General features: G+C 37.8%; 5 protein-coding genes across 13 annotated transcripts; 1 reads left to right on the plus strand and 4 right to left on the minus strand.

Moving 5' to 3' along the window:
* Positions 1–11,628: 11,628 nt before the first annotated feature.
* LOC113327697 lies at positions 11,629–14,229 on the plus strand. 2 transcript variants are annotated; one of them, XM_026574842.1, is made up of 3 exons: positions 11,629–11,874; positions 12,252–12,919; positions 13,885–14,229. In XM_026574842.1, the coding sequence occupies exons 1-2, from the start codon at positions 11,848–11,850 to the stop codon at positions 12,903–12,905; spliced, it is 681 nt and encodes a 226-aa protein (XP_026430627.1). In that variant the 5' UTR covers positions 11,629–11,847; the 3' UTR covers positions 12,906–12,919; positions 13,885–14,229. The 2 variants fall into 2 exon arrangements, with proteins under 2 accessions (XP_026430627.1, XP_026430626.1); XM_026574841.1 differs by having other exon boundaries at positions 13,888–14,229.
* Positions 14,230–15,735: 1,506 nt separating this feature from the next.
* LOC113328421 (guanine nucleotide-binding protein subunit gamma 3-like) lies at positions 15,736–18,847 on the minus strand. The gene is made up of 5 exons (XM_026575534.1): positions 18,135–18,847; positions 17,754–17,806; positions 17,552–17,596; positions 17,418–17,462; positions 15,736–16,174 (listed from the first exon to the last, which is right to left on the minus strand). The coding sequence occupies exons 1-5, from the start codon at positions 18,351–18,353 to the stop codon at positions 15,799–15,801; spliced, it is 738 nt and encodes a 245-aa protein (XP_026431319.1). The 5' UTR covers positions 18,354–18,847; the 3' UTR covers positions 15,736–15,798.
* Positions 18,848–36,687: 17,840 nt separating this feature from the next.
* On the minus strand, positions 36,688–40,862 carry LOC113327756 (putative F-box/FBD/LRR-repeat protein At1g66290). Of its 8 annotated transcripts, XR_003349191.1 has the most exons (4): positions 40,739–40,852; positions 39,373–40,665; positions 37,670–37,920; positions 36,688–36,746 (listed from the first exon to the last, which is right to left on the minus strand). XR_003349191.1 is itself a non-coding variant. In XM_026574891.1 (3 exons), the coding sequence occupies exons 2-3, from the start codon at positions 40,039–40,041 to the stop codon at positions 37,870–37,872; spliced, it is 720 nt and encodes a 239-aa protein (XP_026430676.1). In that variant the 5' UTR covers positions 40,042–40,665; positions 40,739–40,852; the 3' UTR covers positions 37,575–37,869. The 8 variants fall into 8 exon arrangements, 7 of the variants coding, with proteins under 7 accessions (XP_026430676.1, XP_026430673.1, XP_026430674.1 ...); XM_026574891.1 differs by lacking the exon at positions 36,688–36,746 and having other exon boundaries at positions 37,575–37,920; XM_026574888.1 differs by lacking the exons at positions 36,688–36,746; positions 37,670–37,920 and adding an exon at positions 37,973–39,259 and having other exon boundaries at positions 39,373–40,627; positions 40,739–40,862.
* A 5,390-nt stretch (positions 40,863–46,252) lies between these two features.
* LOC113327940 (F-box/LRR-repeat protein At3g58930-like) lies at positions 46,253–47,935 on the minus strand. Its single transcript, XM_026575048.1, has 3 exons — positions 47,307–47,935; positions 47,056–47,191; positions 46,253–46,549 (listed from the first exon to the last, which is right to left on the minus strand). Exons 1-3 carry the CDS (start codon positions 47,933–47,935, stop codon positions 46,253–46,255), a joined length of 1,062 nt encoding a protein of 353 aa, XP_026430833.1.
* Positions 47,936–53,721: 5,786 nt separating this feature from the next.
* LOC113327942 (equilibrative nucleotide transporter 3-like) lies at positions 53,722–55,620 on the minus strand. The gene is made up of 8 exons (XM_026575049.1): positions 55,606–55,620; positions 55,360–55,515; positions 55,101–55,244; positions 54,881–54,986; positions 54,588–54,763; positions 54,328–54,494; positions 53,921–54,176; positions 53,722–53,829 (listed from the first exon to the last, which is right to left on the minus strand). The coding sequence occupies exons 1-8, from the start codon at positions 55,618–55,620 to the stop codon at positions 53,722–53,724; spliced, it is 1,128 nt and encodes a 375-aa protein (XP_026430834.1).
* Positions 55,621–71,593: the final 15,973 nt, after the last annotated feature.

Raw genomic sequence — 71,593 nt, forward strand, 5'->3', positions numbered from 1 at the left:
ATACCAATTATTGATGCTACAAGTATCTCATAACCGCTTGAGAGCCGAGTGGAGTGATCACAAGAAGTATTTCCCCACCAACGAGTTCAACGAGCAGTACTACAATGAATTAACCATGAAGCTTTCTAAGGACGAGGACGAGTTAGCTAAATCCTTGGAGTCGCTAGAATCCGTATTGCCGATCCTTACAGGTCTCTAGAAAGAATGTCGGGGGACTTTGAGACTAGGCTAGCTTACTGTCCTTGTTTTGTATAATGTTGAGTTCCGTGTTTGATAAATTGTTTGTGTGATGTTACAGCCGAGCAGGGTCGCGTCAAGGATCTGGAGAAGGAGGTCCAGAGGTTGAAGAAGGTCGAGGGCGATATGCAGGCCAATCTTACCACTGTCGAGGCGACTTCTCAACAACTTACCCAACAGATTGCTCAGGAGAGAACTGCTCATCAGAAAGAGATTGCAGACGTAATTACTGCTGGTGTCAATGAATACATCGAGCGGAAGCGCCGAGAGGTCGCTCTGAGGAGGGGAGGAGCTGGTGCTGTTCCGCCCAGGGATTGAATGGTTCTTTTGTAGTGTTGTGGCACTAGTTTTCCCCTTGTTTTGGGTTGTAATTCGCTTAAGCACTTAACCCTCCTTTCTTGATACATTTTATTAATGGGGTGCTGCGTCGCCATGTTTGCTGGTTGTTCATTCTTTGACATTATTTGCTCTTTATGTTTAAGTTATTGATGTGTGACTTTGTTATTGTTATCTCCCCGTTTATGTTCTGTACATGCGTTCCATATTACACATGTTAGTATTTAAAACCTTTTATGTCGAACACACTCAACAAGGAGGGTCATCGGGCCCGATGCCATGTCCTGGTCGAGGTATCTCATCACTATATTTTAGATTCATTGGAAGGGTATTGGTCGTCCTAGCTGCTAGGCCCGATGGTCCCAAGAGGTTATCTACCAGCCAGCTCGGGAAAGTGGTCACGGCCACTTGCGATGGGGATAACCTTTCAGATGTAAGTAGGTTACCTGGATGAGAAGAAACCGTATCTTAACAACCTTTGGTAGCTGGTTTACAACCACCAGTACCCTTAGGCTACCTCGACACTTGCACACTGCCACTGCCCCAAGTATCGAATAGCCAGTCCACTGTAAGTCACCTCGACACTTGCACACTGCCACTGCCCCGAGTACGAACGACCACTCGAGTGTAAGTCACCTCGGCACTTCCATTATTGGCTTTGCCCCGAGTACGAATGACCATTTTAGTGTAAGTCACCTCGGCACTTGCTCACTGCCATTTCCCCGAGTACGAATGACCATTAGTCGCTCATGTCATATTTCCTACCCCTCGTGGCTTTAAAGAAATGAATGACAAGTATCTTTACCTGTTTTTCTCGAACCCCTCACGGGTGATAGAGCTTCAAATGTTGGGCGTTCCACGGTTTTAACACTGGTTTTCCGTCCGGCTTTAGTAATCGATAAGCGCCTTCGCCCTCTTTAGACACGATTGTGTATGGTCCTTCCCACTTTGCCGCTAATTTACCACACTTTTTATCACTCTCCCAATCGGCTAGATACTTCAGTACTAATTGCCCCGATTGGAATTCTCTTGGGCGAACTCGTTTATTGTATTCCCGCTGTAATTTTCTTTGGTAGTTTTCCATTTTTTGTAGCGCCATCAATCTTGTTTCCTCCAAGTTGTCGAGCTTGTCATAAATAAGATCGGCCGAGATGTTTCTCCTCCATGCTTCGGTTCTCGTGGTGGGTAGCATCGCCTCTGTTGGTAGAATCGCTTCAGTTCCATAAGTGAGCATAAAGGGTGATAGTCCAGTTGCCTCCCTTCGAGTTAATCTATAAGCCTATAAGACGTTGTAAAGTTCTTCGCACCATTATCCATGTTCCCCATCCAACTTCTTCTTCAAATTATCGGCGATTGTCTTATTTGTAATCTCGGCCTGCCCATTACTCTGAGGATATATGGGGGTGGCCTTGCTTTTGCGGATGTTGTAGGTGTTGAATAGCAAATCAATGTTCTCTCCTTGGAGTTGCTTTCCGTTGTCCGAGACGATGACTGTCGGTACTCCGAAACGACATATGATGTGCTCCCAGATGAACCTGAAGACGTCCTTGTCTTGGATGTGCTTCAATGATGCCGCCTCTACCCGTTTGGTAAATTAGTCCGTTGCCACGATTAAATATTTCCTCTGCCCCGATCCTACATGCAGGGGTCCCACAATATCGATCCCCCACTTGGCGAAAGGCCATGGGCTTATTACTGAGTTCAAGGTTACTGATGGTGCATGTATCTTCGTTCCATACCGTTGGCACTCCTTGCAAGCTTGTGCCATCTGTTTTGCGTCATTATTCATATACGGCCAGAAATATCCCATCGTTTTTGCCCTGGTCGACAGACTCCGACCCGAGCTATGGTTTCCAGCTGCTCCATAGTGTAGTTTATTTAAGATTGATTGGCCTTCATCCTTTATCAAGCATCTTAGTAATGGTCCCAAGTAAGACTTTTTGTATAGGATTCAGTCCCTCAGCTCATACGCAACCGATTTACTCCTGATTTTGTTGATCTCTGGTCGCCCTCTGGGTAGCTCGCATGTTTCTAAGTATAAATGGATCGGCTTTCTCCAATCTCCTTCCTGATACCTATCGGCCGTGTTGACTGCCACGTCGATGTGTATTTCTGGTGTTTCTGGTATTGAGGGTGTAGGGAGCCTCACGACTTGGATACCTTCCTCACTAGGGTCTGTTAACTGAGACACTATGTATGACAAAGCGTCGGAACGTCGGTTGTATTTTATGCATATGAGACGGAATTTGATGTTGGGGATCTGGTCGATGTAGAATTGGGCGAGTTCTCAGTATTTCTGCAAAATCGGGTCATTGATAGCATATTTGCCAGTTATTTGTCGGATTGCCAGATGTGATTCGCTAGTCAGTCTCACATCATGTAGTCTCATTTCGACGATTATCCTTAGAGCATGGATCACCGCCTCGTACTCTGTAACATTGTTTGTTGCTTTGAACTCCAATCGAAATGAATGGACTATCTTCATTTCTTTGGGTGTGGTGAAGACTATCCCAAGGCCTGATCCATCTTTGTTCGATGCTCCGTCGACGAATACTTCCCACCGTGTCGGGATGCTCGCCTCCAGTAGGTCAGCCGTATCCTCCCGATCTTCCTCCATTCCCGGGATATCCTCGACCTCGTCTTCGTCACTTAATGGAAAATCCGCCAGGAAATATGACACCACTTGTGCTTTCACCGCCATTCTCATCTCGTAGAAAACATTAAATTTGTTAATTTGCGCCCCCCACTTAGAAATTCTTCCTGATCGGCCTGCATTGTCTAGTACCGCTTCGATGGGCGATTTTGTGAGTATGCGGATCCGATGGGATTGAAAATATGTCCTCAACTTCAGAGTGGCGAACGCTAATGCCAGAATCATTTGCTCCATCCATGTGTAATTTTTCTCGACCTGGCTCAAGGTTTTGCTGATAAAGTAAACGGGTTTCTCTTCGTTTCCTTCATTCTTAACCAAGACTGCACTGATAGCATATGAAGTTGCTCCGAGGTATAGGGTAAGGACCTCCGATGGCTCGGGTCTCTGCAATACTGGGAGGCTTGTAGGATGTAATTTAATATTCTGTAAGGCTTCCGCACAATCATCCGTCCACTTGAATTTTTCTCCCTTCTTAAGAGTGCTGAAGAAGGTTTTACACTTGTCCGAAGACCGGGATATGAATCGCCCTAGTGCCGCTATGATGACGTTTAGCTTTTGCACATCTTTCACTGTTGCAAGCGACGACATCTCAAGGATGGCCCTGACTTTGTCAGGATCCGATTCTATCCCCTTGGGTGTGATGATGTATCCCAAGAATTTTCCCGAGGTTACCCAAAAATCGCACTTAGCAGGGTTAACCTTCATCTTGTACTCCTTCATCGTCTGGAAGATATCATGAAGGTCTCAGATGTGGTTCTTGGCTAGGCGACTTTTTACCAGCATGTCGTCGACATAGACTTCAATGGTGTTATGGATCTTGTTCTCGAACATGTCCCCTACCAGCCTTTGGTATGTGGCACCCGCATTCTTCAATTCAAACGACATCTTGGTGTAACAATATAAGCCCCTTGGCGTGAAGAAGAGGTATGTTCTTGATCCTAGGGGGCCAATGGTATCTGGTTATACCCCGAGTACCCGTCCATTAAGGTTATCGCCTCATATCCTACTATCGATTCTACCAGCTGATCGATGCTTGGGAGAGGAAAGTTGTCCTTCGGGCAAGCTTTCTTTAGGTCACTGAAGTCAATACATATTCTAACTCCTCCATTCTTCTTTGGTAATACAACCATGTTAGATATCCACCGTGGGTATTGAGATTTTCGGATTATTCCTGCTTCCTGCAGTTTCTTTAATTCTTTCTCGACTGTCGTCTGCAACTCTGGTGCGATTCGCCTTATCTTTTGTCGGACAGGTTTGAAACTTGGCTCGATCTTTTAATGATGGCAGCATACTGTCGGGTCTATGCCCTCCACATCGTGCATGTTCCATGCGAAAGCATCCATATTTTCTCGCAGGACCAATGTGAGTCGATTCACCTGTTCATCCGATAACAATGACCCGATCCTTACTATCCTCGGCTCTTCTTCCATTCCCATATTGATCTCTCGGGTGGGATCTACGGCCAAGAAGTTTGGTTTTGGTTCCCTTAATGGTGCCAATTCCTGTAATTGCTATAAGGGTTCTTGATCCTTTGCTTCGTACGCCATGGCCGCCTGGGCGATAGCCTTTCCCAACTCTTCTGCCGCCTTGGCTTCTTTGGCCTTGTTCTTCTACCTTCGTTGGCGTGCTCGCCGTTCCTCATTTATTTGAATATTTACTTGCATACATTTCCTGGACGCCTGTGGATCACCGACGACCTCTGCTATACCTTTATACGTTGGAAATCTCAGCCTTTGATGGTAGGCCGATGCTACCCCTTTAATAACGGCGATCCAAGGTCTCCCGATAATGGCTTTATAGGGTGAGGCGACATCGACTACACAGAATGTGGTTAGAGTATCCAGATAACCGCCCCCATCCGATACTCTCAGAGTTACCTCACCCTTTGGGATGGTCACGGTCCCATTGAAGCCGTAAATTCGATATGTTAAGGGGACGAGAATGTCATCTGACAATTCCATTCTCTTGAAGGTGTCGTAGAAAAGCACCTCGACTGAGCTCACACTGTCTACCAGTATCCTTCTCACTCCCCATTCTTCAATCAGCAAGGTAATGACCAAGGGGTCGCTATGGGCTTGACCGTTCATCGGGACATCCTTGGCCGAGAAGAAAATTGGTTGCATCATCCAAGGTTTCATCGGCAGGGTCTTGGCTACACTGAATATTTATTTACCATTGTGGTCCCTCTTGTGGATTCTAGAGGAGATTCATGGACTTAGATTATACTCCTGTGTGGCTGAGTACGAGATGGTGTTCACAAACTAAGTTGATCTGCCGATTCGAACCTGGTGAACAGGTGCATCGGGCGCGGTGGTCGTCTGTGGTGCTTGTCGGACGAACTGCCTCGGGTATCCATCTCGGATAAGATGTTCCACGATGTCTTTCACCTCTCGACAGTTATTGGTGGAGTGACCTCTGTACTGATAGTAGTGGCAGTACTCGGGGTGGTCCTTGGTTTCTTTGAACTGTACCCCCTTGATGTCGGGTAGATGATGTCGTTCCTCTTCTCGACTTCTTTGAAAATTTCTTCCAATGGTGCGTTCAATGGGGTGTAGGCTCTTGGCTCGTGTCTCGACTTTTTCCCTTTTGCTATCCACTCATTCTTACCGTTTCCTCGTGGTGGTGGGTCTGGTCTCTTCTCGGACCGTCTGGGAGTGTCTCCTGGGTCGCCCTAGTTGTTGCACTATCCTCTTTTACTCCCTTACCCCTCGCTTCTTCTTGAATCTCTTCCAGTGCGATGTAGTGTTCTTGCATTTTCCGCATTTCTTTCAGTGTTTGCGGTTTTTCAATAAACATGGATATCCATATGGGGTCCGACCTTCCCAACACATTTTCGAATCCAAATATCTGTTGATCGACTGGTACTTTCCCAATCTCTGTGCACAGTTTTCTCCACCGATCAGTCAATGCTCTGAGGGGTTCCTTGAACCTTCGAGCCAGAGTGAACAATCTATTGACTCTGGGCCGAGGTCTACTGTTATGCATGTAAGTTTCTAAGAAGGCTTCAATTAGATCCTCATAGTTGTCGATCGACGCTGGTGAAAGCGCGTAAAACCAGTTCCTCGCCTCTCCCTCTAGGCTTGATGGGAAGAACTTACACATTACCACCTAATTGTTCTTCCATTGGATTAGCGACATAGTATACATTTTTATGTGTTCAACCGCATCGCCCGTCCCATCAAATCTAGATGGAAATGCAGGGAGTGTACACTTAGGTGGAAACGCCATTTGCTCAAGCCTTTGGGTGAAGGGGGTTTTCTCGGCCTCGTCGTTTCCTGATAGTTTCTTTATCTTTGATTCTAACTCCCTGAGCTTGGCCTCTGTTGAGCTGTCCGACCTCTCATTTCTTTCGTGCCCTTCTTCTTCCGTTGATGAATCCTCAGGTGGACCATACCCTCGAGTAGGTGGTATCGGGGGTTTCCCTGATCGGCCAGGATTGCTCGGTCCTTCTGTTCGTGGTAATCGCCCTGATAGGCCTTGATTACCCGATGTTCCTCGGCTGGAGGATCCTCTCGACCTATACCTATGGTTCCGCAGCTGATAATTCTCGAATTCCAGCGCCATGTTCCTCCGTTGCATCTCTCTTAATGCCTCCTTTGTCCTTCAAGAATGGCGAGTAGTGTTGGATCCGTACTCTCGGGACTAGAATGGTCGTTCCGGTGGCTCAAGTGAGCACGGGGTTGTGTTGTTGTCAACGGTGGTGGAACTGGTAGTATATGGGTATTTGAGTCGACGGTGGTGGGATGATTCCACTAGATGCTACTCGGCCTAGCTGGACTTTCCTAAGTCTCTCTTGCTCTTACCCTAGAGCCTCCTGATATTCAGATTGTTGTCTCGCTCTGTGCCTCTGGGCATGCATGATGAGCGCTTCCACATCATCTTCTGTGTATGACGCCGTAATCTGATCGGCCATCCTCTGGGTCGGGATAATCCGCTCCAATGGTGTGGGATCATCATCTCGTCCCAAGTCGACTTCCTCCTCCACATTCGGCATACCTCTTGTAGCTTCCCGAGATCTCTCACGTGGTGGTGGTCGGTCATTCTCTTGTCTCGGCCCTGTTACTCCTTCTTGCATGCTGCCGCTGGTAACTGTGCGGCTCCTTAGCGTTCTTCCCGTCCCTGAAGTGCTCGCCATCGGAAAAGGTATGTCGTAGGCCCGGGGATCGTCCCCATCGTCAACAAAGACGAACAACACCTTACTTGGAACTTTTTTAGAAAAATCTTTTCAATTCGTACGGAAAGAAAAAGGGGCTGACACCCAAACTGGACTTTGAAAGTACGATTCCCTTTATTCTATCAGGATGACCTCACCAACTTGTCATATTTTGAATCTAAGTACTTCTTTCCGACGGGTATCACGCTACGTCGTTTTCAGTACTTCACAGCGTCGCTTTCAGTACCTCGGCTTTGCATTGATGACCATTTGTCCTACATTCCTTATACTCCAAATCATTTACTCCTAGTACTTTTCCAATAAAAGATTCAAAATTCGTGTACTTTGAGAGGTCAGCACACCACGTCAGGTCTAGACAAAAAAAACTTATCAACTTCCTTGGAATTTTGCAGGGATGACTTCCCTGAGTTCCTAGGATTTTTCGCCGGCAACTAGTGATCTCGCCGTGCAACTGTTTTGGTAATTTAACACGTCAACAAAGAATTTCAAGTAGCTTCAACCAAACGTCGAAGATGTTATCCGGGAGATTTTAGAAATATTCCACTGTTAAACTCTTATGATGAAAACAAATGCTGAAAACAAAAATTATCATCCATGAAATCAGTCATAGACTCGTCTTAAAACATAGCAAGTCGATTTGTTATCAGAATCCTTCCCTGGCCTCGACCAAACGCCGAGAGCGTTATTTGGGAGCTCTTGAAGGATTTCCTGTCAACTCGACTGCTCAACATCGATCCTACTGAAAACACTTGCTTAAGACACGACTTTATCAATGGAAACCTAACTATATTAAGAAACTTCGAAAACTAAACAATAAAGAACAATCTTCACCAAACAGAGTTCATCCCATAGCATCAACTACCACACAAAGTGTTCTTAGGATCTTTTAGATCATCTCTGTTGGTATACGCGGCCAAGGTATCCGGAGAACTTAGACGTCCCCTTAGTCGGCGCCAGAATGTAGTTGCATAAAACCACACACTACATCCAATGGTGTAGAAAATGGAACCAAACTAAGTAAAAATACACAATCAAATATGGACACAAAGATATACGTGGTTCGACATGATTACCTACGTCCACGGGGTGAAAGGAAGAATGTTATTACTTCTTCTCTTTGATTACAAGGTGTTCTCTCTTCCTCCGATGAACTAACTCTCAAAACTCTCAAGTGTATTGCCTTTTTATCTCTCTTTTCACCTCCCTCACACTCTCGACAAGCCCTTATATTTATAGGCCACAGTCGAGATACAACGAAGTTAGAGTGTTAGTCATAATACATCAACTCAGTTGTCCTCTATCGGGCCTATCTTGGTGCTCGCCCATCTGTCTAGTATGGCCGATAGAGTCTTGGTCTTTGACAGCTTTTCACCCGAGGCCGAGCCTTGGATCTTTGGTCGATCCGACATCGCCCTTCATTCTTATCGTCCCTTTATTTTGACCAGCTTCCCTTGTTTGACCGAGTACTTCCTGGTCGTCCGCTTGCCTTGACAGAGGATAAGGATCACGTCACCTCCGATAGTTGTTTGACCATCACGTCCGACCAACGTGACTCCTCATTCTTCGTTCCTTCTGAATTTATTCCATGCTTCATCTTCCTTTGTTCTTTGGTGCATCATAGCCCAGGATCTTTCCACCTAGCCTTGTGGATTATTTACACCTACACATAACATTTAGTCCGGAATCGAAAAGTATCCGTCAATGAGAGGATTCAATGCCGCTCAAAATGCACATAATGCATGAGTGAAAACAAACTTTGATGGGTCATAAAGTCTATTTCAAAATTTTACATTTCCATCCGCGTAGAAAAATAAACTGTCTACCATCAGATTGGGCTCAAACAAGACTTGATAATGCACATAGAATGGGATAATCTTTGTTAAGGCATGTGGAATCATGAGTACAATTGGATAGCGGTGAAGTGGACACGACATAGACTCGGTTAACAGAAATGTTTGGTGTACCGCGGCAATGTACCGTGATGTTTGGGTGAGAGAAAAAAATAGTGGTGGACCCCATCATTAACCGCACCCCTACAAATCTCCCCTAGGGCTGCCCTAATAGCCCTTGGATCTGATCAAGGTGCATATCACGGTGGTGTGCTTCGGTACGTGTATCATTTCTTCTCAGTTAAAACAGTGTGCAATATATGCATATGATGTAATCAATGTGTCTGATACGGAGACACACCGCACGTGTCCAAATGTTTGGTGCAAAAATCTGTTGAGGACAAGTAACCATTTTAGCTGCGTCCGTGCTACATACTATGTAGGTTTTTTTTTCTGATTTTTTTTTGAAGGGTTACTTACTACGTAGCTAGGTTGATTATATCATTTACATGCGTCAAGGTATGTTGAATCATTTAGAAAAGAATAATTTTTTAGGGACCATGGTTTTTTTGAGGGGACCATGGTTTTATTAGGCCACCTTCCCTATAGTGATAAGGGGTGTCTTAAAACGTTGAAATGACTAACCTACCCTTAACCTAATTTAATTTAAAACCAACCTAATAACCACCTATATATATATAACCACCACCTCCCACCACCACCGCCGATTACCACCACCACCACCTCTGATTATCAACACCACCAACCACCGATTACCACCACCACCACCACCGCCCACCACCGCCGATTACCACCACCACCACCTCTGATTATCACCACCACCAACCACCGATTATCACCACCACCACCACCACCGCCTATTTAAGAAATGTAACAACATCAATGCAATCACAATTAAGTTCGGCTACATAATAATTTTATCGGGTATAAAAGACGCCAGCCGCAACCTGATTCTGCCATGGGACCACTCCGGAGGTATTTTCCAACAAACCATTCACTTTAATTTGATTTTGATTGCTTTAATCGAATAGAAAACATCAAAATAAGGTTTTAATAGGAGTTACAGAGCCATGTTCGGTTAGGACGATTTTCCAAAAAAAACCTAGTTTACTAACCGAACTTCTTGAAAATGAAGAACACGAAGAACAGTTCGGTTCTATTGGATTTAAAACTAAGTCACCAAACTCTCTATTCGGTTGTTTCGCAAAAAAATTTAAAACTACAAAGTAACCGAACTCCACCCTTATAACCGAAAATAACAAATCCAGTCTAGCCGAATTGTATTGTTGTGGCCACTATGTTGAATTCCAAAATAACGGAACTTAGCCAATAGAGTTCGTTTTGTTCGCAAAAACTTTTAAAACTACAAAGTAACCGAACTTAGCCAATAGACGCTGGAACTGCACATTTTTTTTGTTTATTAAATTCGGAAACTTCACAATTTTATCGCGGAAACCGAACTCAGAGTTCGGTTGGTTAGCTGTTAGGTTCAAGTTTGCGAAAGAACCGAACTTTGTAAACTTATATACTCTTATATTACGTAAAGTTCGGTTAGATCAAAAGTGCATGCAGTTTGCGAACCAACCGAACTTTGTATACCAAAGTTCGGTTAGTTGAGAACCAACCGAACATAACGTTGTAACTCCTAGAAATTCTATTATTTGAGTATTCGGTAACCTGCGTGTTTGGAACAAGTAACCGAACTACACTTTCAGATGAGTTCGGTTACTTGTTCATCTCACGGGGCCACCGAGCTACAACTTCAGATGAGTTCGGTTACTTGTTCTTCATATAAAGTAACCGAACTGTTCAAAATCCAGTTCACAAATCCGGATCATTTTGAAGATTAACAAATATTCTAGAAGAGGATGGAGATGAAGCATCAGATGAGTTTTCATCATTTGAATACTCAAACTTAGTGAATTGGAAAAAAAAAATTATTTTCCATGTTTTTCTCATTCATCTTCTCTAACTCTACTCTCTCAATAATTCTACTCAACTAATAATAAACCCATCTTTTAATTTAATCTCACTAATTATTTTTAACTAAATCATTCACTAATCATAACCTAAAATTAATTAAGAGCGTAGATTAGGTATTAAATAAATAAATAGATATGAGGTGACCTAAAATTACTTCTAATGCCTTTACCCAAAATAAAAACCATGGTCCCAGAAAAACCATGGTCCCAAAAAATCGTTCTTAAAAAATGTGTTATTATGTTGGACTAGAAGCCGAAGACTTGACTTCCTTTATATGGACCGTTCATAATAGTCCAAGCCCGTGTTTGAACCCGTTTTTTAAAGATTGGGGTAGATGTAAACCCTAGGGAGTAGGGACAGAAAGAACAATCTCATTTCTCAGTTCCAGTCTCAATCTTACCAAATCGAATCCCCCTTTCTTTCCCTCTGAAACCCTAATTACTCTGAAATCTCTCTTCCTGTTTTGATGGGGAACTTCGATGTTCTCCCGTCAGACGTTATGTTAGAAATTTTATCTCGATTACCGACCAAATCTGCTCTAGATTGCAAATTGGTGTCAAAATCATGGAGAAATCTTATTCAACATCCATCGTTTTCGCAAATGCACTTGAATCATGTTCTCGATCATGATCTTAATTCTGGTAAGTTGAGTTTTTTATTATCTGAACCAGTTAACGGTGATAAAAAGCAGTTTTCCTATGCTTATACCAAGTATAATGAGAATTTAAACTGTTTTAGTAGAAGAATAAGGATGAATTTAAGACCTCCATTTGACCCTTTTTTTGTACTTGCCTCATGTAATTGATTAATTTGTGTGAATGCATCTCTTGAAATGATCAATCAACCTTTTTTTGAGCCTGCATATATCTGTAATCCAGTTACTAGAGAATATGTTGTCCTTCCAGACTTTCAAATAAAGGTATTGTTAACTGGATTTGGTTACGTTCCATCAACAAATAATTACAAGGTTGTCAGAATTTTTAACAATGAGAGAGATCCTAACTTTGGAATTGTTCAGGTGTACACTCTTGGTAGTGGAATTGGGTGGAGAAATGCTAAGAAAAAGATGGCGTATGATGTGAATGGATTGTACGTCAGTCACCACCGATCTGGTGTGTTTGCGAATGGAGCTATTCATTGGGTGGACGACCGTGGAATTGTTGTTGCCTTTATTTTGGCGGATGAAGAGTTTCGAGAACGTCCATCGCCGCTTTGTTCGAGGCAAATTGGTAATCTGCGTCCCATTTTGGAACTACATGTTTTTGACGATTATCTATGTGTATATGTTTGCCAGCAGGATAGAGGTTTTGACATATGGGTTTTAAAGAAGAATCAAAATTATCATGATGTATGTATTTGGAGTAAAGGGTTCAGTAATTTACCATGGTATAACTTACCTATCACCTTTACAATGAGTGGTAGGCTTTTGTGCCACGATGCTCGTGATAAAAATGTATATCATTACGCCCCAGAAGCTTCATCTTCCAGATGTTTCGTGAACTTTGGTAAGAATTTTGAAATTGGAATCCCTCACAAGAACACCTTGGTGTCATTGAAAGCACTAGGAGAAGAAGAAACGAAACTAATGGATTCGGGTGAAAGAGCAAGATCTAGCGGGGGACAGAAAACAGTTATATCTCAAAAGGAGCAGAAGGAAGAAACCAATATCTAGATAAATATAAACGGGTAAGTTTTTCTGCTATTACAGTTTTTAGAGAACAATTTACCTCGTACCAAACAGAAATTACAATTATTTGTTATCTTCTAGTTTTGCTAAATTGCTATGTTACTGTGTTAGTTACAATTATTTCGTCTATACTTGAAGTATATATATAGGTAAAACCATGAAACAGAGAGCTTTTTCAGTGGTTTCAAGGTAATATTCATGGTTCTTACTTCATTGAATTCCTTTGGCAGCGAGTATTCTGGCTATCTCTTATTTGTGCTTTGTATAGTTGTGATGAATAATCTAGTATCCTTATAACTTGAAATAAAACACCATGACCTGCCTCTTATGATTCCCTGCCTCTTATAATTTAGGCTTCTAGCTAGGCTGCTCGCATCCAATGTAGCACCAACAATAGCTCAAACTAGACATAGTTTTCCAACTTCAATAGCTGTTACCACTTCCTTTTCATTGTCATATAGGATCTTCTTTCCCTAACTCAATCAATACAAAATTAAATGTTCAAAGCACCTTGGTAGCTGTCACCAAGTTGTGTCTTGCATGTTTATAACCCTTGTTGAGCCAAGTAAGATGCATGCTGCCTTGTCTGACTCACACCGCAAGATTAAAAAGTATGTATTGTGTTAAGTTTAGATTGTTTTTGTTACCTTGAAAAATCATAGAAAAGTCGTATTTACTGTAGGTCGATTGAATCTGTGGTTCTCAGTTATGCTGGGCTACTGAGTTTAGCCAAGTACTTCTTTGTACTCATTATCAACAAATATATGCTCACCCTTTGAAGTTTGAACTACTTCTCGCCGATATGCTGTTTGTTTTCGGTGGTTATGATCTTGCACTTTTGTTGGTGGATTGGTGATTTGTTAGAAGCTTATCATTCTATCTTTTCTATAATGATGCAATTGTAGTACCTCTAGATTTTGGTTGGCTGGATCTACTCTTATTCAACTTTCTTTCGTGTTTCTAGCAGCTTCATTTGAGGAAATCTGATCCGGAGAAATTAACCAGCCAACAAAGAAGCAGCACTACTGGAAATTTTAATGCAGTCAGATGTATTTCCATTTGCTGCTGCAAGTATCCATCCAGAACATCATTCTAATGAAGTTGAATCAAATTGACTTTTTTGCTCGACACCTAGTTCTATAAAAACTCAAGACTTCATTATTCCCTTGTGTATATTTCTTTGTCGTGTTTGTTTTTGAATGGTTGGCCCACTGCAAAATGAATTTTTTGTTGGCAGTGACTGTGGATGAGTCACTGTAATGGTGCTATTAGACTTCCCAGGATTTGACAAAATGGAAGATGTTTTGCGTTCTGGATGTTATGATTTGATACTTTTCATCGTGGCTCTTTTTAAGTTTCTCGACTTATAATGCCGATGATAGAAACTTCTGGTGAGAATGGTTTACAGGTCAATTTTATACATTTGCCTCCAAAGAGTCACCAGTTACGGCACACTTACGGGAATTTGCCTCCAAAACCAGCACTAAAAGACCAAGTTATTGGCTACTTAGAATAGTCCAAGCCCGTGTCCGAACCCGTTTTCTAATGATAGGGGTAGATCTAAACCCTATAGGAACAGAAAAGAACCATCTCATTTCTCAGTCCTCCTCTCCAGTCTCAATCTCAAAACCAAATCCCCTCCCTGAAACCCTAGTTACTCTGAGATCTCTCGTCCAGGTTTCGATGAGGAACTTCGATATGCTCCCATCAGATGCTATCTTAGAAATTCTGTCTCGTTTACCAATCGAATCTGCTTTAGATTGCAAATTGGTATCAAAACCATGGAAAAATCTTATTCAACATCCATCATTTTCAGAAATGCACTTCAATCATCATCTTGATTCTTCTGGTAAGTTGAGTTTATTAGTATATGAATCAGTTATTAGTGAAGATAAACAAGGTTGTCAGAATTCTTAACAACATAGGTAGGAGTTGGAGAGACCCAAATCTTGGAATTGTTCAGATATACACGCAGTGGCATTGGGTGGAGAAATGCTGAAAAAAAGATGGACTATAATGTGAATAGGTGTTACATTAGTGATCAATCTGGTGTGTTTGCGAATGGAGCTATTCATTGGGTGGATGGGCGAGGAATTATTGTTGCCTTCAATTTGGCTGATGAGGAGTTCCAAGAACTTCCAACGCCGCCTCGTTTTCAGCGAAATGGTAATCCGCGTGCCGTTTCTGCATTATATGTTTTAGACGATTATTTATGTGCATATGTTTGGGGAGATAAAGGTTTTGACTTGTGGGTTTTAAAGAAGAATCAAGATCTAGCGGGGGGACAGAAAACAGTTATCTCTCAAAAGGAAGGTGTATTTCATTCTGGCTGTTATGATTGGATATTTTTCATTGTGGCTGTCTTTTAAGTTTCTTGATTTATACTGATATTTGGCTTATAGTGCCGATGATAGCAACTTCCGGTGAGAATGGTTTACAGGTCAAAATCACCTTTAGATTTTTCCATTTGCCTCTAAAGGTTCACCAGTTGAAGGAATTCACTGACATCTACATAGGCGCGACAGAGAATGAAAGGGTAATTCAGATTACTGAAACTGGATAACCAATATCCAAATGCCTTCTCTTGAGGCATAGACAAAATGCTCAACCAATTCAGAGGCATAAACGATGGAAATTTCAGGTTGTTCATCATCGAACAGTGAAAAGGGATACATTGTTGAAGGATATGCTAAGGAACTGATTAAACTGCCTGTAAACTACAGAGACAGAAAAATCGTAGGCCGATTCTTTCTGCGGGACACAGAATGACACTAGCAGAGTTAAAAAATAGTGCAAATGTTTCTTCAGAGTCGGATAAACCAGAGGCAATATGGATTAATCTAAAATAACCATATATGTATGTGTACATAGAAATGTCTCAATAACAGAGGCATGCACATGGATTACAACATATCTTTTTACAGCTGAAACAACGACAAGACTTCAGAGTAGGACATTTAAAGCAAGAACAACAAGAGGTACATTTGAAGCAAGAACAGCAATTGGTGCATGATTTGCATGTTGGAAGAGCACAACAACACTTGCTACAAGAGCTTTTACTGAGGCAGCCACCGCTGCAGTCACCACAACAGCAGCTGGGCCAGCAGCAAGATCCCCTACAGGATTTGCAGCACCCTGAACAGCAGCTCTTCTTACCTTTTTGTGGACATAATGTACAATTTTTCGGTGTAAGACGCAGTGAGCAACCGCAGGAGCAACAGCATATCCATGACAAATTCAAACAAGACTTGCCACTGCACATTGAAAGGGAAACATACTCAGTAAAGAAAAAGACATGTGGAAACTTGAAGTAATCATACTCTCATTATTGTCAAAAACAGGGACAAAATTTGTTCATTTAGGAAACGTAAGCAGAATATGTAAGCTTTTGGTATATGCAGACTTCAAGGAAAATGTTACAGTATGCCCAACCAAGATAAGTAGATACAGGACATTTATTAGATAACAAAAAATTGTATCCAAGTGCTGATAATGCAATATCGGTTCATGCTTAGATACTGCCTACTGCATGTTGGAGTCAATATAAGTTACGTAAGCTTGCATCAACTGAGAGTTAAGCGTCAAATGTAAAGAACAAAATAGTAGAAATGACTTCTAAGTACAAGTATCATGTAAAAATCTACTCCAATTCCAACTCACGACTGTCATACTCTACTTCAATTCCACATATACATCAACTTATATAGATGTGCCTTCTTGTGTGCTTGAGAAGTGAAGTCCAATTTTTTTAATGCTGTAGATATCACTACCTTCCATGTAAATTGGCCTAGGTTATGCTTGGTTTCCAATGAACATTCGCAAGATGCAAATGTGAAACAGGTCTTTCAAGGAAAATAATTGTGTTCGGATTGAACTTTGACAACTAATAAGAAGATAAAGTAGAGAAGTCCCTCATAAAGTATATTGAGACAAACTATTCAGCCTTCTTGCTGCTTATTCTAAAGGCTCAATTCAAAATGCTACGTAATCTTGACAACAACCCATAATAGTTGAGCCATTTTGAACACTTGCACCATGCAAATATTCATCGGAAACCAAGAACAGCCTTAGATTACCTATACTGAGTGAACTAAAAAGGAGACCATATTCTCACACAGGGTTTCTACTGGAGAAAATATGTAGACTGGACAAATTCAAATCAAATTCAATTCGTCTATAAATAGCTTCATTTGAAGATGAGGTGAAACTCCCAATCCGAAACACAATCCCATTACATCTCCGTTCAACCAATTATTTAAGTTTTAATCAGGCAAACGTGCAAACTTAGCTATCCCCAAATACACATAACAAATGCTGTTGCATAAGAGCTAATCCAAAAGCTTGTATTCCCAATCAAATGAATTCATTTCAAATGACCTAATCTAAGATTAGTGTTCCTAAGCATGAATGTACGGAAGTGTAAAATTTTAAAGAAAAAATTAGCTAACATAGAAAAGATAGATAATGGCTTTGAAATTGGGATTGCGGAAAATGTACCAGAGCCACCTCCAGAATCGACATGATCTACGAGTCTTCTGGTTACTGCAAGAAACCCAAATTCATAAGTAATCTACCCATCAGCAACCTACAAAATCTTACAGAATGTAAAGGCTAAAATTCAGTAACCATACACTGGTATCAACGGATCCGGATTCGCAGCTACGTAACTGTCAACCCTGTAAAGTATCACACAACACTTCAGATGAAACACGAAAAAACTTACAGTCATGCACATATTGCACAATCATATAGTGGCAGACAAAGCATAGGCAATTGTGGGGCAATTGACCCCCCATGGCAAGAATTCCACATAAAAGAACCAAAAAAACTTACTCTTTGCAGCTTCTAGAGGCAGGTTGAAGGTTCTCAACTGATTTCAATTCCTCCTGTTTGCAACCAAATTACACAAAATTAGGCCAAAATCACTTTTACCGTGAATTTTTTTTCCCATTTCAATTTGTGGGTTTTCATTTTCATCGTAATCTAGTAAAAAATCAATAAAGTTGACAATTGAACTATGAAGATCTCAAATTCAAAAAGATAAATCTAAAATTTCCCAATTTGGGAGTCAAAAAGTTGCATCCTTTTGATTGAAAATGACTGATTACACACTCAACTATCAAAACCCTAAACCCCAAAACAGAAAATTGGAGGATTATTCCAATTCTTTCAGAAAAATCAGAAAAGGGGGTTTATGAAATTAGATCTGATTACCTCCAAGAACCCAATCTCCCTCTCCAATTTCTGAACTTTGACAAGCTCTCTGTGTTTCCCAGTCATATCTGGATACTTTGGTGGTGATCTTGGACAAGGATATGATACCAAATGAGCAGAAGAACCAGAAGACGGAGGAGGAACAGCAACCACAACCCCACCACCACCAGAACTGATATTACTAGTAGTTGAACAGTTAATAGTAGTAGTAGAACCCATTCAGAGTCAAAATCACAACCACCGGAATCCGGTGACTAAAAAAATAGAGCTTTTAAATAAAAACAGAGCTTCTTCTTCTTCTTTTTATCTCACTCAAAAAGTAGTTGTCAAAAATTTATAATGGGGGCAGGAATAAATGAATGAATCAGTGAATAGATGGAGTGAGTAATAAAGGAGGTTTTTCTGATGATGACAGTTCTGCAGAAGGAAACTTCAGAAAAGGAGTAAATATAGTACTAGTAGTAGTAGTACTAGATATAAATGCTAACTGCTGCTGCTGCTGCTTGTATTTGTTGTTGCAGAGAAGAAGAAGAAGAAGATAAGAAGATGTAAATCCCTGCTAAAACCCTAGAAATCTTTGATGAAGAAGAAGAATCAAATTGCCCCATTGTGTCCGTACAAACAAAAACCATTAACAGTGATTTTTATCTTTGGTTTTTAGTTGCAGAAGAAAAAAAATATATATATTTTCTGAGTTTTACTTTCTCTGAGCTCTGTTTTTGTTGTTTCTTTTCTCTCTCTAAGTTGCAGAGGAGAGAGGGGGAGAGAGTACTTCAGACAACACGTGAAGACTGATGATGGGGGAAGAAGAAATTGAATTGAAAGAAAATGTTTATGGAAATCTGTAAGGAAACAATGTTTTGAAATTCGTGTCTGTGGGAAATTTATTTCAGTTGGGAAGAATTCGAAATTCCAAGTGACCGAATAAGATTATGTGTCAATGAGGAAATAGCTTCTGGTATTTTTAATAGTAGAAAACAAGTGAATCATGGGTTATGCTAGCAAATTTGGTAGGTGCATCCCGGTGGATGTTTCTACTTTTCTGGTACATGATTCAACTTTTGAGCAAGAAATTTGTCGAATTTTTCTTTTTTTTTGATCATAAGCTGATCAAACATTTTGGATATCGGCATCACATCCGACACTACTAGATCAAAATGATGGATCAGCGGAAAAGGCAAATTAGTCTTTAAATATATTTATATGAATGTAGATATTTGTTGCATGTTGGGATATCATTTATTCGATCCCTAATTTGACTTGAGTCAGATGTTAAACCGTGTTTTCTTATTTCAGTTATATCTGACTCGTGAATTGTTTCGGACACGTTTGAATCAGAAAATAAAATGTCTCGGATCAAGCCACTGACTTATATATTTTTGATTCAATTGAGTCGGATTTGACTCAAAAAAATAAACAAAAAATTGGTTAAAAAGACCAGAATCCACAATTCCTGGGTGAAATGGACAGTTAGATTTTGATACTGTTTATACGGAAAAAAATGTAAAAATAGGCAGGATTTCATCGTGCCCATTTTCAAATACTTTTTCTTATTTTTAATTTACACAGGATGTATCAAGTTTCATACTTGCTATTTTTTAAATTTAAGCTAGGATGAATCCAGTTTCATCCTTCCTATTTTTTTCTTTGGCCATTTCATCCAAATTATTTTTTACTCGTCCATTTGAACCGTGATTTAAAAATAAACACGTTGAACCAAATACAAATAAGCCAAATGGATTCGGTCAGATCGAGACTAGTTATATTGAAAAAAAATAAAAAAACACAATATTAGTTTGGAACATTATTTTTGACATTTGGAGGTAGATAAATGCAGAAATTAGTTTGAGTACATAATTTTAAGATAATTTCGAAAAAGATAATACTTCACCTATTTCGGAAAATAAACTACTCCAAATTTCTTGAAAGAAAGAATATGGGATCCCTCAAAATCAAAAATGCCAATGGCTGATTAACAATTAAGAATATGGGATCCCTCATGGGAATCTCCAACTAAGAATCGTCCCATAATGACTATGTACACATACCTCCCTCGAGTCCAGTCCCATCATACCCACCAAGTTGAGCTGCTCCATGTTTCAAACAGTGATACGATGTACCTTCAGTAAGTGGGGAGAGCATGGTCATGGTCCGTGGAAGACATAAATGAAACTTAATTTTGGGATTCAAACACAGTTAGAGCAACCACAGTGGGCGAGTAAAACTATACATTTGGTCAAAAAGCGAGACACAGCGGGACAGACTATCGAGTAAAAGCTGGACCAAAATCAAATCCTAGACTATATTTGGTCTGCGACCAAAACCAAAATCAAATATAGTCGAGTGAACGTATAAAGTGATCATGTGATGGGGCGAACGTATAAAGTGATTCTGTGATGGGGCGAACATATAAAGTGATCATGTGATGGGGCGGACATTATATGTGATCCACTAATGATGGGGCGGACATTATATGTGATCCTAAAAATGGGGCGGACATTATATGTGATCCTGATCACCAAGCGAACATTATATGTGATCCTAACCAAATTTACTCTTCCATCCTAGTGTAACACCACGGACTAAATTCAAATTTGGTCGTTTTTTTCCGTCTTTGGTCTTTGGTTTTGATCGCACCATTGCAGTTGCTCTAAGTTCTTAGCCAGCAATTCATTGTGAAGTGATGCATAATGGTATTTCAAACATACCATTTATGCCCTTTTATTTCACAATTACTATTTTATCCTCTTCTTCTCTTATTTCCCATTTTTGTCTTTTTTGTTTACTACTTATTGTTTAAACCGTAGCTCTACTAGTTTCAAGTTTGGTTTTGTTTAGAAAAGTGGTGTAAGAACCATAAAATCCTTCCTAGAGAAGAGCCTCCAACACGTTGATATTTCCAATTTGTAATTGGGTAGAAATTTCAATTTGTAAGAGAAGCATCTATTATCTTCTAGTTTCCAATCTTAGAATTGGGTAGAAATTTGAAGATTATTAGAGAAGAACCTCAAATCTTTGTATCTTCATTGTTTCAAGGGTAGAAGAAGCATCATTTGAAGGTTGATTACTTTTATTTCATGGTGTTTTGTTATAATTTAACATTGCAATTTCAATTATAAGCATTACTTTACATTAGTTGGTATCAGGGCTTTGGTTTGATTTTTGGGGGAAGGTTTGGTAAAGATACTAATATCATCATCAAGTATTTTGGGTTGTGTTTCTTTTTCTTGGTAGTTTTTTAAATTGGGTATTTCCATCTTATGGTGTTTTATTATGATATCAAAAAGAAGAATGAAAATGGATGGGGAAGTAAAAGTAAGTAATGTTCAAGTGATGGGATTATTGAATAAAATGAGATATGAGATGTTTGATGAAATGCATCAATTAGTAGAAGAGAAATTTAAGAAGTTGGAAAGTCTTTATATGAACTCCTTTGAACTCTCTAATGATTATGAAGATGAAATAGAGTTAGAGAATTCAATTCCCATTGGTGGGTATGAGAATCTTGAAGTTTCCTATAAGGTGTTTGATAAAATATCCCTACCAAAATTTGATATATTTTCAAGTTGTGAGGAAGGTGAGAGTGGTAATAATGTTTACTTTGATCCTATGTCGCCACCCATATTTGATGAAGAACCTAATGAAGAAAGAGAAGAAGAATTTTTCGCCGGTTATCAAATACAAAGATTGGATGTCGTAAACAAATACTCCATGCTTGAACTTAACAACGGTGATCGAGGGACAAGGCATGACGCATTCCAAACCACTTGTAGCATGGGAAGAAAGGTAAGCAAGCTTGTTAATGATTCTGATAGTTATGCTTATGCCGTATCCGAAAATGTCATCAAAGAGATGAAATTTGAAACAAAAGTTCACCCACCAACAAGATTTTTATCAAGTATTAGCAACGAAAATGAGAAATTAACTTATGTTGATCCAACTTGGGCTTCCTTTGAAGACAAGTATAATAATGCAAGTCACCATTCAAAGTTGGAAAAACTACTTGGTGGTTCTTTGCTTCTTGGGTATGCAGTTGACCATTACCACAAGAGGTTAGACTTGGTGAGTAAGTACAAAGGAAGAAATCGAGGTCGAGTAGTTTCCAATAAGGGAAGAAGTTCAAGCACTAGTTAGTTCATTTTATTTTTGGAGAATTTGAAGACACGGGACCAAGTTTTATGCAAGGCGTAATTTTCTTACAACCATGTGGTGAACCGGAGTAGTGGTTATTCACCATTCATGGTGGTGTACAGGTTCAATCCAAGAATACCACTTGACTTGTCTTTAGTACCGGATTTGAAAAGGCCAAATGCTATGGAGGAAGACCTTGTTTCTCAACTCCACCTTATACATGAAAGCAGCCGAAAGCATTTAGAAGCTTTGTCAAGGAAATACAAGAATAAGGTTGATCAAAGACGACGCGCGGTTGAGTTTGAAGTAGGAGATCTTGTTTATGCGGTTATTACTAAGGAACGCTTTCCCGTGGGTGAGTACAACAATATAAGGCAAGGAAGATTGGACCATTTCCAATTGGAGAAAAGATAAATGATAATGCTTATCGACTCAACTTACCAAGCTCAATTCGTACGCCCGACGTCTTTAATGTTAAGCACTTGGTTCCATATTGGGGTGACAATGCTATGGATGATGAGATGGACAATTCGAGGACGAATTTCACTTAAAGAGGGAAGGATGATGCATAATGGTATTTCAAACATACCATTTATGCCCTTTTATTTCACAATTACTATTTTATCCTCTTCTTCTCTTATTTCTCATCTTTGTCATTTTTGTTTACTACTTATTGTTTAAACCCTAGCTCTACTAGTTTCAAGTTTGGTTTTGTTTAGAAAAGTGGTGTAAGAACCATAAAATCCTTCCTAGAGAAGAGCCTCCAACACGTTGATATTTCCAATTTGTAATTGGGTAGAAATTTCAATTTGTAAGAGAAGCATCTATTATCTTCTAGTTTCCAATCTTAGGATTGGGTAAAAATTTGAAGATTATTAGAGAAGAACCTCAAATCTTTGTATCTTCCTTGTTCCAAGGCATAAAATCAGTTCCATCTCACTGATAGGTACTTGTAGAGCAACAAGATCATTGTTTGTTGGGTTTGTCACTGTTCAGAAAATATATTGACAGTATCTAAAATTGTTGAATTGCCACTGTTTTATTCGACTCACTGATATGTGCTTGTAGAGCAACAAGAAAGAAATTGCTGATATTTATGTTTTAGAGGCAGATAGAAAGAAATGCGAGTGATGCTGATACGGTCGAGGGTAATTTAATTCTGGTCGGAGTACATCTGCACTTTGTATGTTGCACTAGGTTATATTGATAAATAAACACTGAGGCCCTCTTTAGAAGATAAATATTGGACCACCTCATAGTGTTTGTTTATCTTTTATTTACATGAGGTTGCCTTACAGCACACGTAGTGATTCCTTTTTTCTAACGCTAATGGAGGTGCTAACTGATGAGGTTGTCTGTTTTCACCTACTGTATGTTGCACTAGATTATATTGGTAAAAGAGGATCCACTGTGGGTGTGACAAGGGAAAAGATGATCAAGTAAGTTTTGTTTACAATACTACACTTGGTTACTGTTGTATATTGGATTTATATATGCTCACACATTTCCTTGGATATATTGGTTTTCCAGGTAAGCAAAAGAGATACACCAGAAAGAAATGCTTCCTCATGTTGGCTTCGGGGAGTATTGTGAAACCAGGAAAGCTTACTATTTTGGGTATGTTCTTTTAACATCCACTCGGTCATACTCAGTTTGTTAAAGAATTGAAAATATGTATAGCAAGGAGTTGACAGATATTCATCGGACATCGGTCAATGGTTGTGTATTCTTCCTTCACTATGTATTCAGAAACCTCTATGATATTTTTTTCCTGCTGCTCTTCTAGGTCTGCGCCTACTACTGCTGGTGTTCTGAAGTCGCACTGATATTATTGAACGTGTACACATTGTGTGCCACGGCAGTGGCATCACAACCACCAGAACAAGTCTTCAACTCACAGTCCGAGTCTTATGTTGTTGTTAAAACTTCCCTGTATTCTAGTCAGAGTTTGTTTAGATTAGGAAACATATCTTTTAGATATTCTGCATACATAAATCTCTATATATATCACATGTAAAGAACAAAAAGATATCAATTCAGAATATATTCTTCACAAAGATCTTTGAAACTTTAAGATGGTATCCTTGTAGATCCTAGGAAACATATCTTCCCTTCCACTTCATCTCTGCCGTCTTCTCCTTTTATCATTCATATTTTTTTTTCATCATGTCTGGCTCTAATCCATCTTCTCCCAACTCTCCAGTGCATGACAACATCTCTTCCCAAAACAATGAAACTCTGATCAATTCTTCAGCTCTTCCTAGAACTCTAGACCCTTATATCATTCATCCCAGTGATAACCCTGCAACTGTGCTATCCTCTCCTCTTTTACAAGGAGACAACTAAGGTTCCTGGGTTAGGGGAATCAACAAGTCTCTGAATGCCAAGGGAAAGCTTGGTTTCGTTGATGGCTCCCTTCCTCCTCCAACAGATCCGTTGCAGTTTCAATGCTGGAAGAGATGTGATGATCTCGTGGGAAGTTGGCTTCTAAACTCTTGTCAACCAGATATCAGGGATAGCTGCCTGTATGCTGCCAACTCTCATGCTATCTGAAAAGATCTGCAAATCAGGTTTTGTGTCTCCAATGCCCCTATTCTGTTTCGTTTAAAATTTTCAATTGCTTCAATCAAACAGGAATCAATGCCTGTGTCTCTTTACTATACCAAAATAAAAACTCTTTGGGATCAATATGACTCCCTGGTTGCTTCTACGGAAGCATGTATCTGTGGTGCTGGCAAGCACATGCTTGAAAGACTCGAAAGAGAGCGTGCCATGGAGTTTCTGCAGGGATTACACGACAGGTTTTCCAATCTTCGTAGTCAGATACTCACTATGGATCCCTTCACAAGTGCACTTCGTATCTTCAATCTTGTTCAGCAGGAGGAGGAACAGCAGCATATAACCCATACTCATCTGCCAACTGTTGATGATGCTGCTCTTGCTTCGAATCGAAATTTCCAGTCCAGCTCTCGTCCGCCATCCAATCATAACAAGCGTCAGCGTCCCTTTTGCGACTATTGTAACAGACTAGGCCATGTTCGAGACAAGTGCTACAGGCTTCATGGTTTTCCCCTGCCAACAGTTCTCAACAGCAGCCTTTGGTTAATGCAAATCTGCACATGACTTCTTCTGCTGCAGCTCTGTCAACTGACCCATCTGCTGCACCACACGCTCTTCCCTCCCTGTCTGCCGATCAGTATGCTCGCCTTTTGGCCTTGATCAACCCTGCACCAGACTCTGTACAACCTGATGCTCGTGCCAATTTTGCAGGTAACATTCTCTCCACCTCCATTGTTGATCCATGAGAATGACCTGGACTATCCATCCTTTTCAATTTTAATTGAAAGAATTGTCACAGTTTTAACTGTGACCAAAACTGTGAAGAAAAAAACACGTGTCATCTTCTTAATGTTGTTCCAAATGAGAGTAACAGTTTAAACTTTACAGTAATTGTGACAAAAGATGACAGGTGTCCATTGGGAATTTGGTGCAAAAAGTATGCAACACTTATATGTGTTATTGTAGTCGTAAGAAAAAGTGATGCGTGGCAAAACTTTATAGTTGCCTACCTGGCGGTGTAAGACACGTGTCATCACCGAATTGTTGCAAAGTTAGAATAACAATTAAATCTGTTATAAATATTGTGAAAATGAGCCACGTGTCGCTATTCTAAAATTAGGTTAACTGTTACTATTAACTATTGTAACAGTTTATAAATGTGACTGGAATCAAATTTTGTCACAGTAAAACTGTTACAAAAAACGATAACAATTTTAATCACAGCGTTTCTGTAACGGTGTATATGTGTTACAAATTAAAAAAGTAACAGATATACTCTGTGACAAAATCCTGGTTTTGGTGTAGTGATGTACAAATATGAACTAATATATTCCAATGAATGCATCATGGTAAATTTTATTTTTCACTCCCTAAGAATAAAGAATCTTTTTTACATCCATGTTATTATTATTATTTTTTTGATGCCCTAGACTAGTGGTCCCAAGACTACATCCAAACTCCTTAAGTTACAGTGGATTTCAACAATTACATGGTTCGAAACCCTACATCCATTAATTGTTTATCATTCTGGTTGTTCGAGGAAGTCCAGGAAACAACCAAAGGATCCCATAATGACTAGGTAACAAGTTGGAGCATAGCATGGTCAGTGGAAAAATTGAAATTTTACTAGCGTGTTTGGATATACATTTAGATGTAGCTTTTTGACTGGTAGAAGTCAAAAAGCAAAAACTTTATTTACGTATAAAATTTCAGAACGATTTCTAGGAGCAAAAAAAATCCTTTTTGTGAAGCAACATATTTTTGCTTCTGACTTACCCAAACACACTATACGTGTTGGGATTTGAAGCACTGTACACAGAGGTTCTGTTGCACTATCATTATTCCTTTGGTGAGAATCTCAACATCCTTGTTGAAAATTACCATGAGAAAAATTAGGATGGGTCAGTAGTTGTTCAAAGTGGCCGAGAAAAGTAGATCATTCAGGCTTCTCAAGTCTTAACCATATTCAATTATTATCGATGCTCTAAGAGCAAGGCTATGAAATGAGTGTTTTATAAAGCTCACTTACTTTCAAAATGAGAGAGAGGCTATGTGAAGGAGTACCTTTTATACCGTGGGGCAATTATAACACACCGAGAGGTTAATGTTCGCTTGAATCGGAAATGAGGCTAAGTGAAGGAGTATCTTTTACCTTGGGAGGGCAATTATAACACACTGAGAGGTTAATGTTCCGTTGAACCAAAAGTTCATCCAACAAACTGATCGGTGCCTCCAGGAAAGAAAAATTTAATCAAAAAACTCTCCATATGCAGCTTGGGACGAAAAATTCACTCAAGAGGCTGCTGACCCAAAGAGAACTTCCTAACTTAAATTTTTGTTGGATAGGTCAAACAGAACTGAGACAACTTACGTTGACCATAACCTTTGAGTCCACTACCAATTGAAATACCCGTTTTCTTTTTTTTGAGGCTTTTAGGTACATACGTTTGCTGTCCATTTAGGTAGAATTTTTTTTCTTTTTTTACCGTCAATTGAAAACAACAATTGACTCCCCTGTGATTTTTCTTGACCGGGATTCTTCTTGAAGTATGTTGAAATGTTCAGCAAAAGAATAATGATTTGAATGGTAATTATGATTAGTGATGGATGAGCATGCTTTAGGTGGTAGTATTTGCTAACAAATTCAAACTTCAAATACAGTAGAAAGTTTGTAAAATATGAAAGACCCAGTCATATTTTTCGTAAACTGAAACACAAAAACCACTATATAATAACTGTTGCTAGATGGGATTCTTTGTGCAAACCACCATGAGAGGGAGTTATGCTCGGCGGTTTTATATTTTACTAACTAGTAACTCCTACAGATGAAAAATGGACTTTCAAAAAATCTGATGTTTCATGGGAGCCAGACCCGAACCAACACTAGAATCAAGTCCTGGAACTAAAGTCTTGGAACCAAAAGTAGTATTTACAAAGATTCGGACGCAGGATAAGGAAAAGCTTCACTTACCCCCGTTCTTTGTTGGTTCAGACCTCCACCAGTTGCAATAAGCAGAGACCTCCACAGTCTCCATAATATTTACTGCACTTATTTCCAATAAGGGTAATACGGTCATTTTCACAATGTGTAATATTTACTTACTTATTTACGATAAGGATAGTCTAGTTATTTTCACAGTCTCCATAATATTTATTGCACTAATTTCCATTAAGGGCAATATGGTCATTTTCACAGTTTCTAATATTTATTTTACTTATTTCCGATAAGGGTAGTCTGGTCATTTTCACAGTCTCCATAACATTTATTGCACTTGTTTCCACTAAGATAATATGGTCATTTTCACAATCTGTAATATTTACTTACTTTACTTATTTACGATAAGGATAGTCTAATCATTTTTCACAGTCTCCATAATATTTATTGCACTAATTTACATTAAGGGCAATATGGTCATTTCACAGTTTGTAATATTTACTTTACTTATTTTTGATAATGGCAGTTCAGTCATTTTTATAGTCTCCATGATATTTGTTGCAATAATTTCTAGTAAGGGTAATATGGTCATTTTCACAGTCTGAAATATGAACTTTACTTATTTTTAATAAGGGTAGTCTGGTCATTTCACAGTATTGCACTAATTTCCATTAAGGGTAATCTGGTCATTTTCACAGTTTGTAATATTTACTTTACTTATTTCCGATAAGGATAGTCTGGTCATTTTCACAGTCTCCATAATATTTATTGCAATAATTTCCATTAAGGGTAATATGGTCATTTTCATAGTTTGTAATATTTACTTTACTTATTTCTGATAAGGGTAGTTTGGTCATTTTCACAGTTTCCATAACATTTATTAACCTTATTTCCAGTAAGGGTAAAATGGTCATTTTCAAAGACTATAATATTTACTTGACTTATTTTTGATAAGGGCACTTTGGTCATTTTATAGTCTCCATGATGGTTATTGCATTAATTTCTAGTAAGGGTAATATGGTCATTTTCACAGTCTAAAATATTAACTTTACTTATTTTAAATAAGGGCAGTCTGGTCATTTTCACAGTATTGCACTAATTTCCATTAAGGGTAATCTGGTCATTTTCACAGTTTGTAATATTTACTTTACTTATTTACGATAAGGATAGTCTAGTCATTTTCACAGTCTCCATAACATTTATTGCACTAATTTCCATTAAGGAGAATATGGTCATTTTCACAGTTTGTAATATTTACTTTACTTATTTTTGATATTGGCAGTTCAGTCATTTTTAAAGTCTTCATGATATTTGTTGCAATAATTTCTAGTAAGGGTAATATGGCCATTCTCACAGTCTAAAATATGAACTTTACTTATTTTTAATAAGGGTAGTCTGGTCATTTTCACAGTATTGCACTAATTTCTATTAAGGGTAATCTGGTCATTTTCACAGTTTGTAATATTTACTTTACTTATTTCCGATAAGGATAGTCTGGTCATTTTTCACAGTTTCCATAATATTTATTGCACTAATTTCCATTAAGGGTAATATGGTCATTTTCATAGTTTGTAATATTTACTTTACTTATTTCTGATAAGGGTAGTTTGGTTATTTTCACAGTCTCCATAACGTTTATTAACCTTATTTCCAGTAAGGGTAAAATGGTCATTTTCAAAGACTATAATATTTACTTGACTTATTTTTGATAAGGGCAATTTGGTCATTTTATAGTCTCCATGATGTTTATTGCATTAATTTCTAGTAAGGGTAATATGGTCATTTTCACAATCTGAAGTATTAGCTTTACTTATTTTTAATAAGTGTAGTATGGTCATTTTCACACTCTCAATAATATTTATTGCACTAATTTCCAGTAAGGGTAATATGGTCATTTTCACAATCTGTAATATTTACTTAACTTACTTCTGATAAGGGTAGTCTGGTCATTTTCTTTGTCACCATGATATTTATTGCACTAATTTCTACTAAGGGTAATTTGGTCATTTTCACTGTCAGTGATATTTACTTTACATATTTCCGATAAGTGTAGCCTGGTCATTTTCACAGTCTCCATAACATTTATTGCACTTATTTCCCCTAAGGGTAAAATGGTCATTTTCAAAGACTGTAATATTTACTTTACTCATATCCGAAAAGGGTGGTCTGGTCATTTTCACAGTCTCCATAATATTTATTGCACTTATTTCTAGTAAGGGTAGTAGGGTCATTTTCACTGTCTATAATATTCACTTAACTTATTTCCGATAAGGATAGTCTGTCATTTTGACAGTCTCCATAATATATACTTATTTCCAGTAAGGGTAAAATAGTCATTTTCACAGTCTGTAATATTTACTTTACTTATTTTTGATAAGGGTAGTCTGGTCATTTTCACAGTCTCCATAATATTTATTTCACTAATTTCCAATATGGGCAGTATGGTCATTTTCACCGTCTGTGTGATGTTTATTGAAATTATTTCCAGTAAGGGTAGTTTGGTCATTTTGAAAGTCTCCATAACATTTATCGCACTTATTTCTCCTAAGAGTAAAATGGTCATTTTAGCAGATTGTAATATTTACTTTACTCATATCCAATAAGGGTCGTCTGGTCATTTTCACAGTCTCCGTAATATTTCTTGCACTTATTTGCATTAAGGGTAGTATGGTCATTTTAACTGTCTGTAATATTCACTTTACTTATTTCCGATAAGGATAGTTTGGTCATTTTGACAGTCTCCATAATATTTATTGCACTTATTTCTAGTAAGGGTAAAATAGTCATTTTCACAGTCTGTAATATTTGTTTTACTTATTTTTGATAAGGGTAGTCTGGTCATTTTCACAGTCTCCATAATATTTATTGCTTATGTTTCCAATAAGGGTAAAGTGGTCATTTTCATAGTCTATAATATTTACTTTATTTATTTTTGATAAGGGTAGTTTGGTAATTTTCATAGTCTACATGATATTTATTGCACTTATTTCCAGTAAGGGTAATATGGTCATTTTCAGTCTATAATATTTACTTTACTTATTTTGATAAGGGTATTTTGGTCATTTTCATAGTCTCCACGATATTTCTTGCATTTATTTTCAGTAAGGGTAGTATGGTCATTTTTACAATCTCTAATATTTACTTTACTTATTTCTGATAAGGGTAGTCTGGTCATTTTCATAGTCTCCAGAATATTTATTACACTTATTTCCAGTAAGGGTAAAATAGTCATTTTCATAGTATGTAATATTTACTTTACTTATTTCTGATAAGGGTAGTTTGGTCATTTTTTTAGTCTCTATGATATTTATTGCACTTATTTCTTGTAAGGGTAATATAATCATTTTCATAGTCTCCATGATATTTATTGCACTTATGTCTAATAAGGGTAATATGATCATTTTCACGGTAAGGGTAATATGGTCTTTTCAAAATGTGTAATATTTCCTTTACTTATTTCTGATAAGGGTAGTTTGGTCATTTTCACAGTCTTCATATTATTTATTGCACTTATTTCCAGTAAGGGTAAAATGCTCATTTTCACAGTTTGTAATATTTTCTTTACTTATTTCTTATAGGGGTTGTATGGTTATTTTCACATTCTGTAATATTTACTTTACTTATTTCCGATAAGGGTAGTCTGGTCATTTTCACAGTTTACATAATATTTATTGCACTATTTTCCATTAATGGTAATATGGTCATTTTTACAGTATGTAATATTTACTTCACTTATTTCTGATAAGGGTAGTCTGGTCATTTTCACAGTCTGCATAATATTTTGTTGCACTTTTTTCCATTAAGGGTAATATGGTCATTTTAACGGTCTGTAATTTTTACTTTACTTATTTCCGATAAGGGTAGTCTGGTCATCACTTTGAATTTTGGGGTTGTTTTAGATGTGGTGAAATATTTGGGTGGAATCATCACTTTGAATTATAATTGTGTTTGTCTGTAAAATTGTCAACAAATATTATTGTGACTAATAAAAGAATTTAATATTCCTAATTATTATCACGAATACAAAATTTAGTAACAGTTATAACTGTTGCAGGACTTATCACAGGTGTATCTGTGACTGAAAAATAAACTGTGACAGGTTGCACTGTTACAAAATCCTGTTTTGGTGTAGTGAATGGAAAATAACCTTAGTAGTTTCAAGTCAACTACTAACACTCACTTAACACTTGTGAAGGATCTAATTGATCCAATCACTAAGAAGTGGAATTCAGCCTTAATCTTTGAAATGTTCCCTGAATATATTGCTAGGAAGATCAACAATACTAGAATAGCTAGAGACAAACCTGATACTCTTAGATGGCTTCTTACAAAATCTGGTGTTTTTACTGTGAAATTCATGTATAACAAACTTACTGAAAGAACTGTAAATCATTACAACTTAGGACAGCCAGATTCCTTTTGGCACAATTTATGGAATCTAAATGTGTCCCAAAGAATTAAGAATTTTGCTTGGAAGTGTTTACGTAATGCCCTCTCTACAAACCTGAAACTTTCTAAATTTATGGAAGATATTCATCCTAACTGCTCTTTTGGCTGTAATGTAGCAGAATCCACAGAACACTTATTGATTTTTTGTCCTTATGCCAAGTATGTCTGGGCTGCAGAGCCATCTCGTGTAGTCCTTAACTTTGACAATTCAATAACCTTCTTGGATATATGTAAGGAATGGATAGGGAAAAAGGACCCAACTATACCCATAGAAATAATATCGACAAAAGCCAGGTTCATATGGAAGGAAAGATGTAACAGGGTTTTTGAACAAAAACAACAAACTAGTGCTCAATTAGGCATAAAAATACAAAGATTTTTAGATTTCTGGTATAAGGATAACATCCCAAATAGACAACCACCAATTGACAAAAATGTGACTCATAAATGGTCTCTGCTTAGGAGAACTCGGTTGAAACTCAATGTAGATGCTACTTGGATTTCTATGGATTTGCCTGTAGGTTTCTCTTTAATTCTTAGGAATAATGCAGGAGACTTTGAGCAAGGCAGAGCAGGACCATTCACAACTTCTACCTCTAAGAAGCGGAAGCCCTAAGACTGTTGCAGGGAGCTAAATGGGAAGTGGGAAGAGGATTGTCCAACTTTACAGTGGAAGGTGATTACAAGAATCTTTTTTATTATTTGAATGGGGAAGCGTCTCAAAATGCCTGGCAGAACCAGCCTATAATGGATGAAGTAAAAAGGCAGTTCAATCTTTGTCAAAAAAAATTCAGGTTTTTATTTTGTACCAAGAACAACAAACAATGTAGCTGATGTACTGGCAAAGGAAGCCAAGTCTTTTAGAAACACCCTCAATTGGAGGAATGAACCTCTATCTTGTATCAACTTTGCTTTAGAAGAAGATAAATCAAATGTTAGGGTTGAAACTAATAGCCCAACATTCGATGAGTCTACCCATCTTGATGTAAGGGTTACTAACTCTCAATTGACTAATTGTTTATTAAGCTAGTGCAGAATTCAGTTATATATAGACCAGGGACTAGGGATATACACTCTACGCATAAAAACGTTTTCTTATCTAAATTTTTATAGGGAGCCGGACTCTACTGGTAGAGCAACATATTTTATGGGGAGTGTACTAGTAACTACTTCTGTTAATGAAAATTTTGAGTTGGTGGAGTGTATTAGTAACTGCCTGGTCATTATAGATCCTGGCTAAATTGGGGTTTATACCATTTAATTGGGGTCTATAGATTTTTCCTTTTCACACCCCAAATTATTCTAGGCATAAACCTTATAAAAAATACTAATTTACCCCCACATTAATTTCTAAAACTCACTAATATAAATTTTAATCTTTTTATTTTCAGTAAATCCAAAATAAAAAAAACCTAAACCTAAAAAATCTTTCAATTTGTATCATAAACTTTCCAAATTCTCAAAACCCTAATCAATTTTTTTTTCATCCTCTACTCTGACGATCTTCGATCCAACCAAGAAAAAGGTAATCTCCGTTAACCCATCTTCTTATCTTATTGATTTACATCTTTAAATCATCGTTTTTGACAAATCAAAACTCCGATTACACCCAGAATCGGTTTTTATTGACCTATCGAATAAACCGATTCTGGATTTTTTACGACCATGAAGAGCATGCACAGTAATCGGTTTAGATTAGGATGAACATTATCCGATTCTGGCTTAGAAATGAAATATGAAAATAGATCGCCAGAATCGGTTTATATATGTAAAATGTATAATCCGATTAATATAGTCTTTTCATCTTTCTTTCAGAATCGAATTTTATACATGTACCACACAAACCGATTTTAGTGGTCTCTTCCGAATCGGGTTACATATATTTTTTTATGTACCGATTTTTAACTTGATTTTTGTTTATTTTTTTTGTACAATGGACTTCGAACACTTTCCATTCTACAATCGCGATTTAACCGATGAGGATATCTTAAGGCAACCACAAAGAGTGTCGGTGAGGAACCTATACAAGTTTGCATTCGGAGCTGAAACCCGGCTTGAACAAGCCCTGGAATTGATTGATAAGCTTTCACTTGAAGAGCTTATTGAGGTCATCACCTTCGCCAAGATGAGGAGAAACATGATTTCATCTGGGAGGGAGGTCCATGCAGAAATGTAAGAAATGTGGGAACTAATGGCTGAAGTACAAGTTGCTCCTGATGGTGGTGTTGCTGGTGCTGGTGCTCCTACTGCTGGTGGTGATGCTAGTGCTGGTGCTCATGTTGATGGTGGTGTTGCTGGTGCTGGTGCTCCTGCTAATGGTGGTGATGCTGGTGCCGGTGCTCCTGTTGTTTAAGTTTTTATGTTTAAGTTATAGATATTAAAAGTTTAAGTTTACAAGACTTGTGGTTATTTTAAGGTTTTTATTTTGGATGATATTTGTGTTGAAATTGATGAACTTGAAGCCTTAATTATATTTATGTGTTGCTCCATAATTCTAGCCTGACATGTCAAGAATCGGTTTACTCGATATGTCATTATAAACCGATTATGCAGGACAATCTTTCTGGATGTTATAGAATCGGATCACATATGGAAATATATGAACCGATTAATGTCGGTGAAAATTCAAAATTTCAAATGACTCTAATCGGTTTACTTTGGTCGCCATAAAGACCGATTCCTTGTGGCATATAAACACAATCGGTTTTATAGTCCTTCTAAAAGACCGATTATTTCAAATTATTACATGTTTTTCAAAAAAATAGCCGTTCGGGACTTTCTCTATAAATAGATACTTCACCCTTGGACCCATTTGCCCCAAAATTGATCATTTTATCCCTCCTCACTCCATATACTCCATAACTACTCATTTCATACATATACATACAAGAAATGACATCATTCGACTCCGCGGAAGATTTGACAATCATGAAAGCATGGTACGCGGAAAATCGGCTTAGACATCAATCCTCCGAAAAAAAGGATTCAACAACCTTTTGGGTTAAAGTACACAAAAAAATTTATCCAAGAATTTGGAAATCCTAACGCAAGAAGTGTTCAAGCCATCCATGAAAGACACATAGTCATTGAAAATGCGATACTTGCTTTTTTAGCTCTCCAACCTCCGATTTTTAATGCTCGCCCCTTCACCTTGTCCATTGCACAATTTGTAAGTAATTTTGTGGTTTTTTTACGTACCCCATGTTGTGTTATCTTCCAACGAAACACCATTAACAAATGTAAGCTTGTTTTTGTGTTTTTGTAGCACGAAGTCGTGAAAGCGCGCTACTTGGAAGTAAAGGGGGAAGCATTCGTATTCGATGCAAGCTATCACTTCTTGGAAGATAGAATCCCGGAGGATAACCCAGACTACTTGGATGCGGTATCGTCTTCGTCGGAGGAAGATTGATGGCTTTAGAAGGTTTTGTAAAGGTTTTGTAGGTAGACCTCTATGTAAACCCTCACGAGACTATAACTCGTCCACTAGGGTCGTCTAGGGGTTTAAAGGCTTGATGCATGTGCTAAATGCATCCTACAATAATAATGCGATGAATGAAATTTGGTAATGAAAGGAAACAATCGGCTTATATATGTCATAAGAAAAATCCGATTCTCATAATCAGATTATAAAAGATGTCAAAGTAAACCGATTCTGGATGTCCTCTGGTAATTCTAAACACCAATCCAGAATCGGTTTACAAGTGAATGAACGTAAACCGATTTTATGTAACTTTTACGGAAAAAAATCAAAATGTTGATGTTTTGATGAACTCTCTAACATTAGTTAATCTCACATCCAAATCAAAATTAACCCCTAATATGATTAATTAGTGCTAATTAATCAGGGATAAAATAGATAGTTTGGTAATTATTTTGATAAGGGATGGTGTGAAGTGATTTCTAGTGACCTTTTTTATCATCTAGCTATAGGCCCCAACTAAGTCATATAGGCCCCAATTTAGCCAGGTTATAGATATGGAGCCTTATAATATTCCTGGATCCGAGATTCCAATGAGAGAATGCTCCCTTGAGCAACTAGAATCCCCTGCTTTGAAACTCTTATTGAATTTGAGGGATCCTATATTCTCATAAAAACAGAGATTTTAGAGTTTATTTGACAAGAGGAAGGTATGTGTCACATGCAGTAGAAATATTCCAAACTTTTATACACAAAGTTTCTTTAATTAGAGTTGTTAATTTGAGAATATATTAATGAAAGAAAAAAATGTAAAAAGACATCAACTCCCATTTTTAAAGATTACATAAATCTACATCCTGTCAATAATAGCTTTCTAGTGTGTAATGAGGTCCCTCAATATGGTTCCAAAGAACCAATTTTCTTTCCCGCCCCAAATGAATATTGAAAATTTCACTTCTATTAATGTTTGTGTGGTTGATTTTTGCCTTTTCCCAGCCATCACTCTTCTGTTCCTTTCATTCCATATGGCCAAAAAAATTACAAAAATCAACAAAAGCCTTCCCCTATTGCGCCCTCGCCGAAATTTCCAAGCTTGTAGTTGATCACCAATGATGCCACACTGCACTCATCGAATATTATTAAATTGAAAATAGTAATTTTTTGAATTGGGAACAAGATTTATTGTTTTTAGTGCAACAAAAACTAATATTTAATAGAATAAGACAAAGCAAAAACATAATTTTCAATAAAATAAAATAATTCTTTACGAAACTTTAACATAAATACGAGTATACCACTAACCATGCCTATGACTTTTGTTAGATAGATCGGGAGAACTGAGTCAAATTACGTTGACCCTAACACACTTTGAGTAATTGCATGAACAATAAATAGACTTCAATTTTTGACCATGACCAATCCAATAAAATAGGGTCTCCCAAGAATAAATTTAGTTAAGGAATTGTTTAGAGTATGAGTCCCTAGTCTCTATAGGCTACATAACTGAATTTCTGTTGAATTCTCATAAACAAAAGTAAAATAAAAATAGTCAATTAACTATTTTGCAACAGAAATGCTAGCTTAGAGCCCTGGTGTGGTGGCCAATTTCAAGGGCAAAGTGGCAAATTCTCAAGGGCAATTCGGGAAAAGTGTAGAAATATTGTACACTGAGCTAGAGACAACAATGTCAAAGAGTTAGTGAGAAAATCTGCAGAAAGTGACAAGAGGAAATTGTACTCAGAGAGAGTGAGTGTGGTAGGATATGGTGGGTGGGGGGGCATGGGACCTTAGACAAAGATATGTCACAAGGAAGAAGAAGTGTCACATACAGTAAGATGCAACCAAAGTTGTTTTCCCAAAACAAAGTACTACGGATATGCAGAAAGCTAATGCAACATCAATCTCTTTTTCAGGAGTAGTAGGTTGTGGCAGTTTTAAAGTGGTGTTATTTTGTGATAATTGATTTAGCTCAGTGCTGGGGTCATTCCATTTGAACACTCACTGTCTAGGCTGCTCTAGAAAAGTTGTCCATATGAAGCTTACCCATATTATCATTTAAAAATGGTGTCCAAGTTCTAATGAGTAAGCTCCGGGAACAATTTGCTTGCTTACGGAAAGAGAAACATTACACCTTCTGGATGTCATATGAGGAACGACTGAACAGAGATTTGATCACTTCTTCATGTGTTTACCGGAAAAATGCTCGAAAGGATCCATGGATAATTGCTGTTTGGACACGTATGTCAGACTTCCATCTGCGTCATTAACTGTTCATAGAAATCATCTAGCATGTACTGAAAGCCAACAAAAATCAAAAGATAAGATAACTTTAGCATTATAGCACAGTCAATATTTAACATTTAATCCAGTTCCAAATATTTGCATAACTATTTTGATAGAAGAAGACGCGAGGCAAAACACAAAATGAGGAAACACCGAGCGGAGCTACTTGATTTCCCATGGGAAGTCTTGTATTGTCACAATTCGGTTCTCACTCCAAAAGTATGATAAACCCATATTTAGGCTTTCACAGTAATTTCTTACTTCTTGACAGAGTAGTATCTGCATCTTTTAACATTTCAACTGCTCACATTGTCAACTACTAAGTTTTAATGAAACACCACTTCGACATCTGAAGAAGCTGTAGGAACTGCTCTTAGCTGCTTCTTAAATTGCTTAACGTTTCCAGCTCTATCAGGCAAGCCAACACTGGAACGAAAGAATAGAGATGCTTCCTCCAAATTTTTTGCATTTTTCAACAAAAATCTCAGAATTTTGAACTCAGCATCACATCCATCCGCTCCAAAGATAAAGACAGACAAAAGGTGAGACAACATTCCCTGAAATGATAATCCTGCTTCCCAGTCATCTCCAACGTCCGCTAAATTGGACTATATCCAAACTGTTGGAAACTAATTTATAATCTAGACTAGTTTTGCAAGTGTGAATGAAGTTTGTTCTTAAGGTAAAATTATTTAGTTTACTGAGTTGTTAGTAGTTGTAAATCAGTAAAAGAAGTTGAAAGAAATGTCCAGAGATGCCATGTGAGAGTGTTGTAATGTGAACTACATAGTTAGGGATAAGATGAGAAATATCCAGACAAAACTAGAGTGGTCTAAAGTGAGTCAAAAAGATACGGCAGTTAGTATTATCTAGAGAAAACTAGAGAAGGTAAGGGTCGGCAAATGTAGCCTATAAAAAGGCAGTGCTGTATCAATGTAAAACTGAACAAGAACATCAATAAAAAAGAGAGTTTTGAAAGACAGTCTTGTTCCATATCTTGGAGCTCTGTATGAGCAATACTAATCACTAGCTCATGCATCTTCACGATCATCAAAAAATATCAAAAATCAATACAATCAAAACAACTGAAATAAGAAAACCTCGGATGTTCCAAAATTGTTGCACAAATTTAAATGTTGCCGTTGCAGACCAATTTATAGAACGAAGAGCTTGGTTAAATGTTACCTTCTCTAGTTCAAGGTAAATTGTGTCTATGTTAGGAGAAATGCTGAGTAAGTATACTATAGCCCGCAAGCAACCTCTTGTAGACCACATTACCAGTGTTAAACATTTTAGGTTACATAAGCGAGGTGGTTGATAGTCTAATAAGTCAGGAGCTCGTGAGAGAACCTTGAGAAACAAAAACAAAATTCTTAATCACTCAAACTATTTAAAAGTTCAAACATATCACTTCCACATATATGTTAAGATGTTAATTTATGCAAGAAAGGAAGCACCCATACCTCAAGGAATCCAGGTGATAGTCTCAAACGTTTCACCATATAAACCGCTCCAAGACTTTTCATCATACGTATAGCATACACTTCTTTTTCCTCTGAAGGCAGATTAGAATATGTTTCTGCATTCTCATCTTCTTCATGTTCTTCTAGTATCATGCATAAATCAACCACGGATAACGGGGAACAGTTTTCTAAGGAATAATCTTGTGTGAAGAAAGATCTGCAATTGAACTCTTCCAAATTTGGAGCACATAGCTTGATAACGCTGGGCATAGTATAATTAAGCCAACAAGTGTAAGTAAACTTCTTGACGCTAACGGAATCAACAATCAAAATCTTTTGATTATCAGATTGTATATCGCAATTGATTATCTCTAAATCTTTAAGAACTGGACAACTTGATAAAAGCTTTTTAGCTAATTCCAAATTGGAGAATGATAATCCATCTAAAAGTAGTACTTTGAGCCGAGGCAAATACATTGATCTTGGCAGAATAATATCTACATATCTGGCAGCATCAAACATTCTTATTACCAGCTTCTTTAGCGACTTGCAATTAAGAAGACGTTGAGGAATTTCATATGCCGAATTCTGCAATTGCTCAATTACCATAGTTATTTCTTGAACATTATACTTGACGGCATTATAGATCCATCTGTTAACATGCATCATCACTGAATTATCATATTCACAGTCCTCCCAATCCACACTAAACTTCTGAATATCAGTGTCATCATGAAATATGAATACAACATCCACAAGCGTTATGAACTTCTCAGCATTCTCACGCTAAAACAAACTCCTATTGAAATTGAGAAATGGCAGAGATTTCCAGATATCAATCCATCGTTTCGACAAAACACAAGTCTGAACTGCATATTTAGTATCAATGAAAGACATGATATGGTGAATTAGTCCATCAGGTAACCTACTGATTCTATCTTCCCCATTAAAATATGGGGATGCATTTCTTGTTTCTTCCATTCTTTACAGGTTAACCTAAACTGAAGACTAAATTAACCCCCAAAATGTGTTGTTCAGAACCCCAAAATCTCCAATTTCAATAATTACTCTGAGATAAAAACCCTAAACTCCAATTTTGCAATGAATTACTCTGAGATAAAGACCCTAAAATCCAATTTTGCTGATCTTGTAGTTGAAATCCCAGAAGTACAAGATAGAAACAAAAAGTACCTATTGAGTGTAGAAATTGCTGATGAGAAGCAACTCTTCCTTAGATGATGAATTGGGTACCCCTCTGCAAATGAATCAATCTTGAGCCAAATGGAAGGAACCCTAAACCTCCAAATTAGATGAGAAGAAATCAAAAACCCACAAATCAAAAAAAAAAAAAAAAAAGGAAGAGTACCTTTGAAATGGCTGGTCTGCAAATTCAATTGCTTAAACCCTCGCTGTAAGCTAAACCTAATTCATTTTGAGGAAATCGGAGGAGCTACTCAAAGAGCGGAAAGGACAGGTGGAGGAGTCGTTCGGTTTATACGCTCACTTATCTAAGCCCATTCCCACCTAACGCTAACAATAAGAGAATGATTTTCTAGGGACGATGGTTTTTTCGAGGGGACCATGGTTTTATTAGGCCACCTTCCCTATAATGATAAGGGGTGTCTTAAAACGTTGAAATAACTAACCTACCCTTAATCTAATTTAATTTAAAACCAACCTAATAACCACCTATATATATATAACCACCACATCCTCCCACCATCACCGCCCACCACTGCCGATTACCACCACCACCACTTCCGATTATCACCACCACCAACCACCGATTACCACCACCACCGCCCACCACCGCCGATTACCACCACCACCACCTCCGATTATCACCACCACCAACCACCGATTACCACCACCATCTCCTCCCACCACCACCACCACCGCCTATTTAAGAAATGTAACAACATCAATGCAATCACAATTAAGTTATGTTACATGATAATTTTATCGAGTATAAAAGACGCCAGCCGCAGTCTGATTCTGCCATGGGACCACTCTGGAGGTATTTTCCAACAAACCCTTCACTTTAATTTGATTTTGATTGCTTCAATCAAATAGAAATCATCAAAATAGGGTTTTAGTAGGAGTTACAGAGTCATGTTCGGTTAGGCCGATTTTCCAAAAAACCCTAGTTTACTAACCGAACTTCTTGAAAATGAAGAACACGAAGAACAGTTCGGTTTTATTGGATTTAAAACTAAGTCACCGAACTCTCTTTTCGATTATTTCTCAAAAAATTTTAAAACTACAAAGTAACCGAACTCCTCCCTTAGAACCGAAAAAAAAATCCAGTCTGACCGAACTGTGTTGTTGTGGCCACTATGTTGAGTTCCAAAATAACCGAACTTAGCCAATAGAGTTCGGTTTTTTCGCAAAAAAATTTAAAACTACAAAGTAACCGAACTTAGCCAATAGTTTGTTTGTTAAGTTCACATTTTTTCGGTTGCCCCGCTGGAACTTCACATTTTTTCGGTTGCCCCGCTGGAACTTCACATTTTTTTTGTTTGTTAAGTTCGGTAACTTCACAATTTCATCGCAGAAACCGAACTCAAAGTTCGGTTGGTTAGCTGTTAGGTTCAAGTGTGCGAAAGAACCGAACTTTGTAAACTTATATACTCTTATATTACGTAAAGTTCGGTTAGATCAAAAGTGCATGCAGTTTACGAACCAACCGAACTTTGTACACCAAAGTTCGGTTAGTTGAGAACCAACCGAACATAACGTTGTAACTCCTAGAAATTCTATTATTAGAGAGTTCGGTAACCTGCGTGTTTGGAACAAGTTACCGAACTACACTTTCGGATGAGTTCGGTTACTTGTTCATCTCACGGAGCAACCGAACTACAGCTTCAGATGTGTTCTGTTACTTATTCTTCATATAAAGTAACCGAATTACAGCTTCAGATGAGTTCGGTTACTTGTTCTTCATATAAAGTAACCGAGCTGTTCAAAATCCAGTTCAAATCCGGATCATTTTGAAGATTAACAAATATTCTAGGAGAGGATGGAGATGAAGAATCAGATGAGTTTTCATCATTTGAATATTCAAACTTACTGAATTGGAAAAAAAATCTATTTTCCATGTTTTTCTCCTTCATCTTCTCTAACTCTACTCTCTCAATAATTCTACTCAACTAATAATAAACCCATCTTTTAATTTAATCTCACTAATTGTTTTTAACTAAATCATTCACTAATCATCACCAAAAATTAATCAGGAGGGTAATTTAGGTATTAATATAAATATCTAGATAAGGGGTGACCTAGATTTACTTCTGTCTTTACCCAAAATAAAACCATGGTCCCCCAAAAAAACTATGGTCCCCATTAAATCGTTCCAATAAGATGGATAAACGGGCAAAACTGATGAGCAAATGTCCAAATTCGGGAGTTCGGACTCTAGGTAATGCACCCGATTTCTATCTATCTAGTACTAGTATTCTTTTTCTTTTTTGTTGTTGGTTTTTTTCTTTTTTTTTTTGTTGGTTATATTTGTAGATACTATTTTCTCAAAAATCTTCACCAACAATGAAGGATAGACCTTTGGATCACATAGTCAGAGACACTGAATTTTGGAGACGGAAGATTTGTACCATATATATAGGTCCCAATTTTTGAGGTTAGGCCGGATCTACGGACCAAAATATAAATATGAAAGTTGATTTTCATGGTGCCCGAACCTCTCGATCTGTCCAGAGCTGTTCATTTTAACTATATACTATATAGAACTAGTATAACACGCACGCGGGATGCGCCTGCCCTTCTGTTCGTTCAATAATTTTAAGCAGATCAAAAATTATTTACATTTTAAAATTACACGGGAGGTTCAGATTTTAGCGTGACTCCAGTGGCAACCTGTTAATGAAGTGTACCTATCGAACTCCCACTATCAGTATTGTTCACAAAAATCATGGGCTATTAAACCTGATGACGCGTGTGCACAATGAAGCCACGTCCAAGTCGCCCCCACCAAAAAAAAGTCTCAACGTCAGTGCATCTCCACCAATTCATAATATCCTATTCCTATACTTCTCTCAGTACTTTCTCCTCCTCCAATAACCCCGCCTTCTTCCCATTTGTTAATGAAAAACCAAACTTTAGAACATTATTGAATCTCAAATTAGTCATCCCTTGAACCACATGGTTCAATAAGGTGTGAAGATCAGTTTATTTCAACACTTTATTGTTTCACTTGATCTAAACAAATCATTCGGCCAGTCTTTTTTCTCAATTATAGATTATTTCGTCGTTTAAACCAAGCAATTTCTATCCTTTTACCTTAAAATAATTCTCTCCTTATCCATGGGTTCCATTTCTAAGCTCTAAACTCCTAACTTTGCTACTTCTTCTTCATCATCAGTTAGGCTTCTATCATCTTAGCCAAAAGTTCTAATAATTTTTTGAAACACAGAGAGTAATTCGTTAAAGTAATTCTATGTTATGACTTTGTAGAAACACAAAGACTAATTCGTTAAAGTATCATTTTTATGTTTATTTTTTTTTGCCCTTTTCCTTCGATTTATGTGGATTGTTAATTTTTGGATTGAACCCCTTGTTTGTATGTAGAATATAATTTTAGTTTAACTCATTAAATTGTCTTGATTTAGTAAAGGAACTATTGATTATGTTATTCGTTTCATGTAATTTATCAAAAGACATTTAAGGATCCGAAGTGTTTGATCTTTGACTTTTGTTGGTGTTGGTGGCGGCGGAGGCGGTGGTGCTCGTGGTGAGGATGGTGATGGAGCGTTGTTATCGTAATTGTTTCTGATAATGTATGTGGTGGTAGTGGTGATGCTGGCGGCGGCGGAGGTGGCTGGTGCTGGCGGAAATGGTGTTGGTCATGGCAGAGGAGGCGGTGCTAGTTGTGGTGGAGAGTGTTCATTTTAATATATGTGATGATAGTGACAATGATGGTGATGGGACGGTGGTATTCGCGGTGTGCTGGTGACGGTGGTAATGGTAGCTGTGGTAGCAGAAGTGGAACAACGATGGTAACAATCATTGTATTTTAATGTATGTGACGGATAGCGGCAGTTGTACTGGAGGCGCTGATATCGGTGGTTGTGTTGATGTTGGTGTCGGCGGAGGTGGAACAAAGATAATAGTAATCATTGTTCTTGAACGGAAGGTGGTGGTGGAGAAGTTGGAAACTAAAGTCCAAGAAAAAAAAAATATGAAATGGCAAAGTTGCGTTCAGTGGGGTTCGACCCTGGATCCTTCAGTTGCCTATTTTATAGATATAACCTTCCTAATCTGTACATGCAAGTATAATTTCAAGGGATAATTTCGAAATTTCGGGGGTGTGACAAAGATATCTATTCTATTATATAAAGGGAACTCCCGTTAGCTGTTCATCTTCATGAAATGAAGCTGCATATTTTGAAAATCCAGACTTGCCCATAATTTTGTATCTGCATAAAATACACGGAAAATGGATCATTTGTCCAAATATTTTTAAAACATGATTCAAATGGACGAGTAAAAATTATTATGGGTGAAATGGACAACAAAAATATAGCAAGGATGATACTGGGTTCATCTTGACTTAAACTTAAAAATAGCAAGGATAAAACTGGAAGATGTAAATTAAAAATAAAAAAAAAAGTATTTAAAAATTGGTAGGATGAAACTGGGTTTATCTTGACTTAAACTTAAAAAATAAAGGATAAAACTGGATGCATCCTGATATAATTTAAAAATAAAAAAAAAATATTTAAAAATTGGTAGGATGAAACTGTTTACATCCTGACTATTTTTAGATTTTTGTCCATTTAAACAGTATCAAAATCTAAGTGTCCTTTTAACCCAGAAATTGTTGATTTTGATTTTTTTAATCAATTTTGTGTAAAATATACTATCTAAATAAAATGAGGCTAAAAAGGTAAATAAGAAAAGAAGAATAAAGAGTAGAGGGAGTGGGTCAGGGCGCAAGGATCCCACTGAGAGGGGAAAAGTGAAAGCACGTGCCAGCATACTAGTGTCATTAGGAAGAAGAAGAAGTGTCACATACAGTAAGATGTAGCCAACAAAAACAAAGTACCACGGCTATGCAAAATCAACATCAATCTATTTTCAGGAGTAGCAGGTTGTCCCAGTTTAAAGTTGTTAGATATTAAATTTACCCATATTATCGTGGAAAAATGATGTCCAAAGACTCCTAACAACAATTTACTTGTAAAAAAAATAAAATATTACTTGCACTTTCTGGATGTCATCAGTGGAACATTCACCATTGTTCTAAACCTTCGATTCACTTGAAAATGTTTTAGTCTTGCACCTGACAGTCAATTGCGCTAGCATGTTCATACCCAAGATTAAAACCCTTCATAAGGCATTTCATCGTGAGGAAGGATCAGTTAATCTCAGCCCTTCAACTATTTTATATCTATTGGCTGTTGGAGACTGTGGGAGACTCTGTCATATGAAGTCTGTCACCCGATCCTGCCTCTGAAATCAAAATAACAAACTGCAAATAGAGCGGACCACAAAAACGAATAAATCATGTTAGAAAGTCTATCAGCAAAACCACATCATACAAATAGGTTCATAATTCCATCCCCAAACTACACAAAACAAACCAAAACAATTTAAGAAGGGTTCCAATCTCCAATAAAAACAAAATATAAGACAATTAGCATTAAAGCAAGGCCACAAAGAAGACGTACTGCAAAAACAAAAAGGAACCAAACTACTTGATTTTGCAAGGGGAAGTCTTGCTCACAAATGCAGAATACGTATGTTGGAAGTCTTGCTTCTTGACTCAGTATACAAAATACTAGAAGTATTTGTTGTTAGTTAACTGCACCTGATAGCTTCTCATCTGAATACTTTTTGTTTCGAGCCAAAGTAAACCTCACAATGTCTACCAACTAAGTTTTAAATTATATGCGAGTTGGATACTTGAAGACGCTTTACGACCTGCTCTAATCTTATCTGAGAATCGCTTAACGTGTCTCTTTCTATCACGCTGGGCAACACTAGAACGAAATGTTACACCAATTTTCTTCAAAACCATTTCATTTTGCAACAAAAAACTCAGAATTTTGAACTCAGCATCAGATCCTTCCGCATATATGAACTCGAAATGCTCAAGGTGAGACAACATTCCCGGGAATGACAATCCTACTTCCCAGTCATCTCCAGCGTCCAATAAATTGGTCTATACGCAAAAAATCACAACAATTAATAGCTCACTTAATTGTTACAAAAAAAGAAATGTTGCCAAATGAGACTGATGTCGTATTTAGAACTATTGGAACGACATTGCAGGACAAACTAAAAATTGAAGAGCTTAGTTAAATGTTACCTCATACATTTCAAGGAAAAGTCTAGTTACATTAGGAGAAATGCTGAGTAAGTATGTTATAGCCCGCAAGCAACCTCTGGTAGGCCACATTTCCAGCACCAAAGATTGTAGATTAGAAAACCGAGGAGGTAGAATGTATAGTAAGTCAGGAGCTCGTGAGAGAACCTCAAGAAGGAAAAAAAATCTTAATCTCTTAAACGTATTAAATCATTTCTGAATTTAGGCAACAGAATCTAGTTCCACTGTTTCCGCAAGAATATAATGTATAATTAATGGAAGAGAGGAAGCACCCATACCTCAAGGAATCCAGGTGTTAATCTTATATTTTTCACCATATAAACCGCTCAAAGATATTTCACCAAACGTTTAGCATACACATCAATTTCTTTTGAAGGCAGCTTCGAATATGTTTTTGCATTCTCATCTTCTTCTTTTTCTCTTAGTATCATGTTAAAACTTATCCAGGACGGTGGAGAATAAATTTTTAAATGAACTCTGCAAATAAAATTTGCAAATGAACTCTTCCAGGTTTGGAGCACATAATTTGATAGTGTTAGCTATAGTACCGTTTTGTGGCAAAAACTGTCTCTTCCAACAAGTGTATACAAACTTCGTAAGGCTTTGAGAATCAACAATCAAATTCAAATTCCTTAGATAATCACAACCAGATATGAATAACTTTTCAAGAACTGGACAACTTGAAAAGAATCTTTTAGATAATTCTAGGTTAGAGACTGATGATCGATATATGAACAGTTCTTTAAGCCGTGGTGAATTCATAGATCTTGGTAGAATTATATCTACATATTCGTCAGTGTCGAATACTTGTATTTCCAGCTTTATCAGAGTTCTGGAATTCAGCAGCAATTCCTCAATTACTATACTTATTTCTTGAACATTATACTTGACGGCAAAAAGACTCCATCTATTAACATTCATAATAACTGTATTATCATACTCAGAGTCCCAATCCAGACTAAACTTCTGAAGATCGGTGTCATCACGAAACATGAATACCATGTAAACAAATTCTATGAATTTCTTAGTATTCTCATGAGAAAACAAACTCCTATTGAATTCTAGAACAGGTAGAGATTTCCAAATATGAATCCATCGTTTCGACAACACACTAGTCTGAACAACATATTTAGTATCATTGAAAGACAGAATATGGTGAATAAGTCCATCAGGTAACCTACTGATTCTATCTTCCCCTGGTGCATTCCTTGATTCTTCCATTCTTTTAGGGATTAACCTAAACTGTAACTTCAAAAACTCTAAATATGTTTTTTAAAACCCTAATCTCCAATTTTAATCAGACTGAATTAAAACAACAAAATACCTTAATTCCAATTAACCTAAACTGAACAGTATTTAAAACTAATGAATTTTGAACACAGAACACACACAAAATTTGTAGTTGAAAACACTGAAATTAGAAGATGGAAAGGGAATTAAGCACCTTTGAGTGTAAAAATGGCTGATGAGCAGTAGCTCTTCAAGTTCAGTAATTGAACCCTAAACTCTAATTTCAAAGTGAAAATCCCCAAAATTCTGATACAATGTTTCTGATCTGAGATGAGTTCACTCTAAACAGATGATGCGTCCTCTCTTGTTATAATTGCTCTCAAAATCTGTTGAAAATGTGTTCTTCAAAATCTAAACAAATGGAAAAACATACACCTAAATTGAGTTGAACTTACAAAGAGGCACCTGAATGCTAAAACTTTACCTCAATGCACCTGATTGAAGGAATGAAACCAATCAATCTTGAGCAGAATAGAAACCCTAAACCCCCCATTTCAGAGCGATATTATTTGTTCCTGAGAACCCCCACATATATAAGAAGAAACTAGATTTTGTGCCCGTGCTACGCCCGGACAGCTTCTCAAACTTGGTTCACCAATTCAATCTACAACTATAAACTACAAATACAATGCATAAATGCCTCTTTCTTTGAACCATATTTTGTATTTGATAAAGCTCAGCTTCGCCTCGCCCCAGTCCCCATTTGATTTGGTAAAGCTCGATTTCGGCTCGCCCCATTCCCGATATGATTTGGTAAAGCTCGGCTTCGCCTCGCTCCTATCCCGATATGATTTGGTAAAGCTCGGCTTTGCCTTGCCCAGTCCAGATATGATTTGGTAAAGCTCGGCTTCGCCTCGCCCCAGTCCCCATTTGATTTGGTAAAGCTCGGCTTCGCTTCGCAACAGTCCAGATATGATTTGGTAAAGTTCGGCTTCGCCTCTCCCCAGTCCCAATATGATTTGGTAAAGCTCGGCTTCGCCTCGCCCCAGTCCCGATATGATTTGGTAAAGCTCGGCTTCGCCCAAGTCCAGCTAACCCGTGAGCCCCCGTGAACCCGCAAGCTTTACCCGGGACGGGTTGGAGAAATGACCACCCGTGAAGAATTTCAACCCGCAAGCTTAGGCTGTATTAATCCGTAACCTGCGGGTTGGTCACAAGCCAGCCCCGTCCCACCCGTTTGCCAGCTCTATCAATTACATAAACAGATACAGAAGCTTAAACAACAACAACATCATTAGGACACTTGAGGTTAAACAATATCAACCATGTGTTTTTTTAATCAAGAATCATATATTCAAAAACCCTGAATGTTAATTTTGAACAAATTGAATAAAAGTAATAAAAATAAAGATTGAAGAAACCCTCTATGCCTCTATCGATTACATGAACAAATGCTCTATCACTAGAACATTTAAGAGCAAAACCGTAGCGACAAATGTAAGGTAAGGGTGTTTGTTATCAGGAATCATCTCTTCAAGAACCCTAGATGTTAATTTTGAACAGTAATCTCTTGGTGGGTTTCTGTTTTTGAACAAATTGATTCAAGTGAATTAATAAAAATAAATATTGAAAAAAAATTGATTCAAGTGAATTAATAAAAATAAATATTGAAAAAGGAGGAGAGCAGAGCTGCAGAAGAAAGTACCTATAAATCAAACAAGATTCCAAAGATATCAGCTTGCCTTGCACTTGCAGTATGACAAAAATGGCGATGGCCACTGCTGGATGAGAATAAAAAAGCCAGAGAGAAGAGAAAAGAAATAAGATAAGAAGAAGCTAGGGTTTTATGCTTTTATATCTAGGATACACGTATAGATGGGAGGGGACACGCGTTAGAATTGCGGGTTCACAGGTTGTACCCGCGAGTTTACAGTCCGGGACGGGTTTACCTGTTTTCTCACGGGTCGGCATTTCTCCAACCCTAACCCGGCTTGTTAGACAACCATCCAAGCTGGGTGCGGGTTTTCACGGGCCGGGCCGGGCGAACCTGAGGGTTTTTGGCTTGTTTGCCAGCTCTAAAATGGACCCAAGTTGACCCAGATCCACCCGCGCGTGTCAATTGGGCGAGGGAAGCTCCATCCTTGGTTACAAGATATACAAATCACTCATATTTTAGGAGCACATCTTTATATGAAAGAAAATCAAACAAGATAGTTGGAATTTAATTCCGAAAATAATCACTTTCAAAGATTTAATCGGATCTTATTTCGGTATTTGTCTTAGTCCGGTAATCTTTATCTTTCTCTTTCTCTTTCTCTTGTCGAATTTCTCAGTATTGTACTCTTACATTATGATCTTATTTTTTTATATTCTCTTATTTTCGATCTAAAGAGAAATCTGCCCGAGTGGACAACAAAGTGTTCATGGATGGATCAGATATGGGTTCATTCTAGAATATCAATTAAATATTGGACGTCCACATTGGCTAGGTTAACGATGGTTATATAATTATGCAAGGTGTAAATATGAATTCAGTAATTTATGCCCAATATTTTATCTAGTTTTTTTTATTCTTCTATGAAAGTTTTAGTGTTACATGTTCCTAGAGGCAAAGAGAGTTTATTTGAACGTGCAACAATATTTATCTGATTTACAATGTTGTCATGATGAGAAATGTTGGAAAAAAATGGGTTTCACAAAGGATGAATGACACAGAGAAGAAATTGTTGCACTCCAAAACTTTCAAGGCTTGTATAAATTTCTTTTAGACAAATATTTCTACCCTCCCAATAACAATTGGCGATTACAACAGGTATGCGAAATATTGCCTTCAGGATACAATGAAAGCCCTGCAACGAAAACTGAATTCAAGGTTTGTACCCCTTGATTCAATCAAGAACACACAAAGAGATTTCTGATTTCTGATGATGCTTTTTGAAATAGAGAAAACAGATTGATTTTTCTTATATGTTAAACGAAACTGGGAGAAGCTATTTATAAAGGGTTTTGCACCTGTTGGGAATATGTTTTTTTATTCGCCAACAGGTTTCTATTCACGAAACGTCAGGTTCCTTCATCAACAGACATCAATGGTGTCTTTTGGATTCGAAATTTTCGAACAGGCTTTTATCGGCCAAATAAAACCTTCAGTTCAAAAAATTCTTCCGGCGATGCCCCCCAGGACCCCCTTTTGGTTAGCGGCGTTGAAAATATTCCAACATTCTCCCCCTATTTTCAAAAACCATAAAACAAAGTTAAAACTTTTAAATCAGAGTGACTGCATCACCGAAGTGACTGCCTACGTACCCGAGTGGGATCAAGCCAACGTAGTTCAAGCACAATTGAGACTAAGCATCATCGTTGAAATCAACACATAAATGATAGGTATTTTTTGGATTTGAACCTTCACTTAGTGTAAGAAACTCAAAGCCTTATCGAGGTTCTATGGTGAAACCAGTCTTGAACCAAGTACCCCTTATGAGAAAACCGGAGTCTCCACACATATTGATTTCATAAAATCATGTGTTCTGTAGCCAAGCACGTTAATGGCCATGTGCTTATATCCTTGTTCATGAGTCTTCTTTAGAGAACGGTCTTCTTCTCTTAGGAAACGGCCTTATTTCCATACTCATATAGGTAAGTCTCGAAGGTGTTTCTGCGATACACCTTTTACTAATCATAGACTCATTAAGGATTTACATCCATCCTATTTTCTTGCAGAAACCAGCACTAATAAGAAATGGGAAGTTTTTATATTAGTGCTCCATAATCCACATCCATAACTTGTTGGTACCACATTGAACCTTGTTTATCCTTTTCAAAACATAGGTTGGGTTTCTGCTATGGGAGATCAAACTTCCTTCACATCTTTCTGCGTATTCCAACAAGAAATCACGTATTAGGTTTCCATGTTGTCTCTTGCTTTGTATACCCGTTTTTCTAAAATATTTATCCGAATATTTCTCCGACCTATTTTTCCTCCATCATCTTTCTGTTTAATTAATCCAGATTTACTCGGTTTTGCATCTGAATTTTAGATTCACAGAGTAAATCTAGGAAATAGTATGTTGTTTGACGAAATCTGATTTTGTAATTCGTGTGGAAGATTATTCAGGAACTTCTGTTATAACCGACTGCGAGACTGATTTGATACAACTACTTCTCTGATGGACGAGAGAAAGGTATGATTTGGATATTAATTCGAAGAAAAGTCTTATTCTTAGTGATGTGACAATTGAGGGGATGCAATCAATGGTCAACAAGACAATTTGGGTAACTATCAAGATATCTTTTGAAGCATCAAATTTCTCACTTGTAAGATCAGGATTCAGGACCTCTTTTAGTCTATTCCATCTTATTTTGTTTCATGTAATCTTATAAAATGTAAACCACGTTGGACGCTTATTGTGTCATTTATACCCCGGAGTTCCATTCTTCATATTTTATTTGTTTATAGTATCATGATCAAACGAGAGGATATGCCTATCTACCACTCTTTTATGTAATCCTTCAAACCTGAATATGATAAGATAGCCGAATAAATAAAATCCAGGGGCTCCTCAAAGCCCCTTCTTCCTTCAAGATTTTTGTTTTTGTTTTTACAATGCTATCATTTACCTTAAATCTCATTTCAGTTTTGTATTAATAATGTAACAAACACTTGACTCACATAAAAAGATAACACAACAGTTCGCACCGGGATTTTTAATTTCGAACAGTTCATAATCAATCCAGCAACAACCTTATCAACGATTTCTGTTGCTATAATTTCTCTTTTATTAAGTTTGTTGAGATTATTAGTCCCACATTGTTTGGGCATATAAGATCATGCAGTTTATAATCCTAAGGGCCTCTCCACTCATCCTTTTGGTTTTAAGTTGGGTGCACATATTCTAACCTGGTATTAGAGCAGGCTATTTGTGAAGAGTCATTTGACTGCGCCTTTACTCCGCATCACCCAATTCGATTGTATTTTCCACGTGTTAGTTCCAACGAGACTACACGTAAGGAGGCGTGTTGAGTTTTGTCCACGTGTTAGACCCAACGAGGCTACACGTGAGGGGGCGTGTTGAGATTATTTAGTCCCATATTGTTTGGACATATAAGATCATGTGATTTATAATCCCAAAGGCCTCTCCACTCATTGCCAATTGGTTTTGAGTTGGATGCCCATATTCTAACAAAGTTTCCCGATGGGATCATACATCTTGGTTTCTTAAATAGGAATATCAATTGGATGCCTATATTCTAACAAAGTTTCCCGGATGTGATAATGCATCTTGGTTTCTTAAATAGGAATATCAATTCTTCTTCATGCATCTTGGTTTCTTAAATAGGAATGGATGTGATCATGCATCTTGGTTTCTTAAATAGGAATATCAATTCTTCTTCATGCATCTTGGTTTCTTAAATATAGGAATATCAATTGGATGCCTATATTCTAACAAAGTTTCCCGGATCGGATGTGATCATGCATCTTGGTTTCTTAAATAGGAATATCAATTCTTCTTCAGTTCTGTTCTATAAGCTTTGAGGATTACACTGCCCCTCAGTCTCTTCCTTAAACCGTCAAACCGCATTTCAGTTTTGTATTAATAATGTGATAAACACTTGACTGACTTGACAAGACAATAAAACAGTTCGCACCGAGATTCAACTTAATTTCCAACAGTTCGTACAAGTAGAGTAGGCTGTTGGTGTGACCGTTGCCCAGTTTAGTTCTCATCATTGATCCTAAGTAAAACCAACAACAAGAACAAGAGAATTGGGGATTAATATCACCAGCCTCTACCAATGAGCCACATCCAATTAAATGCGGCACCAAGAGCAACGCCTATAACCACAAAAACTGCTAGCAAATTCCCCAATGCATTTTTCTCCGGACCCTTGTAAATAAAGAGAACAATGAGCATTGGTCCGAAAAACTTCAAAATAAAAAAGAGAACTGCCCCTGATCATGTGATACGATTGACCAACCTTGTAGCCTTGGGTTGCCCCTATAAAGACGCAAAGTGTGAGATATCCGTGGCTTAATCCTAAGAACGATGTCAAAAAGATCATCCAGCCTTGGCCGCCTCCATATTTAGCCGTAAAATAGAAACATGGGACAAGTGAGTAACGGCAAATGGCTGCAACCACGAGAACTTTTCTTGATAATGTGCGTTCTGTGACTGGAAGGAATCTTCCAAAAAGCTCTAGACAATTTAATACTGTAGTCAAAACAACCGCATACCTGAGCAACCAAAAAAAATAATTAGATTACACTTTTGAATAAAGGATTAGGAGACCTCATAGGCTGCAGAAAAATAAAAAGTTCCCCCTAAATAAACTATGATTTGTTACACCAAATGTTATTCAGCACACAGGAGATTGAGAGAGATTACCAGGAACCCAAGTGATGGTTCACCGTATCTTCAGATAAGAACCCAGGGAAAATCGACAACGTCAATGCAAATGTTAGAATTATAATCATTGCACGGTCAAGGTTTTCAGTTAACAACTGTTTAATGGTCAGGCGCTCATCCAATTGTTTATGGCCTTCCTCATCAGCCTGTAATATATAGAATTTCTGAAATCTTATAGCTCGGCATAATAGTAAAATAACAAGTTGGGTCACTAGAAAGAGGGCAAGTAAGAAGAATACTCTTCTGGTTAGCTGGATTTCCAGGCCAGCTGCAACCAAATCATCTTCAACTGTTTTTGACCCTTCTGAAGCTGCCTTTGATCGGTAATACTTAACAATTGGTAGTTTTGCAAAGACAAACGCATAGAGAACAGCACATAACAGCATAAAAGAAGTGGTAACTGACAGATACACCACTGCATGCAACAGACATGAAAGATTTAAAAGACATGTATCCACTATGCACAAAAAAAACTCGGATATTTCTCAATTAGATGAAAGATTTAAAAGACATGTATCCACTATGCACTTACTTGCCTCCTGGCGAAGACCACTCCTGGAATTTTCAGTGGCTGCTTTTGTTACTAGGTGCAAAGATGACGTTAGAATCCCCGATGCAGACATCCCATGAAAAATATTCTGCATTTGTTTCGGGAACAAAAATACCAGCAAATGCCAGAATACGATCATTAAGTACTTAGAACCACCAAGGGAGATCTAGCCGAGATAAATTAAGAAAAGAAAAAAATATACCCGCATAAACTCGGGGCACATTAAGCATAGATCCCCAAAAATCCCACCTTCAAGAGACCCCTGTGCCACAGCAATAATTCCAACAATCAAGCATAAACTGATGAACCTCCAAAGCCCCCCACCTCCAGATGTAGCAAGGTCCACCTATGAAGAACAAACATAGATATGAATTTAGAGCCGAATTGTTCCACGGATGAGCAAAATGAAAGATGAAACTGCTTGATGCATCGATACCATACAAGAGGAGGTGACTACTTACAATTATAATTGTTGCATTACTGATAAGTAGAAGTAGAAAGGTGGAAATAATTCGTTTTCTTGTGTTTAGTGTTGCCTCATAATATGCTAATATGACAGTAGTTGTTAGTATAACAGGAGAATACACAATCGGGAGCACTCTACCGGAATGGTAATCCTGCATCAATGAGAGAATTTAACTACTGTGAGTTTAGTAAATATTTGTAGATGACATATTCCATAGATTCGAGAAAACAAAATCACATACAAAGGAGAGCGTCATTACGCTGTCAATCTAAGCATGTTAATAGGTAAATAAGCAAGCGGGAAAGTGAAGGATAAATTATCATATACCGGGAACAAGTATTGAAAGTAATCTCGTATGGTCAACATAGTATTCCAAGGAAGAAGGCACCCAATTCCTAAAATCCAACATATTACAATTGCCATCTTCCGGCCCTCTTGCTGTTAATTTACTCAAAAGCAAATGAAAATTAGAATTCACCCACTAGAAACAAGGTAACCCAAAAGATTCATCTTCCGCCAAAAAATCATAACGCACCTCTGGTGGTTTGTCCAATATTATGCCAGCCATGATTGTTCTTTTCTCGGAGATATCTTTGTAATGATAGGATTTTGAACTGTTGATTTATAGATCCTGCTCTGTCTGTCTCTGTTTGCTTCCGAATTTGATTTCACCAACTTCATTCCCATGTTTAACATTTTGACATTAATAAGTTCTTATACTTGGCAAATTTGAAATGAATACTTTTGGTTGATTATTTTGGTAGGGATTTTAATTTATATTCCTTGTATATTTCAGTGTTTATGATAGTCTTCTTAATTTGGTAATTACTACTATTCAAATATTAAAGGAGCAATTTACAAGGGGTTAGTCAATTGAGATTTATGGAGAAATTGAAAGAATTTTAACACGGTAGTCAAATGTGATTTTAAATGACTTCTGGGGAATTCGCAAGTCTATTGTTACAGGGGGTAGTCAAACAAGATTTATATGGATTTTCGTAGATTTGTAATTTGAGTGACTCCCAGAGATTCTCTGAAAATCTAGAGAGTTCTAGTGATTATCTGAAAGTATTTTAGAGAGTCTTTGTGACTTATAGAGACAAAAAAAAAAGAGATTTGCAAAGAGTCTATGTGATTTGTAGAGACAAAAAATGTATAATATCCCATGAAAAATTTAAAATTTCTACCAATTTTTTTATTATCCATGTTACAATGTTTATAACAGTAGCATGAATACCTAATCAAATATGTGTCCATTATCAAAATTAATCTCATTATTGTCATATGCCTTAATTTTTATTCTTTTTGTCCCACTCGTCTCACATTTTATTTGCTATACTATTTCGCCACTGATTAGCATCTTCTCGTACATAAACATCTTCTCGAATCCAGTCATTTCGATCATCTGCAGACAAGTACATAAACATCTTTTTCCTTTTTTTTGCTGTTCAATATCTACTGCTTGAAAACGCTCATCCGTAGTAAGATCTGGTATTTCCATGTATAGGTTAGATATAAGCAATATATGGAACAAAAAATAATCTATGTGCAGTAAATAATCTTGCATATCATAATCAGAATCCCGGATATCAATTATGTCTTTAATCTTTAAAATAAAAATAAAAAATATTTGCATATATCTCTTCACATATAATTACTATCTTCCAAATCATTTGTTGAATGGTGGAATATACTCATCATTCACGACATTTTCTTGTAAACGGGGGCTCCATTTGGATCCACGATAATTTCTTCGTCCATTTGAAATAAAGGAGGATTACCTCTTAAGAGGTTGGAAAAGATTCACGATGATAACTAGGTTGGATAATCCGATGCCAACTGGGTTGGATAAGCATGCAACACTGACTGCGGAATCCTACATTTATAAAAAAAAATTAAAATAGATAAGCAGTCCAATTAGAAAAACGATGATGATGATGCTGAAGAAGAATTGATGAAGATGAAGAAAAAACACATAAGAGAAGTTTCTAGGGCTTCACCATTTTTGAGGAGCGAGAGAAAAATTTCGAATTCAAATTTCAAAATTTGAGATCGATATCCATGACCAAAATTTTTTTTGATAATTGGGTAGAATGTAATCCTCCATAATTCGGTTAATAGGGAAGCATTGTTATCTTGACTCTCATGTTTACCAAGTTATTTTAAGATTTTCAAGTCTCCCAAAATATCACCTCTTGAGGAGAGATTTCAAACATGCTGATCGAATTTTTATATAGTGGTAAAGGTTGTCGTTCACTCGGACTTGATGAGATTGATTTTTTAGATTTAAATAATAAAACTAACAATTATATACAAAATAGTAACAATGTATCGAGAGGTACTAGTACTAGGATTCCACCAAATATTCAAATTCATGCGATTCACCTATTTATTCTAAACCATTATAGCTCATTCAATAAGAATTTTGACTCTATATCTTTGCCTAAGGTAGATTCTTAAAATATTAATTGTAAAACTTAAGCATGGCATATCAAAAAAAAAAATCCTAAGCATAAACCATCAAACGAAATGACAATTAATGAAGAAAAATCTTTTTCTAATTTTAATTCAATGCAAATAGTTATATAAAGAATTAAATGAATTTACCACATGCTGAATTTTGGTTTCCTCCGTCGTCCCAGAGAAAGGTTTAGCTCCACATAGTGAAAAACACGCTCAAAATATATTTCATAGCTCAATTGGTGTTTACAAAGAAGAAAATATAACTCAGGGAATTCGCAACGCTGTCACGGCGTTACAGAGCTCACCGTTACAATAATTGTCACAAACTGAAGATAGCGTTACAAATCGGCCGTTACAAACTGTTAAATATAAGACCCTTGAAACGACAGTCTTTTACGGTAGTATGTTCTTCAGTTTCTTCTTCCCTGCAACAGCAGAAAAATCTGCTCTGCAGCTTCCTATTCTTCTTTGTAGCTTCCCCTAATCACTCGACCCCCTTCTATATCCTCCCACATGACTTTTTAAACTCGGCAGGAACAAGAATAACGTCTCATTAACTCCTCAAATCTTCACCATAACTCGCAGTAAAGAAAAATATTCTCGGGTTGTTTTTCTTCCATTCTTGCCTTCTCACGCTGTCAATCATCGTTTACACGTTCCAAACCTGTTGCCAGCACATGGAAAATTGAGTCGAATCCTCTCCAAATACTCACCAACCTCATTTATACTCGGGATATGCTAGTGCTTTGTTGTGTCCGACAGACTCCTCTTTTTCGATCTTGAGTCATCTATCAATCCTGTTTTAGCTGAACAGGATATTCCCAACTAATTTTAATGGGGAAACCTGAAAAATACTCCAACTGATCACTCCCAGAACTTCCACAGAAACCCGAGTCCATGTCCTCCCCTGTTTTGCTTGACCCAAGAATTGAACCTTGTTTAATCGAATCTGGAGTGATTACAAACCCTGTTTAGTCGAAACAGGGTATATCCAATCCAAAGATCCCATTGAATCCGAACAAAGCTCCATCAAAATCTTGCTTGAAATACCCGTGAAAAATTCACACCTCCGTTTACTTCTAGCTCGAGTTGTAGCCGAATTAAATCGACAAAATCACTTTTACTATCCCTGTTATGCTCTAACAGATGCTTGCCATCAGTTTCAGCCGTTTAGTCTCCTCGGAAGAGCACCAAAACTCGAACCCTAATTTTGTTCTTCCTTTGCCAAGATTTCCCGCCAAACCAATTAATTCAAACTGAGAAGAAGATGGTCTCCCTTTAACAGTGATGGGGTGCGGTTAGCAGTTGCTGTCCTGGGGTGCAAATAGTAAAGAAGCTGGCCCTTAGTAAATGAGGCGCCCCTTATCCAAAGCAGGGGTCCGTTTAGCAAATGTGCTCCGAGGGTACCTTTTATCAACTTTTCGAGCCGAATTTCCCAAAAATATTTATTTCCCAAAAATACCTACAAACACACCAAACACCAAAATTAGTACAAAATAGATTGCCAACAATATACAGTATTGAGATCAAACTAGACACAAAAAAGTGTCTATCAAATACCCCCAAACTTATTATTTGCTAGTCCTCGAGCAAAACCAATAAAAAATAAAACTGAGTTAATCTCGGGAGGGTTTACTAGAGGTGTACCCACAAAACCATGACTTCTAATTGGTCAAAAGTATCCAAAGAGCTATGAGGACATACAAATTCTCAACCTATCCAAGTAACTATAATTCCAGAGAAATTAAAGGTGTCAGCTCTAAAGCTGACTGAAGAAAAGGGGAGACACATCCGCAACACTGCTAGATAAAGAGATATCCGCTACACAGCTAGATAAACATTGTAAGATGCGTCCGCTGCTTTACGGTTGGATAAGATTAGGAGAAAGATAAAGATGAGAGGGACATCTGCTACACATCTGGACTAATTACGTGTGATGAGTCAAACCAGTGCTAGAAAGATCTTGTGCCAGATTGAAAGCGGACTAACAAAGAAGCCAAATGCATCTTTCTTCGACTCTCTCATAGTGCTTAGTAGAAAAACGTCTTCTTCGGTCTTCAACTGTTGATGATAAACTATCGAACCTCATAGAACCTTGACAATTTAACTCTTCTCTTCGATTTCTTGCTTGACTTAAAAATTTGTACTTCCTTATGGCCTTATTGAAAAACAAACTTTTTTTTTTTTACACAAAAATTACAAGACAAAAATTTACATGGCCATGAGAGAAGGACTTGGATCTTCGCAACTTGTGATGTCTTGGTATCATGAATTCCAACAACTTATATCATTTGCTCTTATAACTTCTTGTAAATAAGTCTTCAACTTTGATTTTTGAATTATCCTTTTCTATTATTGCTTCTAAACCTTAAGCGTCTTCAACTTTCTTCATATATTTTGATGTCGCTCCGCTTGTTGATGATGATAAGTTTCTACTGAGAGAGAGTCGTAATCCAGTAACTAAGACTATACTGTGAGGTTGCTTTGTCTTTCTGGCATTTCCTGGCCTACTTGCCTTTCCATCATGGATGGTTAGGTCCATCACGGTTACCCTCTAAAAGGAACAAGTTCTCTCCTGAATTTCAAAGATCTCAATGTCTTTTTCTCTAACGTCTCAAAAGATTATTATCTCTAGCATTCCAGTTTCTATCTTTCGGTGAGAAACAATATGTAAACTTAGATAACTGGATACTATGTGACGCTAGAAGTTTCTCTCTTACCCCCAAACTTAAATCTAACATTGTCCTCAATGTTCTAAAGATAAAATTAAAAACATGAACAAGGAGAAACTATTACCACTTGAGGGAAAAAAAATAAGGAAGAATATTACCGTGTCGCATGAAAATGGGTTACCTCCCAAGAAGTGCTAAGTTTAAAGTCTTCATCCAGACATTGGAAGAATTAGTCACCTCGTAGAATCATATAGAAGTAGCCGGAATAATTGTGGGTCATCTGCATCAAAAAGTATTACCCACAAGAAGAGGAAACTGCAACTGACCAAGAAGATATCGAACATACCCTTGCTTAAGACAACTACATCTAGTTGTGGTTCAGGTTCAGGCTCTTTAAAAGGGTCTAAATAAAAAGCTTTCATTGGTTGGATTTCCTCAAAGGCATTCTGAAGATCAGGCTGAAGAGTCTGGAAATACTCGAGTAAGAACTTAAAAGCGCATAACAAAAGCCTGAATAAATGGGGATCCTCTAAGTCAATCAGATTTGACTAACACCGCTGACCACAATGAAAGAGGTGGTCTTCCTTAGGAAAATGTTTCGACCCTATTCTCCCAAAGTAATTAGGTTCAGTCTCAAAACTTAATAACTGACACATCTGAAAATCATATGTTCCCACAATTGGAAGAAAAGTTTTTGGTGGGAAAACAAAGTCAATCTTGGTATCATAGCTTAGGTTAGCCACATCAACCAGAGGATGGGTTTCTAACAACTGAGCTTCTTTTTGGACACAACGAGGTTCAGGAAAAAGTGTATGAAGATAATCTTGTAAGATGGTTGAGGCACAAATTTCAAGTCCCAAGTGAGGGATCTTTATAAGAGCTAAAGGTATGGCACACAGAGAATGATAATCACCCCCAAACTTAGATTTTTGGGTATTTCTAGATAGACTAGCTACAATTTCCCTAATTTCAAGATCGTTGGAATCCTGAAAATAGTTAATTGCTTCTTCTAGGTTATACTCAAGTGACGCATCCTCACTCATATTTAATAGCTCTACGAGTTCATTTTCTTCGTCAAAGACCATTTTTTCAAGATCGCTAGACTCTAAAACGTTATTCTCAGAATAAACTCGTTCCTCTAGACCATTATCGATTTCGTAATCAAAAGGAAACACTATATCATGTAAAGAAGTGGTCTCTCTAATCAAATCCTCGTCCTTTTGAATAGGTTAATAATCATTAAAATTATCGGGATTTGAACCATAAATAACACTATCACCATAAAGTTCATTAGGAGTAAAAAATTCCTGATCACCATGCCTAAATACTTCAGATTCTTCATCATCATTGTCCACATAATAATCATTATTATCATAACATGAAAATGGTTGAACCTCATCTACACAAGGAGTGTCACCAAATCTAACCTCGATATATTGATTATGCAAATAACTAAACTAATTTTCATGGGTATTATTGGATACACTACATTGGAAATTCAAGTCATTTCGAGCAATACTTTCGTTCGTATCTAACTCAAGTCTACGTGTCGTCTCATCTATCCTCTCAAGGGTCTCTTCTAAAGAAAGGTCCCTAATGGTTGGATCTAAGTTTTCACTTAACCTATGGAAAAGATCTTCCAAAGAAGATTCAGTCGGTGTTGTAGTTCTTTCATCCATAACTACGTTGTTCACCTCCTCTAATTTGTATCTCGATTCAGCTAACTTACGTGATGACTTTGCTAAATTCCTGAGAGACTCTTCTAGAAAAGGAATAGGAACTGAAGGATCATAAAAAGGACTACTTTTCAAAAGTTTGATTGTATCCTCTAAATACGAAGAACTAGTATTATAATCTTCTTGCTCGTAAGACTGATGCGCATGCGCATAGTAATTGGGCTCACCATGGTATGACCCAAAATCTTGAAAAGGTTGGCGTGCCCAACCACTATTCACACTATGATCATAAAAAGAGTAATGTCCATGTTGCTCGGCTGGATAATCATTGTATTGTCTATACCAGTTCGACATCCTAACTGCAAGGGGATTCTAAACAAGCACAAAGAAGGCTTACTCGACCACAACAAGCCTATTTTATCTAGCATACAAAAAGCATGATGGCTCCTGGCAGGCTTCCAAAAGGGTATAGAAATTATCCCCGGCCAAAAACTTGGTGGGCCCGGAGATATGTATGAAATTAAGCGCAATAAAAACGGGGGCCTACAGTAATACCGCAAGTGCACGGTCGTCGGTTGTAGCTCGTGCAAGTACGGGTCGATCCACAGAGATCGGGTGTGTTTTGGAGTGTTTCTAGCTAATTAGGTTCCTAAATTGCTATTGGGCTTTGAAGCCTTTTGGCTTAAATTGGGCTTTGAGTACTAATGGGTTTGATAACAATAAAATGAACTGAGCTTGGGCTCAGTTAGTCTTTGAAATGTAAATGGGATTTGGCCTTAAACTTAGGCTTTTGATTAAGCCCACAGTTGACTGAATTGGGCTTTTTACCTTAACCTAAACTGGGCTTTGAGCCTTAATGAAATGGGCTTCAACTTTTGGTTTAAACCTGGGCTTGGTAACTGTGGACTGGGCCTTAGCTTTTTGGAATGAGCTGAGCTTTGGGATCAGTTAGATGGGCCTTTGCTTGGCTGCAGGAAGCAGCAGCAACAACAGCAGCAGCAGCACAAGTGCTGCACAGCAGCAGGAGCAGCTTGGCAGAGGAAGAGAGCAATGCAGCAGTGGTGCTGCAGCAAACAACAGCAACAGAAGTGGAGTGGCAGCAGCAGCTGCAGAAGCTCATATGCAGGAGGCAGCAGCAGTGTTGGTCTGATGCAGGAGCTGCAGCAGGGAAGAACTGGCAGCACCAGGTAGCAGTACTGCACAGCAGGGAATGCAATGCAGCAGTGCAAAAATGCAGCTGCACAAGCAATGAGTAGCAGGGAAAGCAGCAGCAACACAAGGCAAAGAAGAAGGAAACAGAGAAGCAACAGACAAGGAAGTGAAGCAAAAACTAAACAGATTAAAAACTAAACAGCAACAAAACAATGTACAAAAAACAAAACAAAGTGGAGCAAAGTGAAAGTGACACAAAGGCAATTAGCCTAAGGCAGGGAGGATGGTGAAGCTAACATGGAGCACAACTAAGACACTCTTTTAGAGTGGGAAGAGAACTAGCTTGCTCATTGTCACTAGTGAGCACTAGTTTCTCTCCACTACTCAATTAACACTATGCAGCAAAGTTTTAATCTAACACTCCATTACTTAACATGTATCACAAACTTAACACTAAACTAGACATGGCACTAACAGTGACAAAGCAATGAGGATAACTATCAACAGGAACATCACACATTAACAGTGAATAACATTAACAGGAACTGAAAACAAGAAATTAACATTAACTTTAACAACACTAACAGGAACTGAAAGTCTAACATTAACTTTAACAAAATTGAACTGAACATGGAAATTAGCAGAACTTGAAAGTCCTGGATGCAGGCTAATCCAAACATAAAGTTTCTACACCAATCCCACACCCATATTTATACCCACAACACAAATTTCTCAAAACTACAAAATTAGGGTTCTTCCCCAAAAATCAGTTGAATTAGGTTTACCTAATTTCTTTAAAATTGATCCTTGAAATCGTCGACCCATGCTTTGTAATTGCTCCTACTCCATTCCCACGCTCTATTTTGTTCTCTAGACTCATCTGTTTTAATGATTTATCACCTAGGGTTATGGTGTGAAATCATTAAAATAGAGGGCTAGAGAGAGTGAAAGGAAAGGGGGAAGTGTGGAGGTGATGTTTAGGGTGGTAGGGTGATGATGGTGTTCGTTTTGGTGATTGAGGTGGAGAAGGTGGTGGTGTACGGTGGAAGGGGAAGGTGATGGTGGTTCTCTGCTGTGGAGAAGTGAGGGAGGAGAGGTCGACTGTTTTGGGAAGGAGGGTATTAGGTATTTGGGTGTTAGGCGGGCGTATCGAGTTTGATGTTCTGCGACGCTGAGTCACTGGATGCGAAGCTGGTAGGTGCATCGGACGGTGATGCAGAGGCAAGCGAGGAGCGACCGTCGGATGAATGGATACAACGAAACGAACGGTACTTGATGGAGTTAGGTACTGTAGTGTAAGGCGAAGATATCAAACTTCGATGAACAGCAAGGGAGCAACCGTTGGATTCAACTACCATCTAATCTGAAGGCTTGGAATTTCAGCGCTGTGGTGCTCGGCAGAGACTTCAGATTTTGATGCTCTATGAAGGAGCGACCGTCGGATGCTTCTGAGAACTGATCTGATGGCTGAGAACGGAGGCGCTTTTGTGTGTAGAAAATGAGGTTGTGCGCACCATTCTTCGCGGTTTCCTTGCGTGATTTCTTCCGGCTTTTCACTACGTTTCTGCTCTATTCCGCTCCGCAACTCATCCGAACTTTATTTATTACCTAAAAATGCAAAATTAATTAATAAAAATATTTATTCTTGAAAACAATGAAAATACAGAATATGGGATAAAATGTAGAATTAATGCACAAAAGATGAGTTAAAATGCCAACAAAAAGGGATAAATATATACAATATTTGGCACTCATCAAATACCCCCAAACCTGAATTTTACTTGTCCTCAAGTAAAACAAAACTAAGGAAATCCTAACTATACCACTGTCGCTGGTCTCTCGAATGCATTTAGCGTATGCACTAAGCCTTTTAAACCACTAAGTGTCCCTAGTGGACGAGTTGAAGTCTCGTGAAGGTTTACCAGAGGTGTGCCTACAAAACCTAAGGACAAAATATAAGCTCAGATTCCATCAAATGTGACATGTGCAAAACAGTTCAAGCTCACAGCAAAATGGAGATGTCAATCTAGCTATCGAAGGCACAATCCTAGCACTGATAACAAATAAGGACATGTGATAAGAGTGTAAAGTGTATCTACACATGTGTAAAGAAAGATCTGAAGTTATGACTACTAATCACCAAGAGATAGTTTCTCAGGCTAAGAACTGAGGTCGAAATCTAGCTAGCTGTCCGGACTTTACGAGAATTGTGAATGAGTTAGAGGTATTTCACAATTACTCGCGTTGTACATCAATGGCATACACCCTCCTTGTTTACAACACAAAAACACAAAAGATGACTATTTACATGACTCTTATTTACATTGACTATTCTCTTTTATTTTTGGAACAAGAGAGAATGGAATTGATAAATACTTGATTTTTTTTTTTTTTTTTTTTTTTTCTGATATTTTTTCTGAATATAAACATCGATTTTTTTTTTTTTTTTTTTTTTTTTTTTTTTTTTTTTTGAACAAGGAAACACTTTTGAAACATAACAAAAAGAAACAAAAGATTACATGACACTTTGCAAGAGGTAGCCCTTTTTGATGCACCCAGTTAAATTCGATGGTTGTCTTTCTTAATGTAACCTCCACCTTCTATCCCAACCAACCAAAGAACAAGCTAGTCAAGTTTCGTTCAGTATTCTAAAGTGATTGGCAATCGTAACTTCCTATCAAACACCTTGAAGATCGAGGCCATACATGTATTGGGAGATCGTGCGCGTGCAAATTTCTTATCACTATGTGAATTGTGCTAGAATCAGGGTGCCTAAATATCTAGACTAAGACTCCTAATAAAAATACATATTTGCACAAGAGTCAACATTTCAAGGTAAATGAGCTCCATTTTTATGATTTTTCATTTTTTTTTATTTTTTTTTGAATTTTGATTTTTTAATTTTTTTGGAATTTTTCAATTTTTTCAAAAAGAAGAAGGAGTTTGTTTTTAATTATAGCATATTATCGTGGCATCTACTCTATACCCCCAAACCTAAACTAAACATTGTCCTCAATGTTTCAAAATATGGAAAGAATTAAAATGCAACATATGGAAAGGGACATGCTGAGTAGAGTAAAAGGAGAGAGAATACCCGATTTCGGCAAAAGCAGAATTAAAACTCCGTTATTCAAGGCAAAAATCCAACATATTTCAGCCGAGATCATATTGGATTAGCAAAATATGTACAAAAGGAACAGAAGGGTTTTTAAGAAATTTTATCTACTGGATTATATACAACAAATTCACCATACACTAACAATCTAAAGAGTTGAGGATCAACCCAAAAGACGAAGTGTAGAGACAAAGAAAGTTTCAAAACACTAAAATTGGACTTAAATGGGAGTGAGAGTGAAAAACCGAATGAATCACCCCTAAACCAAAATTTTTCAACAGGTTTACTTTTAAGCACAAAATCTTTTAATTTTAGGGGTTCAGGATTCAAAAGGTCTAACTCATAATGGACTGTTTTCGGGATGGGAAAACATGAAATTTCCAACTGTGGCTCTTTAAAAGTGTTATATTTTGAAGCAAAATAGTCCAAGAGGACTTGGGAGGCACACAGTTCCAATCCTAGATTAGGAATTTTCAGAAAAATCGGTTTGACAATATGGGTACAAACCAAATCTAGGTTGGGTGGAAGGCCATCAGATTGTGACTTAGGTAGAAGAATAGGCACATCATTATCAATCAAATCAAAATCTCCTAACTCATCTACACATGTCACATCATGCTCACAATCATCAATCAAATTGGCAAGATTACAATCAGAATTATCAACATCATCAACAGATTTATTCTCGTGTATCGGCACATCAGGGGAAACATCACATGGAATACTAGAAGAAATATCATGCATTAAGGTCGGGGCAGAGAAGCCTAAAGTATTTGAACCCAAAGGTTCCATAACATTTTCAGTATAGACATGTTCTTCTAACATAACATCATAATCATCATCATCATCATGATAGGCATTTTGCAATCTAGGATAATTTTCAATCCTAAGGTCGGAGCTATTACAAGAATAAAACTCTACTTCATGGGGGTGACTCATATCATGTGGTGTTGTTCCTGTTTCCCTAACGGATTCCCATTGATGGGTTTTCTCTGCAATCTCGGCTAAAAAATTACATGCATCATCCACAGATTTATCAATAAACTCACCATTACACATAGATTCAACCATGGTTCGAGATTTAAAGTCTAGTCCCTCATAGAGGATGACGACAAGTCTCCACTTCTCAATTCCATGGTGCGGACATTCACTCAACAAATCATTAAAACGTTCAAAATAGTGAAAAAGACTTTCCTCATCCAATTGGACAAAACAATTGATACTTTGACGAATAGCGATGGTCCTATGGTGTGGAAAAAATTTTTGGAAAAATTGATTAGTGAGTTGTTCCCAAGTGGTGATTGATTGTGGTCTCAAACCGTAAAACCATGTTTTGTCCCTTTCTTTTAAAGAAAATGTAAACAAACGCAATTTCAGAGAGTCTTCGGACAAATGATCAGGTTGCATAGTCCGACAAATTTGTTCAAACTCTCTTACATGAGTATATGGGTTCTCAGAATCGAACCCTCGAAATATAGGAAGTATTTGTATCATGCTTGCATTTATTTTAAAAGGGTTATTGGTTTGAGGCAATACAATACATGATAATGGAATTTGTATTGATGGATACATGTATTCATGGAGAGCACGAGGTTGGTCCATTTTGAAAAGACACAAAGCCCACTATTTGGTTTTAATGGGTTTTCAAAAATTTGGTTTTGATGGGTTTGGATTTTTGGGAAAAATTTGGTTTTGGTGGGATATATTTGAAAAGAAAATTTGGTTTAAAAAATGGGAGCAAAGTAAATTTTTTTTTTTTTTTTTAAAGAAAATAAAATTTGGTTTTTAAAATTGGGAGCAAGCCCACTGTTGGTCCTCTAATGGAATGAAGGCTGCGGCCTACGAAAATCCAAGTTTTAATTTTGAAAGTTTGATTTGGCCCAGTTGGTTAAGGCCCGACGTTTGTTTTAAAAACTTTGGTTTCGAGGTCCACTTTTGAGTGGAATATAAGTCCACAATCAGTTACAAGCTCAGCTGGGTTTAAACCCAGAGTCCAAAATACAAGTCCAATGGAAGAATTTAAACAAGCCCACACAAAATAAATACAAGCCCACAAATTAAACAACAAGCCCACAAATAAATTATTACAAACCCAAAATAGAAAAATAAAAAGCCCAAAAAATTGGGTTAATTATTACAAGCCCACAATTAAAGAAATTTGGAAGCCCACAGGTTGGCTTCTCTTAATGGAATGGGTTTAGGCTTACCTTTTTAGCACAGCCCAGCTGCTCTGATATTGTTGCAAAAACCCAGTTGGGTTTTGGTTCTTTTCCTTGGTGGCGTCCCAGCAGAGGAAAAACAGGTTCAGAACAGCAGGTCCAACAGCAAATGAAGTGAAGCAGATGCAGATGCAAATGCTATGAAATGAAATACAAAATAGCTAGAAAAAACACAGATAAAACACAGCACCAATCCCCGGCAACGGCGCCAAAAACTTGGCAGGCTTCCAAAAAGGTATAGAAATTATCCCCGGCCAAAAACTTGGTGGGCCCGGAGATATGTATGAAATTAAGCGCAATAAAAACGGGGGCCTACAGTAATACCGCAAGTGCACGGTTGTCGGTTGTAGCTCGTGCAAGTACGGGTCGATCCACAGAGATCGGGTGTGTTTTGGAGTGTTTCTAGCTAATTAGGTTCCTAAATTGCTATTGGGCTTTGAAGCCTTTTGGCTTAAATTGGGCTTTGAGTACTAATGGGTTTGATAACAATAAAATGAACTGAGCTTGGGCTCAGTTAGTCTTTGAAATGTAAATGGCCTTTGGCCTTAAACTTAGGCTTTTGATTAAGCCCACAGTTGACTGAATTGGGCTTTTTACCTTAACCTAAACTGGCCTTTGAGCCTTAATGAAATGGGCTTCAACTTTTGGTTTAAACCTGGGCTTGGTAACTGTGGACTGGGCCTTAGCTTTTTGGAATGAGCTGAGCTTTGGGCTCAGTTAGATGGGCCTTTGCTTGGCTGCAGGAAGCAGCAGCAACAACAGCAGCAGCAGCAGCTTGGCAGAGGAAGAGAGCAATGCAGTAGTGGTGCTGCAGCAAACAACAACAACAGAAGTGGAGTGGCAGCAGCAGCTGCAGAAGCTCAGATGCAGGAGGCAGCAGCAGTGTTGGTCTGATGCAGGAGCTGCAGCAGGGAAGAACTGGCAGCACCAGGTAGCAGTACTGCACAGCAGGGAATGCAATGCAGCAGTGCAAAAATGCAGCTGCACAAGCAATGAGTAGCAGGGAAAGCAGCAGCAACACAAGGCAAAGAAGAAGGAAACAGAGAAGCAACAGACAAGGCAGTGAAGCAAAAACTAAACAGATTAAAAACTAAACAGCAACAAAACAATGTACAAAAAACAAAACAAAGTGGAGCAAAGTGAAAGTGACACAAAGGCAATTAGCCTAAGGCATGGAGGATGGTGAAGCTAACATGGAGCAAAACTAAGACACTCTTTTAGAGTGGGAAGAGAACTAGCTTGCTCATTGTCACTAGTGAGCACTAGTTTCTCCCCACTACTCAATTAACACTATGCAGCAAAGTTTTAATCTAACACTCCATTACTTAACATGTATCACAAACTTAACACTAAACTAGACATGGCACTAACAGTGACAAAGCAATGAGGATAACTATCAACAGGAACATCACACATTAACAGTGAATAACACTAACATGAACTGAAAACAAGAAATTGACATTAACTTTAACAACACTAACAGGAACTGAAAGTCTAACATTAACTTTAACAAAATTGAACTGAACATGGAAATTAGCAGAACTTGAAAGTCCTGGATGCAGGCTAATCCAAACATAAAGTTTCTACACCAATCCCACACCCATATTTATACCCACAACACAAATTTCTCAAAACTACAAAATTAGGGTTCTTCCCCAAAAATCAGTTGAATTAGGTTTACCTAATTTCTTTGAAATTGATCCTTGAAATCGTCGACCCATGCTTTGTAATTGCTCCTACTCCATTCCCATGCTCTATTTTGTTCTCTAGACTCATCTGTTTTAATGATTTATCACCTAGGGTTATGGTGTGAAATCATTAAAATAGAGGGCTAGAGAGAGTGAAAGGAAAGGGGGAAGTGTGGAGGTGATGTTTAGGGTGGTAGGGTGATGATGGTGTTCGTTGTGGTGATTGAGGTGGAGAAGGTGGTGGTGTACGGTGGAAGGGGAAGGTGATGGTGGTTCTCTGCTGTGGAGAAGTGAGGGAGGAGAGGTCGACTGTTTTGGGAAGGAGGGTATTAGGTATTTGGGTGTTAGGCGGGCGTATCGAGTTTGATGTTCTGCGACGCTGAGTCACTGGATGCGAAGCTGGTAGGTGCATCGGACGGTGATGCGGAGGCAAGCGAGGAGCGACCGTCGGATGAATGGATACAACGAAACGAACGGTACTTGATGGAGTTAGGTACTGTAGTGTAAGGCGAAGATATCAAACTTCGATGAACAGCAAGGGAGCAACCGTTGGATTCAACTACCATCTAATCTGAAGGCTTGGAATTTCAGCGCTGTGGTGCTCGGCAGAGACTTCAGATTTTGATGCTCTATGAAGGAGCGACCGTCGGATGCTTCTGAGAACTGATCTGATGGCTGAGAACGGAGGCGCTTTTGTGTGTAGAAAATGAGGTTGTGCGCACCATTCTTCGCGGTTTCCTTGCGTGATTTCTTCCGGCTTTTCACTACTTTTCTGCTCTATTCCGCTCCGCAACTCATCCGAACTTTAGTTATTACCTAAAAATGCAAAATTAATTAATAAAAATATTTATTCTTGAAAACAATGAAAATACAGAATATGGGATAAAATGTAGAATTAATGCACAAAAGATGAGTTAAAATGCAAACAAAAAGGGATAAATATATACAATATTTGGCACTCATCAGCTCCACTTAGATTATTTCTAGACCAGCTTCTAATCCTTCGAAAGGGAATTCGTTACAATTTAAGCAAACCCCTATGGAATCAATCCGAGTCAAAGGAAGTTGAATAGAGGCGAGGGAAGCTGCGTGGAGCTTTGATACCCAAGGCCTCGCCGCATTACAAGGCGGCGCAGTCACGCATTCAAATCACAGAAACCATCATGAACTTCGAAGTATGCTTAAAAGAGTGACCAATATTTTTCGAATGACTTTCCTATTAAGCTCGTTACCCTATCGGTCTC

The sequence above is a fragment of the Papaver somniferum genome, unplaced genomic scaffold (assembly GCF_003573695.1).
Source record: "Papaver somniferum cultivar HN1 unplaced genomic scaffold, ASM357369v1 unplaced-scaffold_107, whole genome shotgun sequence".
In the NCBI taxonomy this organism is placed as follows: domain Eukaryota; kingdom Viridiplantae; phylum Streptophyta; class Magnoliopsida; order Ranunculales; family Papaveraceae; genus Papaver; species Papaver somniferum.

What these genes read in the sequence shown, in the direction of transcription:
- LOC113327697 (XM_026574842.1), top strand. Translation starts at nt 11,848, where the DNA reads ATGTTCTCGATCATGATCTTAATTCTG. An exon ending in CGATCATGATCTTAATTCTG is followed by an intron (nt 11,875 to 12,251) that starts GTAAGTTGAGTT and finishes GGAATTGTTCAG; the next exon opens with GTGTACACTCTTGGTAGTGG.
- LOC113328421 (XM_026575534.1), bottom strand. Translation starts at nt 18,353, where the DNA reads ATGGGTTCTACTACTACTATTAACTGTTCAACTACTAGTAATATCAGT. An exon ending in GGGAGATTGGGTTCTTGGAG is followed by an intron (nt 17,807 to 18,134) that starts GTAATCAGATCT and finishes GGTTGCAAACAG; the next exon opens with GAGGAATTGAAATCAGTTGA. An exon ending in GCCTCTAGAAGCTGCAAAGA is followed by an intron (nt 17,597 to 17,753) that starts GTAAGTTTTTTT and finishes GATACTTTACAG; the next exon opens with GGTTGACAGTTACGTAGCTG.
- LOC113327756 (XM_026574888.1), bottom strand. Translation starts at nt 40,041, where the DNA reads ATGATGCATGTTAACAGATGGATCTATAATGCCGTCAAGTATAATGTT. An exon ending in TATCACCTGGATTCCTTGAG is followed by an intron (nt 39,260 to 39,372) that starts GTATGGGTGCTT and finishes TTGTTTCTCAAG; the next exon opens with GTTCTCTCACGAGCTCCTGA.
- LOC113327940 (XM_026575048.1), bottom strand. Translation starts at nt 47,935, where the DNA reads ATGGAAGAATCAAGGAATGCACCAGGGGAAGATAGAATCAGTAGGTTA. An exon ending in GATTCTCAAAGCCTTACGAA is followed by an intron (nt 47,192 to 47,306) that starts GTTTGTATACAC and finishes TTTTATTTGCAG; the next exon opens with AGTTCATTTAAAAATTTATT. An exon ending in ATGTGTATGCTAAACGTTTG is followed by an intron (nt 46,550 to 47,055) that starts GTGAAATATCTT and finishes TTTTGCGTATAG; the next exon opens with ACCAATTTATTGGACGCTGG.
- LOC113327942 (XM_026575049.1), bottom strand. An exon ending in TGGTCTTCGCCAGGAGGCAA is followed by an intron (nt 54,764 to 54,880) that starts GTAAGTGCATAG and finishes TGTTGCATGCAG; the next exon opens with TGGTGTATCTGTCAGTTACC. An exon ending in AAATCCAGCTAACCAGAAGA is followed by an intron (nt 54,495 to 54,587) that starts GTATTCTTCTTA and finishes TATATATTACAG; the next exon opens with GCTGATGAGGAAGGCCATAA.